At 40.5% G+C, this 72,089-nt stretch overlaps 2 protein-coding genes across 2 annotated transcripts in view; both read left to right on the top strand.

The window, feature by feature from the left end:
* LOC104271468 (regulator of G-protein signaling 12-like) overlaps nucleotides 1-9,470 on the top strand; it is a gene marked incomplete at its 5' end in the record, with an annotated part of 21,630 nt that extends 12,160 nt beyond the window's left edge. Inside the window, one exon of the mRNA XM_009866150.1 lies at nucleotides 8,961-9,470. Coding sequence (XP_009864452.1) covers nucleotides 8,961-9,325 — 365 coding nt within the window. The remainder of the gene's footprint in view (nucleotides 1-8,960) is intronic.
* An 18,912-nt stretch (nucleotides 9,471-28,382) lies between these two features.
* HGFAC (HGF activator) lies at nucleotides 28,383-69,710 on the top strand. The gene is made up of 14 exons (XM_009866149.1): nucleotides 28,383-28,529; nucleotides 30,028-30,082; nucleotides 31,922-32,018; nucleotides 37,062-37,135; nucleotides 41,555-41,668; nucleotides 42,802-42,933; nucleotides 44,316-44,426; nucleotides 56,678-56,852; nucleotides 59,094-59,179; nucleotides 60,132-60,372; nucleotides 63,326-63,465; nucleotides 65,407-65,547; nucleotides 66,605-66,753; nucleotides 69,540-69,710. The coding sequence occupies exons 1-14, from the start codon at nucleotides 28,464-28,466 to the stop codon at nucleotides 69,708-69,710; spliced, it is 1,752 nt and encodes a 583-aa protein (XP_009864451.1). The 5' UTR covers nucleotides 28,383-28,463.
* The last annotated feature ends 2,379 nt before the right edge of the window (nucleotides 69,711-72,089 follow it).

The raw sequence follows: 72,089 nt of genomic DNA, 5'->3' as shown, positions 1-72,089 counted from the left end.
TCTAAAGCGATTCTTCCCTGGTCTTTAAGAAGTGAGCTGGTGATCTCAGTTCATTTGATGTGGAGTAGCCAATATAACAACCTCTTAATCTGGTGGTCTTGGGTAAGAAATGAAGGGTTGGATGGGTGCTGGAGACAACACTACCCTTTCCATTCTTAGAGATGGCTCCTACATAACAGTAATGTGAAGCCTAATTAAGAAAAAAAATCATTACTGCAGAGGGGCTTGTCGTGCTGTTACTTAGGTCTCATTGTGTTCTGTGGGCTGAAAATGTAGTTTTTCCAAAAGTCACTGTATTCCCACATAGTCGTGGGCCTCCATGAAAGAAAATGAAGCAGTTGAAAGGCCTGTAGCTGTTCCCCTTTCAAAATTATCCACACTTTTCTGTAACTAATAACTAATACCCTACATATTGAGCACACTGAATTATTTAATTGATTTATTTATTTATGACATATTTTAATTTCCATGTGTTCCAACTAGTCTACTCTACTTTCACTGGCGATTGTGCTTTATTTTTCAGTTATAGTCACCTATGAGAGACCTTTAAGTAACTAAACAAAATAATTTTGCAAAGCTAAAATCTTTGTTTCTCTTAGCTTTGTGACAAACCAGATTCTATCTTTTTGTTTGGAGGAATAACAGAAATCTAAAAGAAAGATGTAAAAAAATTTTATTTTTCCTACAACCAGATTGCATACACTAGCTCTATTCAACACTCCTCTCACAGTAAACTACTGTTTTATGGGAACTGGATTCTACAAAAGAGCAGTGATTTTATGGAAAAAGTGTGAGCTGAAACAAAACTTTTCTATTTTCATGATTTCCTGGAGTTTGCATGGAAAGACTATTTGGTGATGTACAGTAATTATATAATAAACTATCTCCAGTCACAAATCAGTATTTCAAAGGACTAAATAATTAATTATGGTTGCTTTTTTAAGTGCTTTAATGGTTCTTCATTCATAATCTCCTGTTAATGGAAAACACATTCCTAATTTGTTTATTGAACTCAAATATTGAGCTAAAAAGAAAAATAATGACTACATAATTTAATGTGGTCTGTAATTTTTGTTCAGATTGGTATAAAGGCAAATGACATGTTTGCTTACACTATGTGTTGGGCTTTTATACACTGGATTTATATACGCTGGGAGAAAGGCTGAGGGGCGTGAAGTTGTCCCTTATATTCTGCAGTGGGCAGTTCACTAACCGCAGACGGATGTAGCAAAGCCAGGCCAATATCCATCCCTGTCCTGGGTAACTCGGGAGGTTTTTTCATCCGAAGATCTAGAAAGCAAAACATGAAGAAAGGAAAAGAGCAAAATGAGGTTTGCAACACTCGGAGCTTTTCAGAACAATTTTTCAAACACAGATCTTTAAGTGAAATGTGTTTGTGCTGTAGTAATATTTAGCTATGAAGTAAATACCAGTTTACAACACAAGAATCATTGCTGATTCTTGTTATGTTATTCATCAAGAGAAAATGTCTTTATTTTTGAATAAGGCTGCTAGTTCTGGCAAATTTCCCACTTTAAAAAATCAGGGTTTTCTGGAATCTGAAGACAATTCTGAAATGTGTTAACTGCGTATCTTCATAGTAGCGATATCCATCTGTGGAAAAAATAATTAGTGTGTGGTGTAATTGGCTTGAAGAGATGCATTTATTTTTAAAAGTGTTTAAATTCCAGTTTGATCTCTTTGGGGTTTGTTTTCCTGTGGGTTTGTTTTGTTTTGTTTTTTAATTGCATGATATAGTCTAGGTACTTTGAATGTTAGTGAGTTTTTCCCAGGGAGTTAGGTACATTCATTACTCAAGTGAAAAATAGCCGTTGAGGGGAGAGGCAGTCTTTCAAACTTTTAGTCCTCTCAAGAGCTGTGAATACCAAGCTAGAGGCCTTGCGCTAGATTATTTATTCAGCGATGTCCCAGTGGGGTCTGCGAGTTGTTCAGTATGCTTGTTGTCTCCAGTACAACGTAGGTGGGCATTTAGTCTTAGTAGCCTTTGGGGCTTTTTTCAGGGAGTGCCATTTCAGCCCTAGACAGAACAATTTGCAGCAATCCAGACTGAAGGTGCACAGACTGTAGATTTGATTCCATCAAATTGTTCTTCCTTCTGCTATTAAAAGAAGTCACTTTTCTCTTTTTTTTTTTGGCATTTAGGATGAGAAGTGTTCCTGAAGTGCAGTAGCAGTTAAAGTCAATGGAATTATTGTCTACCAAGTAAGAAGGTTCTTTTTCTGAGTAGATATATGGACTGGATCCAGCAATTCAGACAAATAAGAGAGTTCATTCAAAACTCCCTTTTAATAGGTATATAGTCATCGGTTAAGATAGAGGGCCAGCCAGAGAAAATAAAAGCCTGGTGAATTCTCTGGCATTATACTTTAATAATATGTCTCTGAAAGATAAAGGGTGAATTTAGACTATATAAACACTTCCTTAACTTTTTCTGAGCATAGATGAGCAATTGTATCCTCAGAATAAACTCATTTCCTGTCATATTGGAAAGAATTCTTTCAAAAATGGGATAGTTAGTACCAGCGCTAGGATGTTTTTGCTGTGAAAGATAAATTTTGCAGAAATAAAATGTAGGGTGGATTCTCAGTGCCTGAGGCTGTTTATTGTTCCCAAAGACAAAAATTCCCAACTGCTCTCTCTTATTATTCACAGAGAGGACACAGTACACTACTGCCGAGGAATAGAGATCAGATAATATCAGCCGTATTTCTATCACTCACTTTTTTGGCTGCTAAATTTTTCAGTTGTAAGGGTGATGAATTCCAGGTGCAGTAAGTATTGAGATAGTTAAGGTATTAAAAGTGGTATATCTTAAAAAATTCAAAACCCACTTTATTTTTGTAATAAATTCTGTAATATTTTAAATAATACTTTATGCAATTACGTGGCATATTTTAAAGACGATCCAGCAAGGTTTCCCAGGTAAACCAAGATAACAACATAAATGAAAATATAAATAAGAAAATGAAGGGATTATGTCTTAAAAGATGTAAAAATAATTAAGATAATTACTTTTGTCAAAGGCTGTTGTCCTGCAGTTAATTACATCCTTACTGGTTCTCTGTAATTTTGTGGAAGATAATTGAATTCTGGATCAATATAAGTAACCATGAAGTACTTGTGGGGATCTAGTAATACTAAGGCCAGAATCTGTTAATCCTGTTTTAATCAGAGCGTGATTAAATGGGAGAATTACATGTAGCACATGACTGAGATCAATAATAAACAAAGGAGAAGGAGCGTTATGTTAAGAGTAGACAGCCGGGAGGCAAGGAACACCTTGAGGGATGGTATATGAAATGTAAGTTTATTTCAATCAAACAGCGAGATACCCATTTTAGAATTACAGATTTTATCACTGACTAGATGAAATGTTAGAAAAATTGCACGTGCTCTTCGAGCTAAATGCACCTGGGCTAAAACTGGAACTATGCAAATATATGAATGAACATAGTTGAAACAAATGAACTTAGTTGAAATGTAACTGGTAGATCTGCTAAACTGCATTTTAGCATTTCTTAATTAAAAAATAATGAATGGCAGATTAAATTAAAATTAGTTCAAGCATTCAATCCAATATTTCCAAATCTATTACTCTCCATGATAATTAAATTTGCTGTTACCAAATACTGATGGAAAAGCAAAATACAATAAATGCTGGGAGATCAGACTGAGGGCTGGATAGTTGCAGGCTGTTGCGGAGATGTTTTGTCATGTCTATGGCTTGGGAAGTATTCAAAAATTATTTCAGTTTTATCAGTGGAGAAACAAAGTTTAAGCAGATTGGCTATTGTTATTGAGGGCGTGCATGTCAGTCTGGATCAGAAATTTGAATTTTTCATTTTCTTTATTTTCTGACCATTCCTGGCTTTTAAATGGCATTATATACAGATCCCTTCAGCAGCTGCTGTAGCCATGTATATAAAACGACTGCCCTCAGCAAACAGTTTGCAATATTTCCTTTTGATTTTGCCACTGGTGAGCAGTAGTAGTCATACCAGCTCCCTCTTCTATGTAATATTCAGAATTTGTCTTTCTGAGTAATGTTTGTTCTTTGTTTTTCTCGCAAGTGCTTTTGAGATGAGTGCAATGCAAGAATTTCTACCTGCCCCGTCTTTCTAAACTTAATGCTGCAAATGTATTCCAGAAATTCCCAGAACATAAGTAAATAGACTGGTAATGCAGAATATTGCTGCTTTGTGAAATGATCCATTTCCTAACTTGATGCCTTCATTGTTACTGAGTCAGATTTCAAGGCACCAAGCATATGATGCAGTTGGTGTTTCATCATGCAAGTGAAATTCAGCATATAAAGTCAAATTTTGTTTGAAACGATACAGCATAAACCGTAGGTAGGAATCTTTTATTTAATCCTTTTTCTTGGTGCTGTATTAGTTAAGAGATAAAAGGAAGGAAACTACTAAGGGAAATTTAACCGGCAGAATTCTAAATCTTAGATGTAAGGTATCCTTTTCTTTCTACTAACAGTACATCAGCCAGTGTGGAAGTCATTTATTTGCCACTTAAAAGGATCCACATGTGGGAAGGCTAAAATTTTGAAGTTCCATTTTCCAACGGTTTAGGACAGGAAGGGACAAGTGTCTTTCTCGGAGTGAAACTGCCAGATTACATGCATCTTAAGGCAGGGAGTTCCTCGTACTGAAATATTCCCAGGGCATTGAAGTGAACAGCCACTGCAGAAGTGGCCATCACAAAGTTCCTTTTTGAAGTCTCGTGTTAAAAATGCTCCCTCAGGCAGCGCGTTATCACCTTAGGACAGGTGGTTGTGTGGATTCCGAGGTGAGAAGAGTAGCTGCCCAATCTCCCACGCTACAGAACACGCCTGAGTCTTCTTAATTTGGAGACTGAAAATGGTTGATTATATTTGGGGATGGTACATGCCAGTAAATAACCAATTCCTATGATTGCTCCTGAAAACTTTGTGGGTTGTGCGGGTTTTTTTTCTTTGGTTTGGTTTGTGTTTTTTTCCACAAGGGATATATTGTAAGCACTATGGAATACTTAAAAAAGATTCTTGTCTGCTGTAAATCAGCACAAAATCATTAAACTGGAGCTCATTCTTTTTAGCTGAATATCCGATCTACACTTGAGAGTTAATGCTGTTACTGAAATTTCCAGGGTTTTTTGTGATCTCATCTTTGCCTGGAATTTGGCCAAATGCTCCCTTGGCTCTAAAATACTTGGAAGACGACATCTTCTAATATCTTGCTTAGATTTTACTTAGAGCTTGAGGAATATTTTATACAGAAGAAGAAATTTTCTATTTGTCTTCTTCTGTGAAGATACTTTTTCCATAATCATAATGTTCAATTCAAGGAGCTTGAGAATAATAGACAAAATCAAAATATCAGAAAAATTGGTACAGGAAGTCTGGAAATCAGGCAAAATCAGCTCCTGATTGTTTACATTTTGAAAAAGGCAGACGGGTGCACTTATCCTTCTAAGCACTCATTTAACTGTGCGTCTGTAAAACAGCAGATCTCCATGCATCCCTATCTTTAACCCAGCTGGACTATGTTAACGGGCTCAGATGCCCAAGAGAATTCCCTTAGAGCTGCGTGGAAGGCTTTGCAGGGGAGGTGAAGATTACCGATAGGCATGATTATGCTCTTCCAGCCTGTTTGGAAATTAATCTGTGCAACTACTCCTCTGAGTGCTGGCTTCCTTTCCCTTCTGAAATAGGTAGGACGTTTGACAGATTAGTTTCGGGAAAATGGAATATCATTGCTGACATACTTTGTGCAAGCCAGAGTGATCCACAGAGATAGCCATGGAGGTTTTCATCACCACTGCAAGAACAGATGAAGACAGATTTTATCTATGAAAGCTCCCTGCACCTTAGATGCAGCCCTGCTTAGCCAAGTATTTGTTACTCAGAAAGAGGGTATGAGGGGACCAGTGCAGAAGTGTTGCAGGCATCATTTAAGCCTCATTATAAAGCTCCACTGAGTACATGCATATCTTGAGTCTGTTTTAAAACTTGTGGGATACATTTATACACAAGCTCTTTTTGGGACTCCCTCCTATTATTTGTGTTGCATAATCTTGCTTCACAAATGTTTTGTTTTTAAAAATGAGGGGAGAAAAAGGGCACATGAAAATATTTTTTCAGTGCAGTGCTGCTGCTCCTGAAATCATCCTTCTGTTTGGTGTGGATGAGCCAAGATCTCTTCTACCCTGCCACAAGAAGAGAAATCATCTTCACAGTATCATCATGTAGTAATTCCATATTCTTTTGAACCATTATTTTAGATAAGACCTTCTCTGTTACTGTCCTGCCTCTAGTAGTAGTTTATTACGTGCTTCAGAGGGATTGCTCCTGAAAAGGGCATTATTAGAAAAAAACTGTTCATAACAGAGTTTTATTCATCTTCAGATGGACTTGTGTCTTGTGAAGCCCGAGAGCCAACACTGACCTTATTTTTGCTTTGTTCCTGTGAGACAACTTGTGAGCCAAGTTGCTTTGTGTGGTGACTGAGTGACACCATAATTCCAAGACTTAATGGCATTTCTTATATTTAGCTGTAGAAGGACTTATCAACCAAATAAATACAGCAATACTTACACCTTCCATAGCATTCCTCAGTAGGAGTTTCCAGTTCTTTCATCTCTAGTACCCTGTTAATGCAGACTCTCTTGGTTGTGGAAAGTGTTTCAGCTTCGTTCAAGGCAACAGAGCTATGAGACCTTACGCCACCATCAAAGTCGTTTCTTTGCATTACATTTAGTGGAAAGAGGTGTTCTTAACACTGGAACAACTGGGTGACTCATGCTCTGTCAGTGCAAACTGTTTGGTGTAATCTGTCATTAGTATGAATTTTAAGAATTAGTTTCTCTTTAAAACCAACTTGAAAGGAGAATCAGGGATCTTCCTCAAAGGGCATAGAGTAGAAGACTAAAAACATCAAGAGTAGAATTCAGTACAGTCATGCTAAGATAAACATTTTAGAATAGAAGAATAGCATTTTACACCACAGCCATACAAACAGCAGGTAAAATTAAGCCAACGTTCAGCTGCAATAGGAAAATGTAAGCATGTAGTGTAATGTAGTCCCATTAAATGGTAGCTGTAATTTAGCTGGAGTTGTGCTGGGCTAGCAGGGCTGAGAAAGCTTTCTGCCTTCTCTCTGCTATGGTTCAGCTCACTTGTTTGGAGTTTGATCTAATTCCTCTGCATGTAAAAAAATGCAAGCATTACTGATATGCTGCATTATTCGTGTGGGGCTGCACTATAGCTAAAGCACTAAAATATTGCACTGCTTAGAATTTTAACTTATTTCTATTAAATAGAAAGCCATAACCCTCAAGAAGACCTTGAAATGATTTGATTGAAATAGTATGAATTTGCATTTTTTTTCCTTTTCATTTGCATTTCTCCATTTCTCTGTATAAAAAAGTTCTTGATTATGATGATTATCATAGAATCATAGAATGGCCTGGGCTGGAAGGGACCTTAGAGATCATTTAATCCAACCTCCCTGTCATGGGCAGGGGTGTCACCTCTTGACTAGATCAGGCGACACATGGGGACTGAATGGGAATTGAACCCACGACCTTGGTGTTGTCAGCACCACACTCAACCAACTGAGCTAATACATGGAAATTTATTTTTTTTACAAAAAGCTATAAAAACCACTTTGTAGAACAAATGCAAATAAAAGATATCAGAACCAGTTATGGATTTAACCACACAAGTCTTTTGGGATTTAACCACACAAGTCTTATGGGATTCATGTGGCTAAATGTGTTCTTCAGGCACTTGTGTGTACTGTGGCAAAAAGTTTAAAAATGTTTTAGGTAAGGTATGTTGGATAAGACAGTATCTTTTAAAAGACCAGCTGGTGTACGTGGAAAAAATAAATTAAATATGAAATGGAAGTCCTTACTCAGGTATGCTTTTGTGACTTAAAAGTTTCACTTACTTTTTTCAGTTGGTCTAATAAAAGCAGTTCTCTTTCCCTGCAAATGTTGCCCCTTTTTATATCGTTAAGGTGAGGGCATCTCAACTACAGAAATCATGTTGATAACCATGATGCCAACTGTGAAATCAACTCATTCTTCATCTCTCCCTTCTTGTTGCCTGTTGAAACAGGGAAACGAGCTTCATCTGTATGTGCTGCAACAAGGACTTAGCAGTTTGCAGTCTCAAACCTAACGCAAATCTACGTTTGAGGAGCTCGAGGTTTTAATCTAGGGTTAACCTGGGATAGTAATGACTTTGTATGAGTAGTTCTAGAGAACAGGCCCGAATCTGAACAATCGTGATTTGCAAAGTGTTCTTACTAAAAAGAAACATCAAGATTAAAAGATCACACATAGTTCAGGTGTTTCTTGAATGGTTAAAGCCCCTCAGGTGACTAAGTTGTTTCTTTTCTTCTTGTCCTGTAAACTGACCCATAACTGCTCAGTTGCAGTTCAGGACAGCAAACTAAAACTTCAGATCATCCTTTCTTTGCTAGAGGATTAATCTCTAGCCAAGTAAAAATAATATCTCAGCGGGGTTCTGGTACTGGAGGCCAGTTCAAGTCAAGGAACCTGTCCTGTTCTGCCCCACTGGAAGATCTATATTCTCCTCCTTCACCTTCGGGTTTGCTGATGTGAATGGTGTTTTGTTGGTTTTTTTCCTAGAGGTGTACAAATTTATACTAAGCAGATATTTTAATGGAGTCTTCTTTAAAACTCTGAAAAATGCTAAAAGACAGATACATACTAACATTTTACATTTATCTTTGACATGTACTGTTTAGATAACCTACTTTGTACATCAGTAAGTCTCCTTGATGGAGCAGAGGAATATCCCAGCTGACTATCTACCACTGGGACCTCAGAGGAGGCTGCAATATTGAAAAATGCTAAAACCAGAAGATACATAACTCTCCTGTTTTGTGTTTTTTTTTTTTTTTTAATTCTCCTGCTAGATGCAAACCACAGGAAGAAAAAAAATTCACAAGGGACTTCAGGAACCTCTTGTGAGCCAACCTCTCACAAAGCGAAGACCAACAGAAGCTTTAATCCTCCTGGTGCAAGAGAGAACCCTGGAGCGGAGCTCCCTGTGAACAGGATAATCGATGTGGACGGAGTCAAACTGGAAGACACTGGCACACGCTCCTGTGATGATTCTGAAGGGAACCTCAGCTTTGAAGGTTACATCTCTGAACTGAGATCTTGCCAAGGGAGGATGAGGACTGGAGTTTATAGGACATCAGACCTTCCGTCTCTGATTAATGTAAAGAGTGAGAAGAATAAGGGCACTGAGAATCAGTATAAAGCTACTTTTGTTTAAATCTCTGTTTTTAATTAAGGGTTCTGGTATTTTTGCTTGGCATCAGCAGCAATGGAGATTATGCCTTAGAGACATCTTTCTGCAAGTCAGAAGTTGCTTTCAGTACCCGGTTGCCTTCAATGAGCCTGCCAGGCCATCTCTTCTGATACGAGTTAGAACCTGCAGAATGAAAGAATAGTATTTCAACAAAAGTATTGAAGTTTTTGATTTTGTTCTCTTACTGTTACTATATCATTGTCCCTGGAACGATTCCACTGCACAGTGCAATTAAAATTATGATTTCCACCCCTTCCCTTCTTGTCTTTGATAAAGACAAACTTACTTCAAATTTCTCTATCCAAACTTTTATTTAAGGTAATTTCACTGTAATCTTCTAATATTTTTTTCGTAGTCTGCAGGATTTCCTGTGTGTCGGTATACTTCTGAAGTGCAAGTAAAATCTGGTGTAAAAATATCAGGATTATTTTCTTAACATGCTCCTAAGTGTCTCATATTCTTTGGGAAGAGGTCCAGGTAGAATTCTTGTCTAATGCATTGCCTGGATGGATATCCTGGATATGCAATAAGACCATTGTTATACAAGCAGTAAGAAGTAAAAAAAAAAAAAAAAAAAGCTGTGAATTTCCCGTGCTGGGAATAATAGCTACTCTTGTAGCCATCACTGGTGATGTTTCCATACCAGAAATGTATATACTAATTATATAGTGTTGGGAGGGTCATCCAGGTCCCTCCTCATCATTGCCTTTGGTGTCTTTTAGGTTTTGAGGAAGGCAGATTTTGTTACTGCAGTTAAGTGCCCCTCATTCTACTTGTCATTAATTCTATTTTCAGTTAATCTTCTAGCCTTGAGTGGAATTTTGCGAGAGAAAAGATACTTAAGACTACTGAATGTGTTGCTCTTGCCGCCCGCTCCTTTTTACTTATTTTCCATTCCTTCAGAAGAGGTTGTGAGTGTGGACATGCAAAAGGGTACCTGAAGAAGTAAGAGCATTGGACCTCTGCTCATCAATGTGAAAGAATACCGAGTGTGTATATTGAGACCTTCTGGTGGTTCACTGCTTTAAAATTACTGCAAGACTTAAGAAGTCATGTTGCGTAGCTCCTAGACTGCAATTCCACAGAGGCATAAGTCTAAAGCATCAGAGTAATTATTAATTAACTTCTCTTTCTTTGCTTCTAAAGCATACCAAAAATTGTGAATTTTCTAAATACCTGAGAATGCTGGAGGCAGTCAGTTTCTTAAATTCAAATCTGTAAGATGAGAAAGAGCTATGTATGATTTTGTAAGTAAAATAAGATTCCTAAAGTTTAAGTGTTATACATCAGATACTCCAGTGATATAAACAGAAACAACACCCATTAGCTTTATCTTTTCTACTGTTAAGTGATTTTACTCTTGATATTGAGGAAGACCCTGGTTAATGTTAGGCTCAACTCAGTGTGTGACTGAATGGGTATATATGCTATGAAATTAGCTGTTCTTTTAAAAACTTCCAAGACAAAAGCTAATTTGAGAATCATGCTAAAATCACAGTGGTGTAACAAGAACTGGGAGCATAAAGGGTGAGTGTCAGAATGATGGAGCCAGGCTCTTCTCAGTGATGTCCAGGGCAAGGGGCAGTGGATACAAGCTGGAGTATAAGAGGTTTCACAAAAACATCAGGAAAAACTTTTTCACTGTGAGAGTAATGGAGCACTAGCACAGGCTGCCCAGGGACGTCATGGAGTCTCTTTCTCTGGAGACCTTCAACACCTCCCTGGGCGTGTTCCTGTGTGACCTACTCTAAGTGATCCTGCTCTGGCAAGAAAATTGGACTAGATGATCTTTCAAGGTCCTTTGCAACCACTACTGTTGTGTGATTCTGTGATTCTTTGTGAAGAGGCTTGGAGGTTGATGTAACTGGTACCACTCTGTAATGTCCTGGGCTGTTAAAACACAGCCACAGCCCCGAAGGAGGGAGGGGCCCAGGAAAGCTGGTCCATATTCAAGGACCACCTCCTCTGTGCCCAGGAGTAATGCACTGCAAAAAAGAGGAACGCAGGGAAGTATATCAGGAGGCCTGCGTGGATGAACAAGAAGATCCTGGACAAACTTAAAGATCAAAAGAGAATTTACTGAAAGTAGAAGAAAAGACAGGGAGACTGGCAAGAATACAAGGAAGCGATCTGAGCAGCCAGGGATCAGGTTAGGAAAGCTAAAGCTCAGATAGAATTAAAACTAGCCAGGGACATCAAGGGTAGCAAGAAAAACATTTATAGGCATGTCAGTGCTAAAAGGAAGGCTAGGGAAGATGTGGGCCCTCTCCGGAAGGGAACAGGAGAGCCAGTCATGAAGGGTATGGATAAGGCAAAGGTCCTCAATGACTTCTCTGCCTCAGTCTTCACCAGCAAAGGCTCTGGCTGCACTGTCCAAGTTGTAGAAGCCGATGGTGGGGACTGGGAGAAGGAAAATCTACCCACTATAAGGGAAGATGAGGTCTGAGACCATTTAAAGAACCTGAAGGTATACAAATCCATGGAACCTGATGAGATCCATCCATGGATCCTGAGGGAACTGGCAGATGAAGTTGCTAGGCCGCTTTCTGTCATATTAGAGAGGTCATGACTGGAAAAGGGGAAACATCACCCTCATTTTCAAAAAGGGAGAAAAGGAAGACCCAGGCAACTCAGTTTCATCTCTGTGCTTGGCAAGATCAAGGAGCAGATCCTTCTGAAGGCTCTGCTATGGCACATGGAAAATGTGGAGATGATTGGTGGCAACTAACAAGACTTCACCGAGGGAAAATCTGGTGGCCTTTTATGATGGAGTAACAGAATTAATGGACAAGGAAAGAGCAACTGATGTCATTTTCCTGGACTTGTGCAAGGCCTTCGACACTATCCCTCAGGACATCCTAGTCTCCAAGTTGGAAAGACATGGATTTGATAGATGGACCACTCAGTGGGTAAGGAACTGGCTGGGAAATCACACTTAAAGAGTTGCAGTCAATGGCTCAACATCCAAGTGGAGACCAGTGACAAGTGGGGATCAGTACTAGGACTGGTATTTTTCCTGGACTTGTGCAAGGCCTTCGACACTATCCCTCAGGACATCCTAGTCTCCAAGTTGGAAAGACATGGATTTGATAGATGGACCACTCAGTGGGTAAGGAACTGGCTGGGAAATCACACTTAAAGAGTTGCAGTCAATGGCTCAACATCCAAGTGGAGACCAGTGACAAGTGGGGATCAGTACTAGGACTGGTATTATTTAACATCTTTGTTGGCGACGTGGACAGTGGCATCGAGTGCACCCTTAGCAAGTTTGCCGACGACACAAAGTTTTGTGGTGTGGTTGACACGCTGGAGGGAAGGGATGCCATCCAGAGGGACCTTGACAGGCTTGAGAGGTGGGCCCAAGCAAACCTCATGGAATTTAACAAGGCCAAGTGTAAGGTCCTCCATCTGGGTTGAGGCAATCCCAAGCACAGATACAGGCTGGGCAATGAGTGGCTTGAGACCAGTCCTGGGGAGAAGGATTTGGGCATGTTGGTGGATGATAAGATCAATATGAGCTGTCCAACCAGATCCTGGGAGGCATCAAGAGATGTGTGACCAGCAGATCAAAAGATGTGATTCTGTCCCTCTTCTCTGCCCTTGTGAGACTCCACCTGGAATACTGTGTCCAGCTCTGGAGCCAAGAAAGACACGGAGCAGTTGGAGCGAGTCCAGAAGAGGGCTACTGAGATGGTCAGCGGGCTGGAACACTTCTCCTATGAGGACAGGCTGAGAGAGTCAGGCTTGTTCAGCCTTGAAAAGAGAAAGCTCCAGAGAGACCTTATAGCAGCCTTCCAGTATCTGAAGGGGCCCTAAAAGAAAGCTGGAGAGGGACTTTTTACAAGGGCCTGTAGTGATAGGATGAGGAGTAATGGGTGGAAGCTGGAAGAGTGTAGGTTTAGACTAGGTGTAAGGAAGAAGTTCTTTACCCTGAGGGTGGTGAGGCCCTGGAACAGGTTGCCCAGGGAAGCTGTGGATGCTCCATCCCTGGAAGTGTTCAAAGCCAGGTTGGATGGAGCCTTGAGCAACCTGATCTAATGGGAGATGTCCCTGCCATGGCAGAGGGGTTGGAACTAGATGACCTTTAAAGGTCCCTTCCAACCCAAATCATTCTATGATTCTATGATTGCTTGCCATCTGACTTTACCTATGCTGATCCATAAGATAAGTTGTTTTGTGTTGTTCTAATGTCACCTGTGTGGGACAAAATGTAACAAAATAGTCAGGCCCAGTTACGTGAAAATATTTAGGTATCTATGAATGTATAGTGGTTTTCCCATCTTTATTTCTATTTTCTTTTTTCTCTTTTTTTTTCTGGTAGTATTTTACTAATAATTGCCCATGAGAAGATATTTCTTTGCACAGATAAAGAGAGGGGGTTTTGACCTGTGATATGCTCTGCGTTTTTTGTGTGTCTTGGAAAATAAAATACCAACATCATACAGGTAAAATCTTGAAAGTCCAATGCAATCATTACAGTATTTATTAATCTGTGATCAGTATTTCAGATGAAACAGGGTTGCTTGTCTTGCAAGGATGCTTAAGTGACTTTTAGCGAGCAATACGGAATTCTTTCCCTGGAAAAAAAGACAGCTGAGGGCAGATTATAATAAAGTCTGAAAAACCTTGAGTACTATGGAAAGGGTGGATAGGGACTGACTGTTACTCTCTTTTCTTATCCAAGAATTAGGGGGCATCAGATGAAGCAAGCAGAAGCTAGGTTCAAATGGAAGAGGTGTTTCTTCACCTTCTCCCATTTTCTTTCCACAAGCTGCTGTGCTCAGAAAAAAAAAGCAAACAAAGGCACTGCTTTTAAATTCTGAGTGCAGCAAACTGGATTTGACTGTGTCAGGGATTCAAAGGGAATTTGACAGCATGGGAGAGTCAAGCTGTGTGCAGGAAAATGAAGGACGTGAAAGAACAGAGTTTTCTTTAATATAGGGAAAAATCTTGGCACAATGCCTGAAAATCCTGTAAACAAAGGGACATGGGAAAAACTGTTCCTCCCCACGCTGTGCTGTTATGTCAGTTGCTGGCATATTGTTTGAAGGAGTGGCCTCTCAGCTAGGACTAATGGAAATTTATTCCTTAGACCTAGAAATAATTAATAATATTAGCTCTCCTATTCAATAACTGGCAGAATATAAAAGCTAAACCTGTTGGAATCGGTTGCCACAGATCATGGAGTTAATAAAAATGAATGTGGACAGCCTGTCTCTGGGTGATGTTTTCCAGGATTTAACTAAGGATGTTGTCCAGTTTTAATTACTGTGTGACTTCAACATTATAATATGATTTTAAGTTGCCTCATTATACTGTGATTTCCACTACTAATGAAATCTGCTTGCAATTAAAAGAGCAGCCCAATTGAAGCACTCCTTGATAACTTAATCCTTTATCTTGCCAGCTAGTTCTAAAGACAATCAGATTTTCTGTGGTTTTATTTCCTTTCTACTTTGCTCAGTTTTCCCCTGTTGAAACTCTGGTTGTATGGAGAGTTACTCTTATGTCTCTTTAATCCCCCAACGATATATAAAAGGGTAATTCGGTCTCCACATCCTCTTATGTGGAAGAGGGAGATCCTCTGACCTATATCAGTACTCAAACCTGAAACTGTAACAACCAGGGATATAAAAAAGACAACCCCAACATTTAAGAGAATCCTGCAGCATTCTAAATCTGATTTAGTAAACCAGTTGTCTATTTCGCTTGTTGTTGTGGTATCCAGTTTTCAAATGGAAGTGGTTTCAGCCTCATAGATTCCACAACAGTCACAATTTTGTTGGGCTTTTTTGTTTGTTTGTTTGTTTGTTTTAAAGGCTCTGTAAAGAATAGAAAATATATATACAGACAAACCTGCAAAGGGATTCCCCCTTTAGGATTAATACAGCAGTGTGCCTTGTCAAGAAATTTATTTTGCACACATGCAAAACAAGCTGCGATCTAGCTCTCAGGAGGCTGCATGACAAATTACCAATGATTTCTGAAGGCCCATAAACAAGCTTTGCAAAGAGATTTGCAAGAGATTTACTGCTCTGTGGGAAGGAGCCAATATCTGGCTGTACCACGTCCTTTCTCATATCCCCAAAAGTCATCTGGGGGCTATTCAATGTTTTTCAAGGATGCCGGGTCTGTTGTGCACTAATTCTCCACCAGAAAGTTTTGGCCTCTTTCCTCACCTTTGCTGCAGTGTTTATTGCTTTATTCCTCCTTATCTTCTGAGGCTCGAATTTACTGCTCTTAACAGAAAACAAAAGATGTGTCTCAGTCAGTAGCCTCCTTATCTCATTGTAGCAGCCATAAGCAGGACTTCAGCTGATTTTGATTTCTTGGAAGTAGCCTGATTTTCACCCCAAGACTGAAATCTTTGCCAGTAGTTGTTTCTCAGTAGTGATGATACTGCACATAGAATCACAGAATCACAGAATGTTAGGGGTTGGAAGGGACCTCTGAAGATCATCTAGTCCAACCTTCATCCCAGCATCCAGAGGTTGTGGAGTCTCCTTCTCTGGAGAAACTCAAAACTCACCTGGATGTGTTCCTGTGTGACCTACTCTGGCTGATCCTGCTTTGGAAGGGGGGTTGGACTAGATGATCTTTCGAGGTGCCTTCCAACCACTAACATTCCGTGATTCTGTGATTCTGTGACTGATTCTGTGATCCCAGACTTCTCCAACACAGCACCAATAGTAAATGTCATTTTGATGATCTCTCCTAAGGCACTCGGTAGCTGGGCGACAGGGCGACTGGGTGGTTGTGTGCCGTAGCCTCTGTGATGCAAACACCCAGAGGCATCTTCTTACAGTTTCTCAAAGATTGTGAGGCGTTTCCAAAGGCTGAGTTAGGCAGCGACCACAGCCCAAAGGCAGGTCCTTATCAAGAGGTATGAGAAGCCAAAACCATTGCAGGTCCAAGGCACTCCTAACTCTCAACCGCAGCTCATTGTATTGGGTTTAGAAATGGCTGTATTTTCTGCATCCAAAGGCAGATTTCCAAGCTTTGTGAGACTGTAGCAAACACGTGTGACAACAGTGTTGCTCTGTGGGTACTGTGTCTACCCTGCAGCAAAAACAAGTGGTGTGTCCACGTACTTCTGTCTGCCTGTGCTCTTGAAACAGCATCCCAAGTTGAGCATCACAGGGTACTGAACAACCAGGAGATTTGTGAACCCTAATCCCATGCCAATGAAAACAGAGGAAAAGCTTTCATTAATCTTGCTGAAATGCTTCCTTGCTGTAGAACAAATCACTTTTAGCTGGGTTACTCTTGATTTTTTTTTATATGACCTTTATGCCGATGATCATGTGTCTGCAAATCTTGCCTGCTTTACTCAAAATTTTAGCAAATCCAACATGTTACACATGAACCAACATGCTTTCTGACTTGTTTGTGTAGAAGATAAGGAAAGAAAATTGTTTATATTTCTTCATCCTGAGTGATCATTCTCTTGTACGGTAAAAATATGGTTGTACCAAATTTGATTTGTAGTCTTGTTTTATCTGTGGGTTTGTCTTTAAACATCTATATAATTACTTTCTAATATGAATATGCACATTGGATTTATTTCTCATGCCTTGTCTCCCCAAAGTATTGAGAAATCCTGTACTGCACAATAATGTTTATAGAATCTTAAGTGCATCAAACTCATTGAAAATGTTGTGTATGTAGTAAGTAAATAATTTATACCACTAGAACTCATAATGTTTCACTGATATCTATTTTTAGGGAAAGGTATGAAAAGGTTTTTTCACGTAGTCTGGGACCTGCTGCCATTTGGACGTCACAGTTTCAATGGAAGTATGAGACGATGTGAGCCTAGCCTGCACTTTATTAGATTTTGCAAAGATGTCTTCTTAAACCTAGCTTACATAAAGAAATTCCTTTAAAAGGGGATTTTTAAGAATTTCTGCCAAATATTTATATACCTTAAAAATAGCTCATCCTCTGGAATTTAATAATAGTGGGTTAGGGTTTTAGCCTTTATTTAATTCCTTCTCTATTCTACCTTTTGCTCTATTCTACCCAGAGAGGGGATGGAAGCCCCATCCCTGGAAGTTTTTAAGGCCAGGCTGGATGGGCTCTGAGCAGCCTGATCTAGTGGGGGATGTCCCTGCCCATGGCAGGGGGATTGGAACTAGATGATCTTTAAGGTCCCTTCCAACCCTGACAATTCTATGATTCTAGCAACACAAAGGGATTGCAAACCTGAGGTAAGGTAGCAGCCAAATGTTTTCCAGGTACAGTGTAATCTTCCCCTGGCTTCCCATCTGCATAATCTGGGTGGGTTGTCTAGCTTTGCAGTTTCTGAGTAGACAAATGCATCAGAACTGCTTTGCTCTTGCGGAGGTGCTGCTAAAATATATGAATGCTCTAGCTACCAGAGAGCAAGAATGGAAACACCTGGGGGCCCAGTAGTTTAGTGTCTGTGTGCACTGACCTGAATCGGTGACACAATTGTCCTTAGGTGGTTCTCTCTTGGAGACATGAAACCATGTGATGAGGGGAACCTACCCTTTAATTACTATTTTCCGCTATTTATAGACTTGCTCAAGCATCCTTTTCAGTACCTATTTGCCAGTATAGCAATAAAATTAACTCAAATACCAACAATATCTACATTACTTCAACCTTTTCCATGCTTTTAAAATTTCCAAAGTCAATACTCTGACTGGGATGAAGCAATCTCTGGCTAAGATCAGCTCTCTGTATGCAAAGCAGTTAGCTGCAGCTTGTTTGCAAACAGGAGATAATCGGTGATGGTGGGCACATATCTTTGATCTTGCCCTTGCTCATTTGAGCATTGAGTAAAACGTGTGTGTGCATCCAGAAAATCCAGAGCAACACATACTGCAACTTCTCTCCCTGGCAAGAGGGTGAAGGTACATGCAGGCAGATGTTCATCTTCCCGTTGGAAGGTGCTGGATAGATAACCACGTTCTGTCAGTTCTGCACTACCTCAAGTCTCCTGGAAAATGCTGGTTCTCCCATTGCATCTTGTCTGTTTGTTCTATGCTTTTGTGGGAAGAAGGTAATTGCAGAGGTATGAGATTCTGCTGCCATTCATTGCAACGACATCAGCTTATACCATGAAAGGACCCACTCTGTGGTTCCCTAAGATGTAATTTTCCTTACTCGACAATTTTGTCGTTAACAGAATCTGACCTTATGTGAGCAAAAGTCCAGTTTAATTCAAAATAGGCTTAACAGATTGGATCTGAAAATCATGATTTCTCTTTTAGAAGAACTCAGTTGGGATCCTCTTGCCTTACTTTAGGTGTCTACTCTAAGGCTGGCTTTTTATGCTAAACATGTCTGTGACTTTATATATTTGTTAGAGATGTAGCTAATGCTCCCTATGGATATAAAGCATAATTTGTTTAATACTGTCTGTGGATATTTGTTTATCCTTGAGTTGAAACATACTTTTGGACAGGTGACTTGTACCTTAAATTTCACTCATATATTTTCTATGTCTCCGTTGCTTGTAGTGGGAGCGTTGATCCCTACCTCAGATGTAAATCCATATGCAGGAGGTCCCTGAAGCTGGGTGGGGTGACTCTGATCTGCCAGTTTCTCTTGATATGTGAACAATGTAAGTCAATGACAGCTCAGATTGTTTCTACTGCAATTACACAGAGCAGCAATTACATTTCTGCAGCAATTACAAGGAGTGGCACTGGAGGTACAGAGAAATGAGGGGAAAACAAGAGAAAGAAGGAAATGCAGCCAGGATATTGACCATGCCGCAAAATCTTTAGCCTAAGCCTGTTCCTGAGGCCAGCAGTGAGGGAGTGAATGGAGCACAAACCACTTCTGGAGTCAGGATTTGTGCAGTGGGGAAAGAACTTCTCACTGGGAGGGACCCCAGGTTCTTCCTGGCAGATCTCTGCCTGTCTTACTTCTGTGAGTGCAGGAAAAAAGGGTCTTTAGGTTTTGTCAGGGGCAGAATCACTATTGATGTGGTTAAAAAACTGTGCAGCAGTCTCCAGCAGGGTGAGACCACAGCCAGGTGAGAGCAGTGGGAGGTAATAGAGAAGAGGAGGCCGTCAGTAGTGGGGCTTCTACATGCAATGAGAGGGGATGGTTAAGGACCATCCGTGTCCCTCCCTCCAGGAGGCAAGCTCATCTCTCTGCCTACCCATTACATTACCAGCTCTCCCAAACACACCCCAAGACATGGGCCTGGGGTCCAAGGGTCCTGCTGCTATGTAGGAACAAGAGCTTGGCAGCGGGGAGACCTGAGGAGTCTCTTAGGGCTTTGCCACTAGGTTTGTGATGTAAAAACCCAGGGGAAGCCTGAGCAAGCACTAGGCTGGATACCGATCAATAAATCTAAGGTGAGTATCCTTATGGAGATAGTGCGAAATCCAGCATCCAAGCAGCTCTGCTGGCCCTGGGCAGCCACTGCAGTGACAGGGAGTGACAGGAACGGTTCCTGTACAGGGTGTTGGTTTAGCAGAGGGCACCTCATCGTGCGGCTTTCCCTGGGCACCACAGCTGAAAGGCTGATCAGTGGGTGTCACCTGGCACTTCAGCTTGGTGTACGAGTTACCTGCAAAGCAGAATGTGGATGTTTCTTGAGACATCTGGTTTCCATACATATGTGTATATGAAAAAAGAAAATACAGAAAATGTATAGGTATTCATATAGATACAGGTTTCCATACACAGTATTATTAGGGCTGCACTCAGGATAATTAGACTGCTATTTGTGAACTCTGCTTTCCATCCTACTATAGGAAACAACTCTAAAGTCAAGGCAGGGTGTGGGGCTGGTGCCCTTCCCATGGGGCTGTTTCTTCCCCTTTAGTGCTCTTTCCCACTTTGGAAGGGAAGAGTTCAGGAGCCTTCAGCTGCAGAAGCAAAGCCACCTTCCCTCACACATGCCTGACTTACAGACCATTTTAAAGTATGCCATGGGGGCGTCTAATATGCTAATGAAGAAAGTGGGTGGAATAGCAGGAATTTGAGCACAGCTAAAAATGTACGTGCCTAACAATTGCAAATCAGCCTGTGCTGAAGTTACCTAAATGGGTTGGCATCGGTGGAAGGTGGGTGCCTCTACACCTCTTCTTGTCAGTTTTCAGTGAGTACACGGCTAAAAAAAAAATCCTACGCCTCTGTATATGGGCCTACTGTTACAGCCAGGGTTATCAGCGAAGGTTTATATCGAAGTCCCTGAAAAATACAGTTACCTGCTTTTCACTCCTATTCATACAGTAGGAGGAACAATCTCTTCACGCAAACACATCCTAGACTGGTTGCAGGTGTAGTATTTTAGATATGTCATGACATCTGGGTCTATGAACAGGACTAAGTAGTATCTTGAAATGGACTTCTAAAATTTTGGTTATTTTTTGCAACTAGATCCATGCCTGGGGTATATAAATGAAGGTTCTGCATATTGTGGCTTGTAGCAGAGCTTTAAATCACTTACAGATTCATGTGATTTGGGGATAAAATTACAGTCTGTTTTTGTTTCTGCAGCTCAACCCCAGATCTCCTATTGCTGCTTTTATACAACTTGATTTTTCATATCATAGCTAAAGTTTTCTGGATACACAAAAGAAACATTTGTAAGCACAGCTGCAGGTAAAGGCTTTTAATATTTATACCTGCAACTGTAGTGGCTGAATCTGGCTAAAAAAGTAATTTCACAGAGAAGAAAGCGTGAAGCCGTTACAAAACCAGTGCACAAAAAGGTGGTCAAGTGAAAAGAGAAAAATCACAGGCAAGGTGTTTTCTGATACTGCAGCCTGCTGAGGCAAAGCCAACCATGGCAATGGGAAAAAATATACTGGAGGTTATGCTCACAGAGTTGCAGCCTGGTCAGTATGTTATGTGTCTCTTTGGGAAAGGAAACATTAGCCGGAAAGACTGGTGTGGGAATGGATGAATTGGGGCTATTGCCACAGGAAACGTAAAAAACAATGTGGGCGGTTTCCCAGGAGTGCTGAAACCAGAGGAGGGGATGCTCCAGGTGTTTGCTGCTGGTCCAGAGCCTGTCTGAAAGGCTGTGACTCCTGGGTGCTGCGCTGTCGAGGGTCCTGTGCCTGTAGGTGATGGGGACAGGCTGTGGAGCACTGGGCTGGGGCAGGGAGATGGATACAACAACCTCTGACCAGGGAGGGACTCACGAGGTGTGACTTTAGGCTGAAGGTAGGTATAGCTCTGAGTGCAGAGCCAGTGTGGGAAGAGAAGATGCTAGTGGAAAGCAAGACCAAAGAAGCCATGTCTGAGGGGCAGCAGTGAGATAAGAGCAGCAGGTAGGCACCAGAATTTGGGGTGTAGTGAAGAGTGATGTTTAATGGAAACACACTGAGGCCAACTGGAGGAACCATGGGGAGAAAATGCAGGAGTCCAGGGGAATGTCGATTTCCAAGGGGAGCTGTGAGGTTATTGTGAAGGTCTGCAGAGCTGCAGAAAGCAGAGGTGAGAGGAAGACCTGATAACTCAGTGAGACCATCTTGTTCATGGAAGGAAGACGTTCACTCTGCTGCTGTGCGCTGGGGAGGCAATGGAGGCTGCTGGCAAGATCCTGGGCTGGCATGGGACATCTGCAGCCAATGTGTTGGGGGGGGGATGAGGATGATGAGGGAATGAGATGAAAAAAAAAATAACATGATGAATCTGAGAACAGTTTCAGTCCCTGGAGAGAAGAGAAAGGAAATTGGTGCAGAAAACCCCAGAGCTGTGAGCTCATGGGTGAGGGAAGCCAGGCGAGCTGCTGGAGGTGCTGGAGAAGTGTGGGAGGTGAGAGGAGTGAGGAGGAGTAAACATTTGGGTGAAGGCGTCTCTTTCTGCTAAGTGCAGCAGAGCCAAAATTCTTGTTTGCTGGATCCCAGCAAAATGCCTTTTGCAGCTGCGCTTTTACCAGCCCCACTGCCTCCAGGAGAGGGGAGGATGGTTTCTCGAAGTATTTATTTGCCCTGTGGCAGGGGTTCTGCACAGCTTGGGGATTGCAAATGTTAACAGCAAAGCCTGGTGCAGGAAAAGATGGACCAGGTCTCCAATCCTCTCTGAAAGCCAGAAGCACATCGATTTTTTTCCCTGAGGTTTTCTCAGGCTCCGAGGGAGAGGGGGCAGGTGACACCCAGAGGCGTTCATGGCTGCAGCACCGCTATGTGGAAAGCTGGGTGCTACAATGTTTAAGGCCTGTATGAATAACTCAACTTTTTTCGATTTGAGCCAAAGGTTTTGTTTTTTCTTTCTCAAACAAACAAACAAGTGAAACGATTTCAGCTTTCTTCCTTTGCATGTGGCTTTAGCAAGAGGAATGCAATGACTTTTCTCTAGGCACCAGCCCAGAACAAAGAGGAGGCGGAGGCTTACTTCTTGCCCAGTGCTGAAGGTGTTGGTTTTGGACGTGAGTGTTGACTGAGGTTGCACCATCTCCCAAGACAGGTCTGACACATGACCTCCTGTGTCAGGGCAGCCCTGAGCAGTAGGTGTTAGAAGGAAAGGCAAGGGTTCCTCACATTCTCCCAGTGTTGCTGCATTATCTTATTTTAAAATCATTGAAAAGACACCACACTTGGAGCCCTTGAGTATTAGTCTCAGTTCCGGTGATAAGGACATTCACTAAGTAATGGGGACAGATGAGTTTTGGTAAAAGCTCCCAGAACCAGATGGTGAGGTTGATCTCAAGCAACAGAGATGAAGAAAATCCCATCTGACAGTGACAAGAAGGTCTACAGCATGGTTTGCAGGGTCCCCAGACAAAAAAAGAGGGTCAGGGTGGTTTGTATGTTGGTCTCATGTCGGCACAGAGTTCCTTGCTAGTACAGCAGGAGCAGAATTGACACCCATGTTCACTTGCATCTTTCCCCTTCCTGAAAGATAAATCAGAAGTTATATATTTCATGCCGGAAATACTTCTAATTCACATGCACACATCAGACTGTCTAAGTGCCTCAGACATAGTACACTTGCAGGGACTTTAGATCTAGCACTAGGTCCTTGTGCCAACGATGCTGGAGCCTGCAACTCTGTCCTCATTCCAGGATGCTGGGTTTGGGCTTCGTAACAATCATGTCAACTGAAGCCTGGGAATCAGCTCGTCTCAGGAGGCGACACTGCCCCGTTAGTTGACTGCTGTATGTTACCTTCTTCGAAAGAAGAAAAATTTATCGCCTCATTACTGTGAAAAAGCATAGAAGTTGGCAAAAATATATAGGGAAATCAGTTACGCATTAGAAAAGGTTATAGTTTTTCTTCAGTTTTGCACTAGCTGAGTCTTAGATTTCTCAGAAATACTTACAACCAGCAGTTAATAATGTAAAAATAGAGAATACATAAACTTGCAGTCATGGGACAACCCTAACCCAGTCTGCTTGGTAGCTGGTACATGGGAATGAATTCAAACAGATGTGTGTGTTTAAACTTATCTTTTCCACTTATGTATAGTGAACTAACTAAAAAACCCTCAACAACCAATGTTATTATTTCATATCAGTGACTGACTCAATTTATTTTCATTAGTTTTTAATGATTTGGGATGGTTGTTTATATTGCTTCATTATTACTAAGTACTTCAGAGTCTGGGCTCAGGCTGGGCTTTTATTAATTATTGTTAAATTTAAAGAAATAAAAAACATGGCAATGTGAGAAGTGAGAAAAAGGTGGACGTACGAGGCAGCCCCTGCAGCAAAGATTTTTCTCTCTTTCTGCTCATTTATTGTGTGTTTATTTGCCTTTTCATTTTCCCATGATGATGTCAATATTACAAGAAAAACGCTGAAAATTAGGGATTTTGGTAGAAAAGGTTTACAGCCTGCAAACACAATGAAGAGTTCCTAGTCTTATTTTGAAACTTTTCACTCACTTCAGCAGTTGCAGAATCTGGCTCTAAATGCACTTGGATTATACGAGCTCCACGGGAAATGTTCAGTATTATGTATAGCAAAATTAAGAACTACAATGTGTCTTTCTTTAAAAGGAAAATGGAATTTGCTTGGGAAACAAGGACCAGACCCTAGCTGCAGTTTCACTGGTGGGATGAGCTGCAATACAGACTCCAAGCCATACAGCTGCCAAATATTCTGCCACCCCAAAGCCAGGTCTTTCCTTTAGCTCTCATTTCCATATTTCCTCTTGTTTATATATACACATTCACACAGAGACATATTTATTTATTATACTTTTAATATTAATAATAACAAATTTTAATATATTGACATTTATTTAGTGTTTTACAGACCCTCATTTAAAAATTGGATCTAAATGGAGTTTAAAATCTAATGCTGGGGACTTTATATTGAATGTCATATGGATTGTTTCCGTATCTACATTGCTTTTCTCATTGTCGTTATGGTTTTCGCTCCAAAACATCTGACTGTTTTCTCACAGGCAGAAGACTGCTGGGGGCATGGACCATTTGATGCTCTTTGTGCTGAGGAGAGCACTGGCTGCATGTGCTGGCTCTGCCTTTGGCTCTGGCTAGTCCATTCCCGAGGTGAGGGGCAGTTCCCACAAACTATCCAAGCACCAGCGATTGCAGCACAGGTGTATGTGAGTAAACAAAAAAGGCTATGCTTCCTAAAACTCCCTAAGATATCTGCTACTTGTTTTTTACTCATTTGTATTATCTTCACATTCGAAGTGCTGTGCATCTGGATTCTCAGTGGAGAGGCTGTGGAGTCATCCTTTACCATGGTAGGGTAAGGGATGGCATCCCTGCTTGGCACCTCTCTGACTTTAGGGTCATCTTCGGCTCATCCAGGACCACGATGCTGGATGGCTCTATAGAATCACAGAATCCTAGAACAGATTTGGCTGGAAGAGACCTTCAAGATCATCAAGTCCAACCTTTTCCTGGCCCTATCAACACCACTAAACCATGTCCTTCAAGGCAACATCCACCCTTCTCTTAAACACCTCCAGGGATGGCAACTCAACTGCCTTCCTGGGCAGGCTGTTCCAATGCATGATAACCCTCTCAGTAAAGAAATTCTTCTTAATATCCAACCTGAACCTCCCCTGGTGCAACTTAAGGCCATTTCCCCTCATCCTATCTGCAACGGCATAGAACCAGACCAGTGTAGGGTGTTCTAGTACCTAAAGGGGGCCTACAAGAAAGCTGAAAAGGTACTTTTTAGAAGGACATGTACTGACAGTACTATTTGCTTTAAACTGAAAGAGGGTAGATTTAGATTAGATGTCAGGAATAGGTTCTTCACTATAAAGGTGGTGAGGCATTGGAACAAGCTGACCAGAGAAATTGCGACTGCACCCTCCGTGGAAGTGTTCAAGACCAGGTTGGGCGGGGCTTTGAGCAATCTGGTCTAGCAGAAGGTGTCCCTGCCCATGACAGAGGGCTTGGAACTAGATGATTTTGAAGGTCCTTTCCAACTCAAACCATTCTATGAGTCACACATCTCAGCTCTCTTTCCCCAGGTTTGTTCCCTGACTGTCCTTTCACGCACAGTTTTTGTGCCACTCCTGGCCAAAAGCTTCACATGATGTAACACAGATATCTGCATCCAAGACCTTATTCTTCATCCTTATGAAATTCCAAGTGCCCAAAGCCCTGTGAAATTTGTAAGAATTCAATATCAAAACTAGCTCTTCAGTCTTCTGAGCAGTTTCTTGCTAATGAGATACCAAGTTTCTCAGAAAAATATGGCATACTTAGTTTTTATTGATTCTGTGAAAAGTCTGATGAAGTCAGGTTGACTTTCTTCTGGTTACAAATAGCTGAAAGAGTCACTGATTATTTAACATAATTTACCAAAAAGGCACCTCAAATTCTGCCTTTTCTCTATGCGCTTAAGACCTGTTCAGACACTTCTCTGCTGAACCAATGCAGGTAGTGTACTTGTAGTAGTTAGAGTTTTTCAATGACTCAGAGAATCACAGAATCACAGAATGTTAGAAGTTGGGAGGGACCTCTAGAGATCGTCTAGTCCAGGCCCCCTGGCAGAGCAGGATCCCCCAGGGCAGCCACACAGGAACGTGTCCAGGCAGGTTTTGAAAATCTCCAGAGAAGGAGACTCCACAACGTTTCTGGGCAGCCTCTGCCAGTCTCAACCCTGAAAGCACTGTTCGGTCATTATTCAGACCTTACTCAGAGGTAATTCCCATTATATGATGGTGCTTCTCTGGCAGCTGTTGTAATTTCTGGCTTTGATGTCTTTTTCTTTTGCTTTGTGTGAGCACCATCCTATCAGCTGAAGAGGCTCCTGGTGACGGTGTTTCTTCCTTTTGTTTCATATGGAGGAATCAGATTGAGCTAAAAGCTTAGAGCTGTGTCTTCCCAGAAAGCCACTCTGCAACTCTTGCTTGTAGTTCAATGCCTACAAACTACAGCAGACACATGGACACAGACTGCATTCTTGCCTTTCTTCTTTCTTACTTCTACATAAGGGAAAATGATTTCCTACAGTCTGCCTTGGTGACCACAGAAACACAACGTTTCTGGTCCTGGAAGCAGATGATTTTCATTCTGGAAACGGGTAGAAGATGTTATTTCTGTGGCTTTAAAGAAGCATCTTCCTTCCCCACACTGTTCTGTCCTCTGCTCCTCTCTTTCTGCAGTTTTTGTGAATTCTGAATAGAATAACGGCTAATGGGTTTTTAGGGTTTTTTGCTTCCTTTGCACAATTTCAGTAGCCTGAATGGTAAGCAGATATCTACAAGGCATTGTATTGGCATTCCTAGTTTGAAGCCTCATGGCCAAAGTCAAGAATGAGGGTAGGAAGTGGAAATCTCTGTTCTAGTTTTGCCAGGTGTCCCCAGGCAGATCAGACTGTCTGTACATCCTGTTCCTGTCTTTGAAATGAAGTAAGACAGATCTATTCCACAAGTTCCAAGCCTTGCTGACAGTAGGAAAGTTTTGTCCATAAATCTATATATGCATAAGTGTACCAACAAGAGTTATTACCGTGGTGATGGATGTACAGTGTGATAGCACAGCCAGTAGAAATGCCCTCCAACATTATAAACCATTGCCCTCATTTGAACTAAACAGAACCAATTCTGTTCAGTAGCTTTTACTTCTCAGCGCAGTCTCTTCTTAGAGGCTGCACTTTCTGAAGTTAGCATCAAAAAATTGCACCGCGGGGCCCTACTGCCATCATCTTGCAGTGTTAGGAAAAAAAACCCAACAACACAAAAAACCCAACACAAAAAACAACACATCCCTTCCACAGCTGTGCTGGTGAAACTTCAAAGGGCAGAGCACAACTTAAGCAAGGGCAAGGGCTACAGTATTCTTTTTGTTGTTGTGGCTCTGGGGATTTTGGGTGTGAAGAGGTGTGGTCCCTGATTGACAGGACATGGCTGGTAAAAGCCTCAAGCAGAGACACAGTTGTACCAGCCAAACCTGTGGATTTTGGTTGTAGGGCAAGGTGGGGCTGAAACAGACACCACTGGTGAAATCTCAGTTTTAGCAATACCCTCTGCATCCCCATTAGAAATTTTTCTGCAGAGCAGCTTTCTCAGCCAAGCACCTACACAACAGAAATGGCTTTGCTCGAGGCAGCTGCAGAATGAATTTTTCTGGTACACAAAATATTTTGTCAGAATAATGGCTATTTTTTTTCCTCTTTAATTTTCCCAGTCTGCTGCTGAAAGGCTGCTGTTATAAGTCACAGCTAAGCAGGTAACCATCTGTTAATGAGTAATTTTTCTGTCTGATATCAGCATTGATCTGTTCCATATTTTGCAATGTAGTGTTATCTCCTGAGTGGGCTTGCTTGGAACTACTTGTTATTGCTATACCATGCTTTTAATTAGCTCCTGATGGGAAAGAGATGGGAAATGTCTGGATGGTAAATCCTCTCTGATCACAAGCAACATTGAATTGGCTCCTCTGGAAGTACTAAGTACACCAAGGATCACCTCTAAGGGTAATACACTTTGTAAACTCTTCACTCCCTGTCGTTTAGGAAGAGTATCTCACTCCATGGCATTCCCATCTACCCGCAAAGACATTAATGATTAACAACGATAACCGCTCTGCTTACTTAGAAGACTAAAACACCCTAAAGTCAAGTAAATCACAGTCCCTTGCAAAAGCTTGTTGCTGATTCACTCTCCCGCTTCAGCCCAGCCCTGGAAGTTTCCCTCTGCCAGACAAAATCTTCGTGAGAGGAGAGCAAAGATGAAAGTCTGTGCTCCTTTCACTGTTGTCTTGGCTCTGGCTCTGAGCAGTGACTGTGCAAGGATGGTAAGTCTGATTCTTCTGTTTTGGAGTGGTGGATCACCTACATGCTGCTGGCAGGACAATGCTGCCTTGGGATTGGATGAGTTGAACAGACTGAAAGGAAGAGCACTTCAAATGAAAAACAGAAGGGATTTGCTAGATGAAGGCTCACAGCAGTGCTGACTAAGCAGTGGGCCTGTGGGATAGCTGTTCCCATGCATATCTGCATTTAAAGAAATTGCTTATATCCATGCCCTGCTAGGGAGGAAGAATGAGAGGGGAGGAAGGATGACAGAAATTGAAATACTTTGAAAATGCATCTCAGAAAAGTGTTGACAAAAGCAGGTACCTGCAGTAGTGTGGAGGGAGAGTGCTGCCCCGCCAGGCTTTACTGCTAACTGGTAACTGAACATGCCAGCCTAGGTAACCATTTCCTTCTTTTCACACAACTCCTGGTTTTCATGCCATGCCCTTCAGTGTTTCTGTCATGTGCTATGTGTCTTTTTCTGGGCACGTCTGCAAGGCACCTGCAGCACTGCTGAGCACGGCCCTGATGGTTTGGCTTTGCTAGTTCAATTAAACCTGATAGCCTGGACCCTCAATTGCACGGCTTTACAATTAGCTTTTCACTAGCTAGGTTAAAATTACCTCAGATGTGCTTAAATGATACTATAATCCTAACTCTTCCAATTAAGTACCGAAGTACCTCCTTAGACATTGCAGGTGGGAGCAGAGTGGAACATTCACAGTGCTCAGGAAAAGATCAGCCCTGGCTGAAGCTGTTGGCAGAGCCAGCAAAGAGTGTAAAAACTGTGTTTTCCTCGGAACAGCTCAAGCTCTCCCTACACACCTTAGCAACAGCTTTGTCTTATCCTTTACCTGTTATGTCCCCTCTCCAGTTCTACATTCATGATGTGCTACTCCTCTTACTGCTTGGTGATACTTTTATTTTGCTACACTTCAGCTGTCAGCACTTTCGGTGGCAGCTGTACTTTCTGTGTATTTCCACTGCTTATTATTTCCCCTGACATAAAATCAGCTCAGCCTAGCACTCTTTGCCTGCTGATGGGCGAACCCAACCAAAGTAGCTGTTGCTGTTTTAACTAACGCCCTGGGGGGATACAGCTAAATGGCAGGAAAAGTCAAATGCTGGGATATAATTTGTAACTGTGAACTGGCCCCAGAATGCATACATGCTTCCTGCCCACAGAAACAGGAGATGTGTCCCTTGCCAATAGAAAGATATAATTGAGCAGAGCTTTGGCCTTTCTTTGTGCTTTGCTGGGCTTTTCTGCTTTAACAGAGACGTTTCACAAGTCACTGTTTATCTACCCTGTTTCACCAGACTGTGCCCCAGCAAAAATCACACTCAAATAATGAGGTCTTTGCAGAAGCACTGGGAGAATCACAATTTCAGGGCACCCTGGAAAGCACATGTGACTCTATAGGATGGTTTTTCCAGAGTTCCCAGATAATTTGTGTCTGCAATCCACATTCATTTTTTTTCTTTTTCTCTTTGTAGCACTACAAATCTGAGTCAGGAAGAGGCTCAAAACATGAGTTCACTCGCCCACAAGGTACAAAGTCAAATTCAACAGGTTTCGTGACAGTAAGAGTGATCTGCCTGTCTGTGTCCATGCTGTGCAAGTCAGTAGTAAGCTTGTCTTTGTTTCAACATGAATAAGGATTATGGAATGGTTATGGAAATATTAGTTTCTATGCAGAGGGGAATTTGGGATTAGCTCAGGAATCTCAGGTAATTTTCCTTCAGGTGTGGATTAATGGGAAGGTGCTGATGGGATTTTAGTTTGCCTCAGCTAGTGTGGCTTATATTCACTCATAAAGTGATGTGGCTGTAGATGTGCAACTCCTTTTATTTTAATGAGAGCTGTGTCTGCCCTGCAACTTTAAAGTACATAAGCTCTTTGTATGTATAGGTTCTATTTCTGCCACAGCCCTTGATCTCTCTGTGGGTGAAGGGTTTCAGTCCTGTGCAATTTATTGCGTTGCATTTATTTGAATGGCACCTAAACAGACATCCTGCCTTTTTGCAGGCATTGCAAACCTTCATTTTGAAAGCCTGTATTGTCCTGTGCTTTTGCTGATCAGGATTGCGTGAATCAGGCCACTAGTGGTGCCTATTATAGCTTAGAACAGTCTTTAATGGGCTTTGGGATGCAATATGTCTTCTGAATGGGTGTATTTTCACAACTCCCTTAACTGCTTATACCAGGAGCTATCAGACAGAGAAGGTAAATATCTGAACATTGGCTTAATTAGTTCCTGCAATGAAAACCAAGCTTGAAACAGGGATAGCAGATGGGCTTGCAGTGCCTATTTTGTATTAACAGATAAGGGGACAGTTAGGCCAGACAGAGTGACTGTAATTCCAACCAGTTAGGAAGGGTTTGGACCACAGGAACGGGTTATTTTTTTCTTAATGCTAATAACGAGCCTCGTCAGCTCTTTGAGATGATGAGTCTGGACTTAACAGATATCAGGGCTAAGAGATATTGCAAAGGCATGCAGGAGCCCCAGACATGATGGAAGGGGTAAGCTCAGGACACGGAGCAGTTGTACATCCTCACCGAGGAGTGGAAATGCACTGTGCTGCCAGCTCGGTTGTACACCCCATTTCCCTCTTAGGGCAGTGGCTGGCTTCCCATTCACGCTCCTGGCTCTCAGAAGTGATTGCTTTTATTTTAATGGTTAAATAAGCTCTGACAGTTTTTCATTGTCTGTTTAATCTTCAGTCTCCTTCATTCTCAAGACTCATCTTGAAGGATTTTTTTCTATTAGACTCCCACCATCCTTCCTTAGACTCCCACCACTGAGGTGGTAAACATAAAACTTGCCCTTTTCAGACACCAGTCCCATCGATTTCTCCCTGCTTGTAAGGAATCTTCTTATCCCAAAGGGAAGGTGGTATGATCAAAATTACATGTCATCTCCCCAAATCTTTAAAACCTTTTTCTCCTGACTGTTTCTATTTCAGTTTGTATTGTCTGGTGCCTTAATTGTTTTAAGCAGATGCTACAATGTGATATGGAGCCTGAAAGGATGCTACTTCAGAAATCAATTTAATATGCTATTACAATCCTACATAATTAGAAACGATAATTGCAATTAATGAATATAATTGGCATTTGCTGTACCAGAAATTGCAATACATTTTGAGCTGAAATGATCTGAGATTTTTACTCTATCTCAGGACCCATTAATCTTTGTTGATTCAGTCATTATGTAGGATTTTAAACCTCTTCTTACGCACTAGAAGTTGCAGAAACACAGAGTCCAAAGTACAGCTGAAAAACTTAGATATCTATCTTCCCAACTTCATATAATAGCATATAATATATATACCTGTGCGTTGGTGTTCAGCTGCATGATGAGATTTTTTTATGTTTGTATTTCAGTGTTTACAGAGGATGGAAATTTATGCAAATTTCCTTTCCGGTACGGTGGAAGGTTTTATCACTCGTGTTTATCAAATCTATTTTCCCAAAAGAAATGGTAAGTTAACATTAATCATAAATGAAGAAAGCATTCAAATGAAAATGTCATCCTTTTAGTGCATTAATCTTGTTTATAGCATAATTGACTTGGGCTTGCTCTGGTGCCCAGGGACAGCCATGTAGTTTTTGTGCTGATAGTCATGGCTCTGGGTCAACTCATGCTCAGAGGGGAAGGAGCTCATGTGCAGGGTCTCCAGGGCCACAGAAAGCTCAAGAACTGCAGAAATCTTTCCTCCTCAGCCTCTGTGGTGGCAGTGCAACTTATATGAGTGCAAGAGCTTGAACAGAAAGGGCAGGACCAATAGAGTGACCTGATAGAAACCCTCTGCTGAGGGAGAAAGGAGAGGTCAGGTCACCTGAAAGACACCTCTCGGTTGAGGAATTGTTTGATTTGTGTGGACCATACTTGTACTGCAGCAGAGACTATCTGAAATTTGTTTTTTTCCTCCCATATCTATAATTTCTATTCAGATTGGCACCAGGCCTCCTTTGGGCAGCTCAGTAGTGAGAGGTGAGGTATTGGGTGATGATTGAGTCTGCTAGTTTTTTTAAGGCCAAGGTTATTTTACATATGCAGAAAATGTTTAAAGTATTCATCCTTCAGTTTTGGGGTAGGGGCAGTCAGGTGGGAAACTTGCTAAAACAAGCACTGAATAAACAAGACTAACTTTGCAGACAATCCTATCTAAGATCTCTAAAGTCCATTCCAGCCTAGGCCATTCTATGATATATCAAGGGGCATATATTAACAGAAATCAAAGGCAACACAGCAGGGAATGTACAGGTACCAGTAATGTGAAAATTCATGCACAGATGAGCTATGTGAAAGGCACATACTTGCATGTTTCCTGAATGGAGATAATATTTTATAAAGTTTATTTTACTTGCCCATGCATGGCAGAACTCTCATTTTTTATACCGACCTGTCTAATTTTTTCATGATCTGTATCATCTTTCTGATGGCACATCTGTTTTAAGTGCAAGTGCTGGTGTAAATGTAAACAACGCCACATATACCTCCTTACACAAACAGACAAAGAGCTTCAGCACAGGAGACCTCTTCTGAATTTCCCTATCATCCATAAATACAATCCAGATAAGAAAAGCCTCCAGGAAACAAGAATTCAAGAATATCTTAACTAAAGTAAGGGAACTGGAATAATTTTCCATTTTGAATCCTGTCTTTGATGAATTGTAGCCATGAAGAGTTTGACCTTTGGACTCACTTAATTTCATGCAATGCTTAAGAAGGATCTTGTTAATACATGACACTTTGTGTATTTGTTTTTAGCCAGTTAGGCCACAGAAATGGAAAAAAAAAAAAGGAAAACCACATGAATGGATGGGATCCAAGGCAAAAGCACACTTTAGACCTGACCTTGGACAACTTGCTCTCATGCTTCCAATTTTTAAAAGCAATTTAGAAGCAGGGAGATGAGGAGGAGGACAGCTGGAGCTGTTTGGTTTTGACAGGCCATTTCACCTCATGGCTGACCTTCTGGCCAGTGTTTACTCTTCCTTCATAAGATAAAAACAACCCAACATGTGACCTCAGGCAAAGAGATGGCAGGAAAAGAGCCCTGAGCAGCAGTTGGGAAGCCTGTTCTGTGCGTTTTTGTGTGACTTGGCACTAGCCCATGGTGGGCTGATGCTGAGTAACTGATCCCAGGGGACCCAGTGGGCAGCAGCCGAGGGCAAGTCTTGTGCCCCTCCTGCTCCTGCCTGCCTGCAAGCGGCTGGTAAGGATGGAGGTGATGGGAGAGTGGAGGCAACCTGTCTCTTTGGGGCCAAATGCAAGGAGACCAGACCAAGAGAGTGCTGGGTTGTGCACTTAAATAGTCCATGTCTTTAGTTCTCCAGTCATACTTTAAGGAAGGACCACAGGCAGGACTTTCTAGTGCAATCCGAAGCCTGCTCCAAGTGGCTTTAATTTTATTATATACATTCTCATGCTACATATCACACAGATATTGTGTGCAAGCCTATCATATTAAGTTCAATAAAAAGACAGTCCTCCTGCAGTAAGCACTTAACAGCAGTGTCTCTCTGGATATTTCATTTACGAAAGCTGCTGTGTTGATTCAAAGGGCTAAATGTGGAAGGCAATCAGACACGATCTTGTTCATTTGTAACAAACGTTTCAACATAAATCAGAGTCCTCACTGCAGAAACCTCTCCCTATTTTCTCTGAGAGCAACTAACAAGTTCTATCTTTATAAATCTTTATCAAAAATACAGGAAAGAAGACAAAGTAATTGCAGCATTGCAATAACAAATTTCCTCTTACAGCATCCTATACTGCATTTCCCTTTAACTATAACCTGTTTCCATAGATAGATTTCTATTTAGTGGCCTCTTAGCAGGTACTAAAAATTTGATGTAGATTTGCCTTTTTTGTTGAAGAGAAAAAATTAGTTGAAAATCATTGGTATCCCCAGAAAAACAAATCAGCGTAGGGACAGACAAAACGGGGGTGCACTGAACACCCATGAGAGCAAATGGGGAGGGTGGTCTGAATTGCAGTGAAGCTGTGGCTGCAGAGATGGTGCCAGTGTCCTGCCCCTGTGCACCATGGTGGGATGAGTTCCCCCAAGATCCCACTCAGGAGTAACAGCAGGGGCAGATTTTGCCTGTGATTTGGAAGGTGTTATCTCACACCCTGGAGAAGCCTTATCCTAGCTTGAGCCTTGGATGTGTGGGTCCCTGTTGTGCCAAGTTGCAAGGGTCTTTATAGGAAGGGTGTGATCTTACCATCTTCTCTAGAAACAGAAAGATTTGGTACTTTGGCCACAGATTGAAAGCAGTGTGAAGGAGGGCTTTTTGGCCAACTGGGTTACAAGCCAGTCCTGGAAAGGAGAAGGATATGTGATCTGAGCAAGGAGATACAAAACATTAGGCTCTGGCTTTTTCTGGTGCTGTTGGTGGTTGCTCTGGTGTTGTTGTGTGAAGTTTGGCCATCTATCATGATCAAGACAAGACCTAAAAAGGTCTGAGGGTCTCCTGTAAGACCAAAATGAAATCACATTTTTGATAAGCCTCCCAGCAAAGAAGAGATTTTAAAAAGACAGGGATGTAACAAGTGGAGTATCTCTGAGGATGTGCTGATCTTCTCCCAGACATTGAGAGATGTATGGTGAAAAAATATGTAAGGATTATGTGAATGTGCAAGAAGCCTGGCAGTGAGGAGGCAGCCTGGCATCACAGGAAAGGACCAACCTCTTCATGGTCACTGCAAGGCAATAAGGAAGGAGGGAACTGGTTGTGAAGAGCTTTGGATGGGAAGACCAGTGGGTTGTGGAAAGCTGGTGGAAGAAGCCTCTGTCAGGGTCTCTGATAAGAAAGAAAAAAACATTTCAGAAGGAAAAATATGAGCTCCCTATTGACTTAGAACTTGGCTGCTGCTGGGCAGAATTCAGAGAGTATTAATTAGCACATAAATTGTTTTTTTCCCCCTAATGATCAGTTTGATTGTGTTCTTTAGGTGTACACAGGGCATTTTCCTTTTGACCCTTCCATGCTGTCCAGTTGCTCTGCTAAATCAATAATTACATCAGAAAAGTTCGGATTCTCCTTCCCTGTCTCGCCTGGCATGGATGAAGTGTTCAGTCACAGGTGATTTTGCCAACAATGACACAAGCAGCACCAAGAACCACTTCTAATTTGCTCCTCGCCTTAATCCTTCTGCGTAATAGACCATCCTTTGAAAGAGCACAAACCAGTTCCCACCAAAGGAGCACAGAAAAACTTCCATCTCCCAGCAGAGTCACACAGGCCTCAATGCCTGTGAGAAAAGTCTCTTTTAAGTAGGTGTCAAGTTAATCTGCGCTACCCAGCATCTTTCCTTTTGTGCACCTTATATAATTGAGGTCACCAAACTTAATATACGTGGCTTATTCAGATGATCCACAGGAATTAAAGCATTTTAAATACCACGTAGCATCTAATTAAGAAGCAAAGTAGGGCAGTAAAAATGATAGGCGTTTTCTACGATAGAATTTCAGTCTAGCTTGTGACGTCCTATGGGGTAAAAATACTTGATAACACAACTGTTCAAGGTACGATAAAAACAAAACTTAATTATTAGGCACGTTAAATAAAGCAAACTCCTAAACTCCCATTTCTTCCAATGTCGTGTAGCCGTGTTTTCCTGTGTAGTGGCAGCTGATATTTATTATGCTGCTTTAGAACTAGTTAGGGAGGATTTTGTTGGATGACGCATTGGGATAAGACGTGGACCTCTGAGATTCAGCCTTGGTTCAGTCCCACACTCCCTGGGTGCCAGTAAGTCTGTTTCTGCCAATGGAGAGTAGCAGCTTGATGCTCCTTGGAGTGCTAGGAGTCTTGGAGATACTGGACTTGAGGGGGCAAGGAAAGTGTGTGGACACAAAGAGCTGTCAAATTTTGTCCTGGTAGGATTCCCATGGGCAGCGCGGTGTGCAGGATTCAGCCCGCTGCTCAGCAGAAAGGAGAGGTTTCATCTGAGCATTTGGAAATCACCCCCACGTCAGTTATTTCCTCATTTCATCTGGAAAGTTGTAAATAGAAATAATTTAAAGGAACTGAGTACAAAATAGGTTTGCCACTGAAAGCAAGGTTAAAGTCCCTCTGTGGACAGTCTCCTGTCTCCAGAGATTACTGAAATAACTGACAGGGTTGGGTCCTATTCTGCTTGTTTTGCGATGAATAAAGGAGACATAATTTACTTGCTTTGGTTTTGGTTTTTATTTCTGTCTTTCATTTTCTAATCTTAGAAATAGAAAGAAAGTTGGGTTTTCTGGAGGATTCCTTGGAAATTTCAGGTCCTGCTTCCACATCTCATTCTTAATCTTTTTTTTTTTATTCTGTTTGAGAGAAACGAGACAAAGCATCCTTAATAAAATAAACTGCATTTTTCCTCTGATGTTAAGAGAGTTTGAATGAAATAGAAGATAATTAAAAAACCTAAATTTCTAGGTTGCCAAAGTGAGAAGGCTGTATAGTTTCAGTGCAGACATCTAAGTTGTTTAAAGCTGCACTAAACTACATCTTTAATTCTTTTTAGGTGTTCAATAACACATAATCATGACCGGGACAGGAGATGGGGACACTGTGCTTCACTGGCCAAAGACCACTCAGGTAAGGCAAGCCTTTGCTGAGTTGCTCCAGATATCTGGCTCCCGTTTTGACACTTGCAGTAAGGAGGGACGACTCGTTCAGTGCTGCTTTTATTTGGTGTACACAGAGCAAGTCTTCACATTAACTGTCTGTGAATATCATACAGTCTTTAATTCACTCTGTTGAGTGAAGTCATGGACAGAAGTTATGGTAATGCCAACACAGAAATCTGAGCACAGAGGCGTTTGTCTTCTCTAGGCTTGGATGTGCCTTTTAGGTTTTCCTTAATTTAATCAGCTTTTTTTAGAAGGTGCAGAAGCATTTCACACCCTGTACAACACACAGCCATCACTTAGAGCCGTCCTTCCTCGAGCTCTCAGGGTAAAGAGCAGACCTTCAAAACCAGACTTCCTCGGGCTTTGGGCTGCACCAGAGAAGACAGGAGGACAGACGCACTCATTGCGGGAGCACTGGGGAACAACGGAAGTGTTACTTAGCTTAGCAGTGCTACAGCCCCATGTGGTCACCACTCTAGTGCCACAATTACCTCATTGCAAAAGTCTGTCTAGAAGAGGAAGTCAAGGTCTGTGGCAAATTCTTCTTTCTATATATAAGTCATTTGAATCTACTCACTGGGTGAAAGCACCACATACCAAGCAGTTTGGAACATGCATCCCTGTTCGGAGCAGAACCTCGATGGCTGGACCTTGATTGTCTCTGTCTTCCCAACTCCTTGTTTCATCATCTAGATCCTGGGGAATCTCATTTTATAAGGATCACATATATCTAATTCTCAATTTATACACTGACAGCCCAGCATGGTGTTACACTGATCAGACTTGATGCCTCTGAGATGTTTTTGGATCTGTCTAAATGCTGATCATATTCCTCTTTTCTCTATCTCACTGCTTTCAATATCACTTGTCTTGCTTAGTCTGCGGGATCCAACCAGATACCCTGAGATGTTCACTTACCTCTTTCAAACGAAGGGCACTTTCCACGATATTGCAGGGAGTTCTCTACTGTGTCAGGAGTCTCATCAGCAAGCTGATTGCAGTTTACCAGAGCCAATGTTAGCTGAATCATGCCGACAGTCTAAAATTAAGCAGTGCACAGCATCATCATTTTAAACTTGACAACTCTAAATTATTTTCCAGCTTGGCTTTAAAGCAGATTTACAGTAGATCAGAGACAAGTGACCTAACCCCCAAATAAGCAGCAACGTATATGCCTTTTTAATGCAAGTATGTCAGACACAAACATAGACTTTATAGACAGTTCATGCTTACAAGAGTCAGGTTACGAAGGCTGCACTTACTTATTCATGAGTGCCCTCCCAGACATTAAAATGTTGGAAGCTGTAACTCATGACTGCTCTAATCCTCCAGTGAAGCACGGTCGTGGTGGTGGCTGGCAGACCCAAGCAGGCTTTTCCAGTAGCTGAAGAAGGAGCTCTCCAAACCTGGTATTGCATTTCTGGGGTTGTCTTATGCCACCTCTGTCCCTCAGTCTGCCCACTGCCGCTGCCCCTCCAGCCCCACATGCAGTCACCTTGGCAGCGAGCTGCCTGCAAGCCTTTTTGAGCTGGCTGGCTCCTTTTTGCCTGTTACCCACCACATCATTGAGAAGGGTGGTTTGCAACAAGAAAGCCACCCTGCCTGCCTGCCCCTTGCTGAAGAATATCTCTGTCAATATACCTTAACACTAGTGTGGGCTTGCCCTGGCTACTGTTTTCTCTCCAGGAAAGAAAAAAGAGTTATATGTGTGAGAGAGGAAAGGAAAGAAAAAGAAGGATGGAGTAGCTAGAAGAGATCACTGCTGGCTGGTGCAAAGAAAATGACTTTATTAAGTCGTTACATTGGCAACATTAAGAATTTTGTATAAATGAATAAAAGTTCACTAGTTCTTAATCTATTTTAGAAACATTAAATCTACCTGTTTTTTTAAAAAGCAGCAAACACTGGATTTGGACTTGCAAAGTGTTTAGCAGGTCACCAGCCATAGCTTAAAGAGAAAAGTTTTGTGGTGAGGTTGAAAGGAAGGAGCAGCAAAACAGCTGAAGGGAATTTTAAGCAAACAGGAGGGAAATTCACTTGCTGGGGAAGATAGCTGGGAAAAAAAGAAGCAGTCAAATGAAATTATCTTTATTATTCAACTGAATGGTCTTTAAAATATGAAAAACATATCATTTTGTTGTGAAAAAACCCATTAAAATATTAAATCTTCGGGAGAATCTCAACCACTTTATAGATACTTGAAAAATAAAAATAAATGAATTTTTTGGGGGAGGGAGTATACTTTGTCCATAAGAGATTGGTGAGGGATGTGTGAACTGGCATGGGGAAGGAGCTGCTTGAAAGCAAAGGCTGAAGGATGAACTCTCTCCAGGCCAAGAATACCATGTGTACATGGGGAGTTGATTTAAAACCATAGGAGCTGCTTACAAATTAGTGTTCAGCAAGTGAAAAATACATCTGCCAACTGCAAGATTACAGATTTTGGCAAGTCTGTTAGGACTACTGCTCTGAATGTCTGGACATCTTGGATAAATAGCCAAAACCCCAGGGAGGACCAGACCTGTGAGAAAAATGCCAGACAGACTTTTTTTAAGAGACTTTTGGTCTAATACGGAAAGAAGAAGTGGAGCAACGTGGGCTGTGCTGGGAGGAGGAAGAAGCATCATCTGGGGAAGGGCTCTGGGGCAGAGCAGTCCTAGTTCTGGGAAAGGTGGGTGGCAGAAACAGAGAGGTTTTGTGGGAAGATATGGTTGGAAAGGCGCAACAAGGCTCCTGCTTCTTCAGCAGAGCCTCAGAGAGGTGAAGCTGAATTTAAGGTGATCGCTAACAAGCATAGAGTGTTTTTCCCATGAGGGTGGGGAGATGCTGCTGGGTGGCTTTAGACAAAGGCTGAGTTTGCAGGGCCTTGGCACTCCCTAGCTAATGGCTAGTTAACGGTGGGCAGGATTCCCTGAAGGGAACTGTGATGTGTCCATGTGCCAGGAAAGGTGAGGAGGGATGTAGAACACCCCAGAGAGTGCTGGATGGGATGCAGTGAGGAACTCTGACTGGGAAAGAAATGGAAGATTGGAAGATTTTTTTGCAGATTTAATGAGGGTGCAAAAAATGACTTGAGCACCACTGTCTTAGAAGATGGCTTGGAGATCAAGTCATGGTTTGAATGTGATGGAAATAGGAAATACAGGATTTTCCTTTGAGGAAACATTACACCACTGGAAGTTTCACAACTATTAAACAGCTGGAAGGGTAGGAACATGACTGCCTTTACTTGCTTTCCTTTGATGTTATCCTGGAGTGAAACTACAGTGAATACACCCAGGCTTCCTATCTGGTATCAATTACACCACTCTATTCTGAAGTAAATATTTTGATCCATGCAGGGGAACCTCTATTTACACCTCTGCAGCAAACTTCAGGATGTACCTTTTGTGCTCCTCTTCAGCCCTGTATGTTACCTGTGTTTCCATATGTTCCATCCTGGGCTTAGGACCACTCCCTCTAGCTGAAAGAGCACCTGGATCGAGAGGACTACAGTTGTCCTTGCAAAGTTTGACTAGCATTGAAAAAGGAGATTTGAATGCAGCCAAGCCGTTGGGCCAGCTCAGCAGCAAGTGTAAAAACATGGTGTCGGTTAACTTCAAGGGAGATATATCCCTTATCACTGCCTGAAATCAGAAACGTTACCTGGTCAGCAAGAGTCTTACAACTTTGGCATTGGGCATTGCCAAGTAAAGCTTCTGTTGCAGGAATTAGAGGGTTGTCCTGGCACACTCCCTCCTCTCTCACCACACTTTCCCATGATTTAGACAATTGCTTAGAAACAGAGATGTAGTAGACTGGTCCATTTTAATCTTGCTCAGCCTGATTTACTTGGATGTGCCATTGTTTTGCTTTACATTTTCATTTCCATTGTTCCAGCTGTCCATTAGCTCTAGAAATAATCCAAAAATCCGTAGCAGATTTTTCTGTCGATGGTTGTCCCTTTGTGTAATTTGAAATATGCATATTCCCGGTCCACGGATGGTGAAAGGCGAAGCTTGCAGGGCAGCAGCCTTCCTCCCCAGTGTAAAGGCACAGCTCCATCTTGTGGGCATTTATCCCATCTTCTTCCTCACCACGATGACACCTCTGGAAACTTCATGCCTGGACTTAACGACCATCGGACAAGTTACTCTGGGGGCGAAGGCTCATCTCAATGATTTACTATAGGTTTTTTTAAAAGCTGGATAAATATAACTGCTATATAGTTGGAAACAAAGCCAATGTAAATTGACTGGATAAACTTTGTTTGAGGTTGACAAATGGTGTTCAAAGCACTGTGCATTGAACCAAAAGGGTTCATATAATCAAATCAATGCCTACCACAACAAAGCCTGGCTTATCTGGCACCTATTAACAACAATTTCTTATCTGGCCTGTCTAGATGACTGTGCAAACAACCCCTGCCAAAATGGAGGGACATGTTCTCTCATTCATGGCCATAGGATGTACCACTGTACCTGTCCTGAGGAATTCACAGGCGAGCACTGTCAGATGAGTAAGTATCTTCTTCCACGAATGTTACAACATGAAATAAGGGCAATAAGTAGAGTTCATTAATGTTTGCTTAATGAAAAGGTAGTTCTGTTGTCATGGGAGAGACCACTGCTGCATGAATGTTTGTGTAGGCAGATTTCCAAATGGTTATGACAGACAATCCACTACTGACAGCTGAAAATAGCTTGATTATAACATTATGAATCAAAACATGTTCTGAGCCAGTGAGGGATTGAGCTACAGGAAACACAAAGAGCCTCTTCCCCTCCCTTTGCTGTTTTTTAAGATTTAAATACCCTTTAAATGTTTGGAAATTACTAATAATATCTTTTATAACATAAGGCAGAGAGACATGAAAGAGCAACAAAATTTCAGGTGACGCCTTGTCCCTTATGTATATGCATGCATGGGGCTATTAAGACTTTTCCTGTGATGTCAGCTTTGCACCTGGGCAGCTACTCCACCTTCAGGGTAGTCATTTTCAACGGAGAAGAGTCAGACCAAAAAGGCTTTGCTTGGGTTATTTTTTCAGTTTTATGGTGCCGTCACTCTCAATGTACTGCATGTCAAGCAAAGAATTAGGCTTTTACACTGAAGGTTTTCAATTTCTGTTTTTTAATGAAGGTTTTTCATAGAATTATAGAATTATTTAGTCTGGAAAAGGCCCTTAAATTTATTGAGTCCAACTGTTAAGCTAAGACTATCAAGTCCACCACTGTGTTCCCTGCAGCTCTAGACTTCTCTTCCAACAACAAGCGAAGAAGTCTTTTTGAGTTCTGGTGCTTCCCTGTCTCTGTGGCTGATGCAGTAAAATGGGACAGATACAAATATATACCACTGATTTGGTTTTTTTGTGCTTGCTGAATGAACTTCTGGAAAGGCTTGAATAGTGGTGATGCTGTCATGCTCACAAGGCTTTAAGAGAAAGCCACCTCCGCCTTGATGTCCTTGGAGCTGCCGCCATGGCGGCTCAGTGCCCCCGCACTATGGAGGCTGGCTTGCTGGAGAAGCACTACCAACAAACCTGTATCTACTCAACAGAAGAAAGGGGATGATCAGGAATGATGGGGATTGTGGTACCATTCCTCACAGGAAATACCCTCAGAAAGCCTGAGTTTTAAAACTGTGTTTCAGAGAAATGTTTTGACGACAGTCTTTATGAGTTCTTCGATGTGGACATGAGCTGGTCAAGAGTCCAACAAGGAGTTGTGGAACAGTGTGTGTGTGTGAACGGCCAAATCGAGTGCAGGAGAGTCGAACACACAAGTAAGGCATTATTTTCTATTACAGCTGCTGGCCTGTACGGACTGGGGATAAAGGACAGTAAGGATATCAAACCCTGGGCAGTGTTACACGCAGCAAAGGTCGTGTACCGCCCCTCAAAATAGAACATTTTAACTTTCCTTTCCATGTGTGAGCAGTAATGCTGACACAGGAAATCACTTTGAAGTGTCCATCCTTATCTGAGGAAGCAATTATATGCATTAAGCTGAATTTTAGGGACACACCTTTGTGTATTTTCTTTGAGAGGGATGTGATCCTGAACAGCAGCGTGTAACAATATGCAACAGATTATGAAGCAGAAGTGGTAAAATTTCTCCTCTAAAAACTGTAGCACGCCTGAGAGGCACACCCTCCTCTACTCTTACCCTGCACACCTACAAAATCATATTGGTGTTCACCTCTGTGATTTCTTCCCAAGCCTATCCCACTCTCGAGTTGGCAGTGTGCAAACTCTACCCACCTCCAGGATCCCATATGTCCTGCATCGATCCCATGGTTTTGACCTGACATACCCATTCCTGACCGGAGTGATGCTTATGTTATGAACTGTCCTCCTTGTTTTGGGGCTCCCAGGTGCTGGACACAGCTGACCAGCTGGCTGTAGGGCATGGGCTTTGGGTTGTTATTTATCTGATGAAGCCAGCACAGCACCTCACTTTTGGAAGGAGAGATGGTGGGAAGAAAACCATATGCCTCACCTATGTATGTGCTCTGGTATGGATGTTCTGTTATTCAGTCCGGCTGCCTTTTACCCTCCCCAGACTCCCAAATAACTTACAGTACTGAGTAAGCTTCATAAAAGTCCTTTGAAATAGGTAGATGCTTTTATTCTCCACCTCACACAACCAGAAATTGAACACGAAGAATCAGTGGCTTTCTAGGACATTGGGAGTCCATGGGAGAGCTGGAAAATTTGATAGAACTTAACACTTCTCAGTCACAGATCCTAAATACTTAACTGAGCTCCCTAAGAGACACATTATTATAGATTTTTAATGCGGTTCAGTGGAAAACTTGGAATTGGCAGAAACCTCTGTATAGAAAGAAGTGCTAATTCCATCACCATCATCATTAGTAATAATAATCACCACCCCCATTTTACCCATTGTTCATTGATAATATTTTTCAATAGCTAGGCTGACATTATCCACTAAAAGTGAAAACAATGAGACAGACCTCAGGGGGCAGAAATCAGCAGAGTTTCCTTTAATTTATATCAAATGTAGATCCAAGATGAGTAACAAAAGGAAAAAATCTTCTCCGAAATACACAGGCATGGAGAAAGTGTACTAAAATAAGTTTAAATGAACCAGTCCTCCCGAATAGTTTGTACCTTTGGTTTGACCTTTGATTTCTGCTTGCAGGTTGTGTTCATGATCCCTGCATGAATGGTGGAGAATGTAAAATGGTTACCTTCAGTGGGAAAATAGTATGTGATTGCAAAAGAAATTTTGCAGGGAAGTATTGCAATATTGGTAAGTATAACAACCTACTGGCAGGCAGGAAATTCAGAGTTTTCATCCAGTGTTTTTTGCCTCTGAGTTGTATTTTGCCTTTGCAGACATTTCTTGTAATAACTGAAGAGTCGCCCTGAACAAGTGTTTAATATATTCCTCCAGTGTAAAACATAACACACTCTTCACCACTGAGACCCTGGTTCTAAAAATATTTGTTCTTGTCCTTAACTCTATGGAAAATTAAGCACAGAAATCTAAATCTAATTATGCATGCCCATAAAAAGAGTGCATGCTACCATTTCGCAGGATTACTCACCGGGTTGTCCTCTAGTGCAAATGCTTCCCCACAGATCCATGCAACCCCTCAAAAATCAAGAATTTATGCTCTAACAAAATCTAGCAGCTGACTGCATTTTGTAGCACTTGATTATTGGGGGAAGTAGACAAAAACAAAATGCACTCGCTCTGGGTTACCTTGCACTTTAAGTTAATAGCACATCTAGTACAACTTACTAAAAAAACTGACTTGCATCGGTGGGTCAGGGCAGAAAAATCCGCTTTTTGGTGCCGATGTATTTGTTCTGCGTTGCTTCTTATTAGATGCTACATAGTTTTTGATATAATTTTCCTCCAGGAGACTTAACATTTCACACTACAGGTGTTAAATCTGCTTGTAAAACTTAACCTGCATGCTGAATCCTCCAGTTACACCAGTGGCTACTTTTCAAATACAGCAGATTTTAGGCATAAATTATTAAAGACCTTCAAGCATACCAGCTTGTGATCCCATCAGTTCACCGACTTGAGTCTTCCTGAGTATATAAATCCCAGAGCTCATCAGAATTGAAGACAAGATTCCCTATAGCTGTGGTGGGCACCTAGTTGGTCCGAATGGGTGGTGGGCTAGAAAACCATGGTAGTGAACACTGGAACTGGTACCTGGAATTATTTTTTTGTTATTCTGATGGTTAACAAATGGCATAGTCATCTATTCAAGTGGATAAAAAAAATTCATTTGGGAGACCAGCAGTACAGCTGGAATAACAAATAGCAGGAGTGATCTGGGAAACTGGTGACTGGCGAGTCTTTTAAGTCCTCCATCAGGAGTGACATTGTAGCTCTGGGGTTTTTTTGTCCTTTATTTGTCCTAGGGAGATTTATCCTGGGCTTTGTGAATGTTGCTGCACGGATCTGGCTGAGGGGTCATGTGTGCACGGTGCCGGTGTCACCCTGCATCCTGTGGAGGGCTGCATGCTGCTCAAATTCACGTCATGAAGCTTTTCGAATTCCCATTTCGTTACCCACTTCCCCTGCACAGAGCGGCAATGCTGTGCATAAACATCCACAATCCAGCATGGCCTGGATTATAAATACCAGGATGACAGTGTTATAGCTGTGATACTGGTTTCTGTCTGACTAGCTTAGAAGAAGAAATAAGCAGGTGTTCTTTGATTACTTGAAAATAATGAAGCAAACATTCGGTTTGCTAAACAAATGGCTTTAGATGCTTAAAACCCATCTGCGTTCAGCTGCCTAACGCCCACACACAAAACAGGAGCTGTGTTTATGTGTCAGGGCCTTGCAAACAAGTTAAAAAACAACAAAAAAGTCGTTCTAAATTAATGCAAATTAATTAGTGCTGAGGTCTATAGACCTGGTAGTACCACCACACGAGGGTAATGGCACGCCGGTGCGAGCACTTGCAGCTTGTGCCCTCAGATAATGTAGAACTGATTTTTAAATATATGTTGGATTAACTTTTTGTTCAACCCTTCAGTTTGATGCTGTGAGCACAGCTGGCATTTTTTCTTCGTTTTCCTTTTTTCTCGCTTTTACAGTTTCACTTGTATAACAGGACTGAATTTTGAGACTAACCTTTAGCCTGAATAGTTATGTTTAGAATGCTTGATCCAGAGAAAGTTACAGTGTCTCCAAAATGTACTTTATTCTAATTTATGTATTTGTAGAGGGAACATTAAACCCAAGGTATGATGCAAAAATGTTTGTTTTCTTAAAAAAAAAATTAGAAAAAGAAAACAATCAATTTAATAAACAGTAAACACCCCAAAATGTTACTGGGCAGTGATGTGTTTGAAGTCTCTCTGATGTCCTCTGCCCTTGACTTCTACAAAGAATAACCAGTCTGTGTATGTTTCTAGTGGAAAACCAGCTACTTTATCTTGATGTCACACTTACAAATATTAGTAAACAAAAAGTGCTCTCCTGGGTCAGATCACAAGTTTAAGTGCTACCATGACTCAAGCACTGGCAAAGTAGAGGATGACTGAGGAGTAATATAAGTAGCAGGAAATTACTGAGAAATACTTCTCCTGGTGGAGGATTTTCTTCGTAGATGGCTGGACCATTGTATTTGATAGACCTTTACCTCTTTGTCTAAACTTTTTAGAACTCCTTTATGCTTCTCCTTTTCCCAGCACTCCATGTCAAGAAGTTCCAGAATTTAAATAGATGAGATGAGAAACAGTATTTTCTATTGTTAGCTTAAAACCTTCTGCCTGGTAATTTCATTTCCCCCTTTGAACAGTGAGTAACAGAGAATAATCATAACTTTTCTGATTTTACAGATACCTATTTATCTGTCTGTTAGTTCTTTTTTTGGATTATGAGGCCCCTGTCAGGACTCAGAAATCATCATTTCACTGTTCTTGAAATTCTCTTGCAAACAGTCATTATATATATGTATATATATTGCCAAGCCATTATCATAATGACCATACAGTTACTGGCAAATGATGAGCTGACTTTAAAAAAAAGAAAAAAGGAGGTAAGAAATGTAACATAGGAGGTATCTATAACAAAGGAGATCAATATACAAAAGACAGTTTCTAATATAGATTTCTATTCTTTCTGGTAATACATTATTTCCTGGCCCTTGAAGAAAAAAATTTCAGTACTAAAGAAAGAACTGCCATTTAAAAAAAATGTTCTACCACAGTTTATGTGTAAGTTTTTCGTGAACTTTAATTCCAAAGGAAACTAGTTATATCACCAACAAATCCATTCCAAAACAGATGTTGTTTAGAAATACTCAAGGATGAATTTTTAATTAAGTTTAATTAATAATAATTGCACTTAAATATGCACTTATTTTTAGAAATAAGCATTTTGTATTAAGAGACTGACTGCATTCACAGAGATTTTTGCTAAGACAGCTCTGAACCCAGATTTTGGTGAAAATTCAGAACTAATTATGCAACTATAAATAGCAATAGTTGTCTTTTTGTACAGAGAAAGCTACAAAAAATGCTCAGACACAGCAACTTTGGCAGCAATAAATGTTAGGAAGAAGTTGTACCTAAGAAGGATGTGAATGAGATATTTTATCTCTGGCCTCAATTGGTACAGAGAGTGGAGAGGGAGTTGTAAAGATTTTTTGAGAAATGTTTAACTTTAGAGATGTTTAACTTCATTGGAGGTAATGATGTGAAAAATTATTATGAACAAATAATTGTAAAATTACTTTGGCATTTTATGTTTCTTTGAGGAGGTAGGAGCCATGGTAGAGGTGTTAACTGAACAGAGGGACACACAGCTAAATATAGAGGAGGAGCTAAAAGGCCAGAGGATAGATAATTCATTATAATTAGCATTTATGCAGATGTTAAAGGAAGTTGGAGGGTGGAGGAAGGAAATGTAGTTACATTTTTTTAAGGGATTGGTGCCTATAGGTTTCTGTGGTTGAAAATTCACCATAGCAATCACCTTGTAGTCCTTAGTTGAAATGAAAGTGGAAACGGTAACAAATATTTTGCCCCATTTCCTGGGTAAAACACTTCTTCCTCCTTATCACATAGCTCTTGCACACTCTTTTGGAGTGTGAGTTGTTAGTTACTTTGGGGGTCTCATTTCTGTATTTAGGTTTATTCTTTATTTATTGGAGGGTATGTTAGTTAGTGGAGTAACTTTATTCTGTTTAACTAGCTGCCAAACCTTTTCCTGAAACATTTAGTCGATGTAGGTGGCTTTCTTGTGTTACTGTTACTCAGATGAATAGCTGGTAGTTCTATGTGGATAACTAAGTGAGGCTTAGTACTAAGTATTTCAATGGTTTGTCAGCTTTCAACTGGATTTTTAGGGTCTAGAACTACCTTAATCATTGAGTAGTACATTGTTCTAGACGGCTTGCTGGGGTTTATTTCTGGATGACTTGTTGTGTAAGGACTCAGCAACAGCTCAGGGTTAATTCTTGTGGAACTATTTGTGAAAATAGTGTAATAAATCAGGGGGGTGGGTGTGTAGTGGCAGATTTTGGTGGTTGTCATGATTAAACTAATGAAGAGGCAAGAAGCAGCCCTTGGAAAGCCTGCTGGGATTTGTGTCACCATGGCTGTGGGTTACAGTAGATGGTAGGTTTGAGAGTACTGGGAGGACTGCACAGAGTCTTTTGAGTTTTCTTTGGATTGAGATTTAGGTAGTAATAATGTTTTTGCTAGTGTTTTGGTCATGATGAAGTATGAAGTTGCAGTTATTTTGAAAATCCTTTATGTTTTTTTTAATTATATTTTTAATCTAGTTAGGCTATGGATAACAGAATTAGAGGGGTACCATAGCTTTAAAGCTATGGAATGCTAATTTGGAATGCTAATTGTGTAAGTTTTATGGTTATATAAGGAGATGTGTTGTTGTATGTCAGAAGTAGGCTGAAGATTTTTTAGAAAAGGAAGATGACAGAAGAGCTGAATATATAATTACATACAAGGAAAAAACCTCTTGGCCACACTTTTGGGGGTTAAACCGTGGGAGTTAAAGGTAATAAAAGATATAAAAAAAGAGAGAAACCCCATCTTTTTAGTGGTTGTTTTACTGAAATAGGGTGTTTTCACTTTTCTAGTGAAAAGGTACTTTTGTAAAGGAAATTCAGCTCTGGAGGCTGGAGGGAAAGTTTTCAATCTTTTTCTTCTGAATAAGACAGTGAGAAGAAGATAATGAGTCTTAACTTGGTTTATGTTTGCCAATGTTATTCTATAATCTACTAGAATGTGTTTGTATTACTCTGTAATTACTTATTTTCTAGGACCCCAGTGGGAGAAGAAATAGGGTAAAGTATAACAACAAGATCAGCTGGCTGACAATAATGAGTGTTCAACCAGTCAATCCCCCACTGAGCTTGGATAAGTAGTTCTGCTACTAAGATCTGAAGAGGATTTGTAAGCAGGGCTGGGATGCTGCTTGTTATTTGTATGCATGGAGTGTTGGAATTAGTAATAAAACTAGGATGGAAAAGAGCAAGATTAGTATTCCTCCATGGGTGTGTAAGAATGGATGGAATAGTAGATAAAAAACCCCATAATTATGGTTTGGTATAGCTTGGAGGGCTGACTACATGGTTTGCAAGGGGCAAAGTTTTATGGCTGTCTTGGAAGGCTGCATAAGGGCAGGGCAAGTGTTAACAAGGCAAGGTTAATGAAGAGGAAGCCTAGGCCACTGTTGCAGAAACAGTAAGGGTAGGTTGGATTTTTATCAGGTTTTGAATTATTTCAGGATAATTCAAATAATGCCGGAGTTACATGGAGAAAAACTAGGTCTAGTAGACTTGCACGCAACAATAAATGGTAGGAGGAACTGGAAGATGAAGAGTATGAGCATAGTTTTATGAACTAAGACCCCACTTCTGATTCATTGCATTAAGACAGTACCAATATAAGGGATGATGAACAGGACACTAGCAATAACTGTGATTTTGCAAAATAATTTATAAGGTATTATTTATGGAGGTGATACATGTGAACGATAATAGAGAGGCTACTGTCACTTCCCAGTTCTTTTATAGTTAGGAATCATAATAGCTGACACAGAAAAACACAAATGAAGAAGGGAGCACTCTTTGCATGGAGGTTATGGATTACTCATTTACACTTGACATTTTGGTAGATGTGGGCTACAGAGGAGAAAGATAATGAGCTATACTGTCAGCAGCATTGTGTATAGCAAGGAGTAACTTTGTAAGAGTTGAATGATAAGACAAATACCAAGGAATAGGCAAAAATTTCTCAAGTTAGAGATAGGAGTAGGTTGAAGATCGACAGAGGGCTTCTTTTCACAAAAAAAATTGCTTTTTCCAGATGTTGATGGACACTAAGGTACCTGTAGTGTCTTCATTGTTCCTACAGTGGTGCCTTTTTAGATGACAGATCTTTGTTGTAATCCTAGTATAAACTAATACAAAAAATATGAAGTAGCTGCTTAGTCCTTACTCTTATGACAGGGTGCCTGACTTGACAGCAGTGTTAGTTAGTGGGTGCTGGTTAATTCAAGGCCATAAAGGTGATTTTAATCCTATTTTTGATTTGACACATGACAGTAATATCAGTTAGTTACGTTTTATAGAGGGCACATATTCTCTTGAAATGTGAAGGGACTGGCCTCTCTTAATCCATGCAATCTGTTTTGCTTTATAATTGTCATTTAGGGAGGTAGCTGAACGGAAGATGTGGTAGATTTTTCGTACAGCACCTCATAGGTTTTCAGCTCATCCCCTGGATTACTGCATAAATCTTTTCTAGTTTGTCTCTTCCACCAGCCCACTCAGGGTGCTTCAGGGTCTCCAGAGACCTCCCTCTCCCTGCTGGCTCACCCACTGACCGTCATTAGTTCCTAGCCAGTTCAGAGACTTATCTTGGGTCATATTCCCAACATATAAGAACCTACAGGGATATTAAAAAAAATACTTAAAGCTTTGACTATGAATTAGCACACTACCCATAAAGTAGTTTCCCTGTCAAAATAAAACAGCATTGAGATTTACTTGCTGCTGGAGTGTCTTTCCTGGATCTATTGGCAGTTTGTTTCCTAAATATGTTGCTCCTTTTAACTCTAAATACCTACCTATTTGACTGCATTTAGGACTCTGCAAATCAACTGTCATACTAGAAGTTAAGATTATCACTAGATAAATGAAATGTACAAAGGTGCAAATATGCTTGGAAAAGGTAACATAAAACATATAAATAAGTCTAGCTTCAGTGAATAGATGGTGCCATCATTATGTTTAGATGCTATATAAATCACTTTGTATTCCCAGTCCTAAATCCATCCTTGTTTAACATAGTAACATTCTATTAGATTAAATTAATCACATAAAGATAACAATTATTCCACATTTCTGCCTCGTTTTTGGTTCAGACAAACTCTGTGTTTCATAATCAGACTATGTTTTCACTAGGGATTTATTACAGTGTTAGGTGCTGTCAGTCCAGAAGTTTTAGTTACTATTCAACAAACCAAAAAGCAGCACAACTATTTGAATCAATTACTTGTTATAAATTAGTGATATGCATTATCTGCTGTTGTACTGAGTCATAAGCTCAAATAGAAATTTTGAAGTAACCTCAAGTTACACCAGAAGAGGTTTAGGTTAGACATTAGGAGAAACTTCTACACTGACAGGGTTATCAAAGACTGGAACAGGCTGCCCAGGGAAGTGGTTGAATCTCTGTCGTTGGGTGTGTTTAAAAGCCATATAGATATGGTGCTCAGGGACATGGTTTAGAAGTGGGCCTGGTAGAGTTAGGTAACGGTCGTACTTGATGGTCTTAAAGTTCTTTTCCAACCAAAACAATCCTATGATTCTATGAAACATATAATTGAATTACACTGAAATATGGACCTATAGGTATATAGTTTCCTTTATACTTCAGTTGTGGTTTATGTTCATTAATCTGCAAATTCTGAAAGCTGCAGTGGGTGCTGTTATTCTCACTTTCACAGACAAGTATCAGTGCATAAAAATGTGAAGCAATTTGCTTCATGCCAGAAACCCCAATCCTGGGGTTGCTGTCATGCAACCCCCTGAATTGTTTAGGCTGGAAAAAATCCTTAAGATCATCAAGTCCAACCATCAGCCTAACACTACCCAGTCTACAAATAAACCAGGTCCGTAAGTGCCACTTCTACACAGATTTTAAATACCTCCAGGGATGCTGACTCAACCACTTTCCTGGGCAGCCTGTTCCAGTGCTTGACAACCCTTTTGGTGAGGAAATTTAACATTATATTGAATATAAGCATTACAGGCTGGTCAGGGATACACCTGAATGAAAGGGTTACTTAAAACTATCCTGTCTCAGGACTAGAACCATCAGGGGGAAAATGTATTTTTATTAGCAGAATGAAAGAGCTTAAGCATATTGAGTCAAAACTCAAAGACATCAGGAAAATTGCTGATGAGATGTTTTGGGGAAAGGAAACTCTGAAAGATACATTGTTTTCTAAAGAAAGACTTCCAGAAGGGACTCATAAAAGTGTACAAGTATGTAACCAGAGAACCTGAAAAAAAGTTTGTTGACAAAAAGTCTTGTGAAATGTTTTAGGAACGTTAGCAATTAGAAATGGTTGGAAAACAGCTATTTTAGGTTGCTATTGATTTTAAGATCTGAAATTGCTTTTTACCAACAAATTAAAAGGCAAAGAATTGGTGTGTCATGGTAATAAAATATGTCATCCTAACAACTAGAATGTTTTACGTGAACTATTTAAACCTCTTGGATTTTAAAAACAAAAGACAACAGGATATTATTTCTAGTTTTAAGTTTTAATTCTTTTTTTCTGAAAAGAAACAAACAGTGGTGATTGTGACATAGGTCTGCAGAGTAGTTTGAATCTTCATTTGCATCAAAACTTTCATCATCCAAAAGTTTAGGCCATTTCTGCTCTTAACATGATTGGTAGTACTACAGGGAAGTGAATGAATGAGAAAAATACGTATATTACTCCTTCCATTACTTTCTTCCATATAAGAAAATAAATATGTTTCAGAGTTATGAGAAGTTGCAGAAGCTCTAAAGAATTGAGAGCAAACAATTCCCAGTTAGAGCAATCCATTAAGAACTGTTGAAAGCAGACCACCTACACACCGTTTCTGACAAAGAGGGAAAAAGATATTTTTTCAGTGCTGTAACAATTCAAGAAAAAGTATTAGAAGCAAAAGATCTATATGACTGCAATAGTTACAGATTTTTTTTTAAATAGTTTATCCTGAATTATTGGTGATAAAATGTATTAAGCTTTGAATGTATTTGTTAATGGCCTTAGATAGATAATGAAGTGCCCTTTAATGAGTGGTGATGCAGGTACTGCAGTGCTACTGCAAGTTAGGCAAGTAAATCTTGATGGAGTGGAGAACAAACCAATGGAAAGCTACTAATGAAATGACTATATTAACCTAGATGCTCTTCCACAAACCACAAGATTAAGTTACTTTACTACTGTGCCCAAAATACTCGTTATAGAACCAAAAAGAAACAAAAAATTGAGAGATATTGCTGTTTCTTTCAACAAGTGCAATACAATATCTAAACTTCTTAGTTACAGGAGAAGAACATGAGGGATGATTTAGAGAGGGGCTAAATTCTTCCAGTTGTAATCTGGCAGCTTTAGCAATGACTGGCAGATCCAACCAGAGATGCATTGGATTTTAAACCTGACAAGAGTGAATGCAACTCATAAACACGGTCTGCAAGATGTCCACACCATTTGTATCACAGAATATGGCCCTGGTTCTGCACTGAAACAGAATCTCTTGTTTTGTCCTCAAAAAGGTAGTCAACTCTAAAACCATTTCTGAATGTGATAACCACAGTACAAATAAAAAGGGCACCACCTGGCACTTCCCTGGATAAATGAAAGATTTAGCATACAACATGGTGGTGGTATTTTCATGGCAGTGTTTCAGGCAAACAAAGCAGCCTAACTTGCAACTTGCCCAGAAAATAAACAGCAAGGTTGCCAAGAAATGGTTACTATTGCTAACGATACAAATTATAGACAAATCATTTTCTGTGAGCTCCTAGATTATGGTCATTCAAATATGAGTTTGATTTACTGTTGTATTCATAGTTAGTGAAATAAAAGGAATTTGATTCACGGTGCAGATGGGAGAAATATCTCATAATCACACAGGTGTCTGCCAGGACAAACTAGAAAGCAAATTTTGTGAAGTACTTGTATGCTAACTCAGACTGACGTTCTTGCACCAAAATTCTTGACCTCCAGCTCCAAAATTTATGCCATATGCTTGCTGGTGGTTTTGAGGTCTCATGAGTTGGAGGGATAATTGACAACAGCAGTTCGGTGCTGTGATTCACTCTTTCAGTGCAGGATATATGCCCTGGTTCATGTGTCACCTCATTCTGTCAAAATAAACAGATCTTTGGCAATAGCTGTCCTCACTGTGTGGTGTGAGAGATCATCCCCACGGTGTGGTTTTTCAACAGTCAGGCAATATCACGATGCTGTCTGTTGAAGCATGTTTATAGGATTCCACCAGTCTTTCACATGTCAGGGATAAGGCACACTGACATAGCTGAGATAGGAAACCCTCTTAGGTTTGGTCACAATTAATCCTCTTTGTACATTAGACGGTTTTCTGTTTCCTTTGGGATACTCTGATCTGTGTTTTGAGGTGTAGACTTTCTCCTCAGTATAGCTATTTGTACATAAGTGCATCCCCATATGTTTTTCAGCCATAATCCTGGTATGTGCTGTTGATAGATCTTGGCAGCTGAGTATACAAGTCATAGAATATGTATGTGTCAGACCTATCTGAAGAAATAACCCATGTGCAGGTGACAAAGAAATGAGTTCTGAATAAGAAAATTCAACACCCTAGTCAGATTTTTGCAAAATTGATATATTTGCATTATATAGCTACATATATCCTCATTACCAATACAGGCTGGGGGATGATGTGATAGAGAGCAGCCCTGAGAAAAAAGGGCTTGGGGTTACTGGTGGACAAAAAGCTGGACATGAGCCCACAATGCACGCTCACAGCCCAGAAGGCCAATTGCATCCTGGGCTACATCAAAAGCAGTGTGGCCAGGAGATCAGGAGGGGTGATCCTGCCCCTCTGCTCTGGTGAGACCTCACCTGCAGTGCTGCATCCAGCTGCGGAGCCATCAGCACAACAAGGATGTGAACTTGTTGGAGCAGTCCAGAGAAGGCCACAAAAATGACTGGAACACCTCTCCAGGCTGAGAGAGTTGGGGTTGTTCAGCCTGGATAAGAGAAGGCTCTGGGGGGACCTTATAGCAGCCTCCCAGTTCCTGAAGGGGGCCTGCAGGAAAGCTGGGGAGGGACTGCTTACAAGGGCATGTGGGGATAGGACAAGGGGCAATGGTTTTAAACTAGAGTAGAGTAGATTTAGATTAAATGTTAGGAAGATGTTCTCCACTATGAGGGCGGTGAAACACTGGAACAGGTTGCCCGAAGGGGTGGTGGAAGTTCTATCCCTGGAGACATGTAAGATCAGGCTTGATGGGACTCTGAGCAACCTGATTGAGTTAAAGATGTCCCTGCTCACTGCAGGAGGATTGGACTAGATGACCTTTAAAAGTCACTTCCAACCTGATGCATTCTATGATTCTGTGATATCATAGAATCACAGAATGGCCTAGGTTGGAAGAGACCTTAGAGATCATTTAATCCAACCTCCCTGTCATGGGCAGGGACGCCACCTCTCGACTAGACAAGGCAACACATGGGGACCGAGCAGGAATCAAACCCGTGACCTCCGTGTTGTCATTGTTATCAGCACCACACTAAACCCACTGAGCTAACCGGCCCCCTTATATGTAATATACATGTATGTATGAGGCCATAAAAAGAATTTTTTTCCAAAATCAGACTTTTTAAGCATTTGCTGGCTGGGCAGGATTGTTTTCAGTACTTTCAACACAGATATCTTTATCAGACCTGGTTGACTTAAGGACCCTTTGTTGTCAAAGCAGATTCAGCCAACGTAGGTAACATAAGGTAAGATTTATTTCATCTTAAAAAAGTCACTTGAAATAGGCTGGATCAGTCTAGCGCTAGAAATGCCTGTTTCTCTTAATTTACTAAAGAGGGACTCTCCATTGATGAGCTCAGTTATGTCTAAAATTAGGCAGGAGGAATTCCAGCCATACTGCTGACTTTGCTGCAGATTGCTGGCTAAGATCTTCCATACGCAGAACAAATTTTGGGTCTAATTTTCTGCCGTACTGCTGTAGAACTGTTATCTGTGCATGTGTAAACCAGGGTAACTCACTCCTAATTTTAAACAGAAGTTAAAACATGTTGGTGTTTTGTTTTTGTTTTTGTTTTTGTTTGTTTGTTCTTTTTCTTTTTAAAAAAAATTTCAATTCCTGTGAAAGGTGAAAGGTTCTATATACAATTGGGCCCACTGGCTCTCATTTGGGACCTCAGCTCTGCAGTAAGTATTTAACGTGTAATTAGCATCGATTCCTGACCAGTGTTTTCTGCTTTGCCAGTTCCTAGCCATCAGTGCTATGTTGGCAATGGCACAGAATATAGAGGTACGGCAAAGACGACTATTGCGGGGCACAGCTGTCTGCCTTGGAACTCAGACTTGCTTTATGAAGAACTTCACGTTGACACCGTTGAGAAAGCAGTACAGCTTGGCTTGGGGCCATTCTCTTACTGCAGGTGAGGAAAGTTCTTGTTTGTCCTGTAGTTGTAAATGAAGAGATGGATGTACTGAGGAAAGGAGAAGTGCCAGGACTCTCAAGGCAGGTCTTATCCTTGTCTTGGAAATGCCTGACACAAGGGATACAAGTGTACAGAAGACAAGATCTGATAGATAGGCTAAATCAATAGCGGGGCCTGCCAAGAGAAACTCAGACAAAATTAATGTTGAAAATTCCAGATCCTTTTTTCTTGCACCATAGTGCAAAACTTCTCTCATAAATAACTATCCCAAAGGAGGAAGAAATGCAGTAGCCAAACTGAAATGGTAAACTTTTTATTCCTAATTCTTAATTTGTGAAATACGTAACATAAAGGAAAATATTTTCAAAAGTGAAAAGTTATTTGAAAATGAAATATCAAAGCACCATATTTCAATTATGTTGAAATGGGATGTCAAAGTTCTTTCCTGGATTTCTTCCAAAGCAAAGTTATTGCCAAATAAGATTTCACAGTATTTCAATTTTGATTGAACCACATATTGATAAACTACATTTCTGCTGAAGTTTTCTGTTCAGCTATAACAAAAATAACTTGTGGTATATGGGTTTGTGCTTTTGTCTTCATCACTTTATATTCCCCCTATCTCTGAGATCAATGGATATCAACAAATAAAGGAAATGTTTCTATTTAGAGAGAATATTAGAGATGAGCAAATGCAAGAAATGACAATCTTTGGATGATTCTCCATAAACTACTGGCTGATGTCAAGGTTTTGGGGATATTTTAAGGGGTTTTTTTGGTTTTTTTTGTTTGTTTTTTTTTTCCATTGAAGTTAGACTAGTATTTCAGGAAAATCAGAATGTACCGTTCTTCCTAATTTGTTTGATGATAAAGAGCATGCATGCATGGTGAAAGTATCTCTTCTTCTCTGTCTAACATGAACTAATAATAAGCAGTTCCTACACCCTCCCTTAAGCCAGATCAACTTGCTTTCAAAGGCTTGGTCCTGATTCAAGCACTTGAGTATGAGATTTATGGTGTCGCTGCGCAGTATGGCAATTTATCGGTCACATATTTTATGCTTTGATAAAACTCGATGCCTTCAATTTGCATCATTTAAGCACAATATTCACTTGCGGATTTGAAATGCAAAGAACAAAATGGTGTAGGAGCTGATGTGTTCATGTTCTGCAGAGCTGAGAAAAAAAGCTTTTCACTTTTTTTGTCAGCTTGTACCAATTTCTGGGATATCTCTGCTACACTATATAATCCTGCAGATATTTTCTTCTTCAAATAGTCTAATTTAGAAACATTGTTGGCGGAAGATGACTCAACCCATGTTGCTTCTTCAGTTCTGAGAATTTGAAAGTGCTTTAATCTTTTTTCTGAAGAGCAGTCAGATTAAAAAGAAAACAATATTGAACCTTAAAACAATACTGTTTCTGATAAATCCAACTGAAATTAGAGTTACTGTTTATCTGGTGCCTTTTCTATTTTTCTTGGTCTACTGAAGATCTTTCTGGGTCTTCAAAGTTTCTCTATATTCTTGGAGGAGTAAGATGGGCAAATTTCTGGTTATTTATAAGACATGGATAAAGACAATTAGGCTGTACCATGAAGAAATCCTAATGGAATCAAACCAAAACGTGTTTAACAGCAAGAAAAGGCTAAATCGTTTCTGATATTCCTTCCCTGCCCCGCCCCACCGCCCTGTTTGAGGAATAAAATGTTTTCTTGAGGTAATCTTTCACTTCCTCAGACTCTCCTGGGATTGTCAGCCTGAGCTTCTCAAATTAATTTTTGCTAGCTATTTTTGTTATAGATTTTCTATGAATCTACCTGAGTTGGAAGTTCCTTGCTTAAAAAAATCATCTAAAAAAGGAATCTCTCCCATGGGATTTAGTCCTGAAGATAGCTGAGCTGATACCTGTTAAAGCACTTTACTGTGGGCTGTATTTAAACCATTTGAACATGCTCATGTATCCAAATACTTCTAGGCAAATTTTACAGGTGTTTAGTCATGTGTCTGTATTTCAGGTCCTAGAGAACTTTAGACTTGTTTAGCTTCAAGCATGATGAATCCTACTGGAAGGCTGCTCAGCCATTCAGGGGTTAACGGGTGCTTCAGCGCTTGGTCAGATGGCTCAAATGTTGAGAGTCCTCTGCACGGTGCAAGAGGAAAAAGCAGAAAACCTCTGGGAAGCTTGGAACAACACTGTGTTTAATGTTTGTAATTCACTCTCCTCCTGAATTAATTAGAAATCCAGATGATGACGAGAAGCCATGGTGTTACATCATGAAGGACAACAATTTGTCTTGGGAGTATTGTGATATTCCATCTTGTGGTATGTATGGGCTCCCTTAAAATCCACGTTATGAATGAATGAAGAAAGATTTATTGATACTAGAACAAGTTTTCGCTGTGTAATTTTAAATGTTCCCAGGAGTGTTGAATATTTTACTGTTTGCAGTAAATCAAATGACAGCAACAGGCTTATTTTGCATTTTTTTGAGTTGTGATACAATCTGTGATTTTTGTCCTGAAATAGCAGCAGTGTCACACTACTGCTTTCAGTCACAATCATCCCAACATCACCAAATTTTCTGCTAGAGCATGCAAGATGTCAGAAATGATTGATGCTTTGGTACAAATTGTCATCACTCAGGGAGTTACAGGCTCAGAGAAGTGAATGGGCCTCTGTGAACAAATAGAGGACTGGACCATGAAGATCACATATGAGACCTAATAATGAATTTCAAAACCCAAAGGTCCTGCTCTTCCCTTAAATTAATGTTTATCTGTTGTTAATATTGAAGCTGACCTTTAGAACATAATCTGAAAAGTCAGTTTATAAAGCAGCCCTTTTATTTCCCTTTTATGGTTCTAGTGTATTTGAGAGATGATACTAACACAAGTGTCCTAGTCCTTGCTATTGCAATGGGAATTAGATATGAATATGAAATGAGTCTGGAATCCAAAAATGAAGATGTGATGTATGATGCATTCTCTTGTGCCTTCTTCTTTAGTGAAGGTTATATTTGTACTGTCTTGGAATGATCACAGGTACATTTAATTTATACTATAGCTTACACCTATAGCCAGTGTTGGGAACAGTCTATTCCAAGCTCACAAGCTTTCAGTCTTGCAAGTATCCTGAGGAACTGAAGGAGATTCTGTTGTATGAAAATGTTTCATGGTTATTTAATGAACCTTTCTTTTAAAGATTCCTGTAAAAGTTCCAGTCCTTAGAAATCACGAGGATTTACAATCTGATGCCATATCTCCTTATATCTCAGCAAGCAGGGAAAGGAGGCCACCAGTTCCAGACAGCATAGATACTTTTGCAGTTAACAGAAGACCATGTGGGAGAAGACACAAAAAAAGGAGTTTTGTGAGACCTAGGATTGTTGGGGGATCTTCATCTCTGCCTGGATCTCACCCATGGACAGCAGCTATATATATTGGAGAGAGTTTCTGCGGTGGAAGCCTTGTTCAGACTTGCTGGGTTGTATCGGCAGCACACTGCTTTGCTAACAGGTAAACTCGCCTGTGAAAATGACAGTAGGTCCTGTCCTCCTCACAGACAGTGTCTGCTCACGACTTACAACAAAACTGAATGGAAACAAGTAAGAAAGAAGATGGGATTACAAAAGTGTTTCAAAAAGGAGTTTCTGGTAAACTGAATGCAGTTCAGGAGCTTGGAGTTCTATTACATCATAAGCCCTTATCTCATTCCTTAAAGAGTCTCAAAGAAGCTAAATAACATGACTGAAGGAATAACATAGGGTGGAGCAGGAGATAGAAAGGGAACTTGCATGTACAGGCATCTGCAGGTGGATAGAAGTATTTCTCAGTTATGTTTTTGAACTTTTATGCCTGCTTTGAGATATAACAGAGATGACTATGCTCAGTGCTGTGTTCTGCTCAAAAAGGCTCAAAAAGAGAGAGCCCAGCAATGATTTATTAGAGATAATAAATTACAGAGTGGGCTGAGCTTTACAAAAAGCCAGAGAGAAGAGCTGAACTGTTAATTTTTTTGAGGCTGACTTCCCTGGGAGGTGTTTTGAGGCTTTTTAGAGTTTTTTATCCCCCAGCTGTGTGTTACTGGAGAAGATATTGACTACAGGATGCCCTTACTTTATTCTAAGTATTTAATTTTCTACAAATACTGAACACTTTCCCTGATTTCAGTTTCATCACATTGATGGGAAAATATTACATCATTTCATAACCCATTATTCCTTTGCATAGTAAAGAAGCCAAGAGAAACAGAAAACCTCATGCCAGAATACATACACTGATAGCTCACAGAGCTAATAACACCATTCTGAATGCTGTACTGAAGCATTTGGAGCTCGAGCCACAACGCGTTTGTTTTTTAAATGTTGTGAAATAGCTACTAACTTTGGCAGCTATTCAGGACATTTCCACCCACTTCCAGCTGGTGGTTTGGTACATACATATTCTCCGTAATCGCTGCATTGTAATTTGCACTCTTCCGTTTGTTTAGTACCTCTGTTAGCCACAATTTCAACTGTTTTCCACTAGGAGACAATAGATACCTGTGCAGCTAACTTGACTTTTTTTCTAATTTCCTTTTCCAATACCCTTTGTGTTTTACTTCATTTCCTGAATGAAACACCTGGAAGTCATAGAAGGACTACTAAGTGCCTTTAAAATCTATTCTAAATACTAGTTTGGGAAGTGAACTTCCACCCCGTTTTACAGGTTCAAGATCTGATTTTCAAGGGAGTTGGTTTACCACTACCAGAATACTGAGAAAATCATAGAATCACAGAATGGTTTGAGTTGGAAGGTGCCTTCAAGATCATTTAGTTTCAACCTCCCCTGCCAAGGACAGGGACACCTTCCACTGGACCAGGTTGCTCAAAGCTCCATGTAGCCTGGCCTTGAACACTTCCAGGGAGAGGGCATCCACAACTTTTCTGGGCAACTTGTTCCAGTATTTCACCACCCTCATAGTGAACTTCTTCTATACATCTAATTTAAATCTACCTTCTTTCAGTTTAAAGCCATTACTCTTTATCCTATCACTATATGCCCTTGTAAAAAGTCCCTCTCCAGCTTTCCTGTAGGCCCATTTTAAGTACTGGAAGGCAGCTATAAGGTCTCCCTTCTCTTCTCCAGGCTGAGCAGCTCTCTCAGCCTGTCCTTATAGGAGAGGTGCTCCAGCCCCTTGATCATCTTGACTGAAGAACATTTTATTGTCCTCTTGTTTTTCAGCCACAAAAGTTTAAAATTTGCCCTTTGCTTTGATAATTATAAGCATAGTTGTTGCAGGGTAGCTGCCAGCTGTCTGAACTGCAACTAGTTAGAATCTCTTTCCTTTAAGTACCTTTCTCTTGATCATTGCTTTGTGCTTGATACTGGAGGAGATTGCACGGTGCTTTAGTATCTGATGGGCACTGGCGATGCACAGAAGCAGAAGCAGGAAAACTGCAATGATGTTGACCGCTCTCCATCTGTTCATGATACATGACTGCAGATATTTTCTATTTCAAACAAATCATATGAGTACTCTGACGTTAAAGACACTTGCTAACCATACTCATTGTAGACTTACACATGTACAGTTCAAATTGTTTTTAAAGCAAGAGTGAAATTTGAATTCTGTTGTTTTCAAAGCTAGAGATTTTACTGTCTTTCCAAACACTTCCTGATTACTCGCAGATGTCTTCTTCTTCCCAACTGTTATGCTGGTTCTTAGCTATCTGTCCTAAAACACTGAATATGAGAGGACTGCGGTCTTTTTAAAGTAAACATACAATGGCTAGAAAAGATGGTGTGGATTACAAAGCCTGTATTCTTCTCTGAGTGTGGTTTTTCCCATTAGATCAGTGTGCTGTTGGAAACTTCCTCCACCAAGCTGGTTTTGATTTTAGAGTTCAATTGATTTAACATAGATCAATCTAATCTCAGAGCAGAAATAGTGATAGCTCTTAGGTGGAAGCTGCCCAGATGCTCCCGTGTTGTCCTTTGTTTCAGCACCTTTAAAATCTTGACCCAATTTTAAGAGCCTGGTTTCCCAGAGAAACAAGATACCCACCGCTGACTTGTCTTTTGGTCACTCATTTTTCCCCTCAGTAATTTTTTACTCATGGATAAAGTCTGACTGAAGTTGATTCAGTTAAGTTTCCAGAGTAAAAAGCCCCTGAAGATGCTTGTTGGCCAGGCAGCATCTGGGCAGCAGTGCCTGTGCTTGCCTTTTCCTTCTTAAGGAAAGCAGCAGCCTTTAATTAGGCTAATCAGGACCTGTAGAGTCTGGGATTCACTGTAACATTAGTCAACCTTTCTCCTTGCTGCCAGTAGGTAGGAAGCCTGGAAAACAGGTCCAGGGCATTATGAGAGGGTAAATAATAGACATGACGGGGGGCCTGAGGTTGCAATAGTTTATGGGACAACCAGTCATTGGAAATTATGCTTCATTTGTCCTGCCAGAGAATTGCTTGTTGTCTCTTGTATATTACAGCCCACCAAAATCCACTATCACAGTAGTTCTGGGTCAGCATATATTTAATAAAACGACTGATGTGACACAGACATTTGAAATAGAGAAATACATCTTGTATCCTGAGTATTCTGTGTTCAACCCTACTGAACATGATATTGGTGAGTATTTTTGTCCTTACAGTTTTATTTTCTATTTATTCAACTTAGTTTCAAGTTTAGTTACTCTGTCAAAAACTGCCTTCATAGTGGAAAAATGTAGATATTAGGAGAGGCTTTTGAGCATGGAGGCTTCTTAGTTCTATGAGAGTTATAACAGCATCTGGAAGCTAGACAAATTCAGATGAGAAATAAATTGCAGATTTAAAATAATTACGATAATTAGCCTTTGGAGCAATTTACCTAGAAGTATGGCAGATTTATCATCACTTCAAGTCTTTGTGGAATTAGGCATTTTTTCAACTGAACCAGAAATTGTGGGCTTGATGCAGGAGTTACTTGGTAAAATTCTATTGTCTGTGTTGTATAGACGATCTGACTAGATGAATATAACAGCTCTATCTGCTCCAAAAAATCCATGTTGCTAAGAATCATTTTTTACACTGAGATAGATCTAAAAGTCAGCTGTCTTATCAGTCAAAAGTTAAATGCCCTCCTGATTGACCTTATAATAGTAGTCAGAATGACAATGGAGCAGCTTCTTATTTTCTGATTTGCTCTTGTGGAAGGTGGCACGTCAACCCAGGGTACCAAACAGTGTGAGCACTTTGAGACTATTTAATAGGCTGGCATCAGGGATATTTTAGGTCAGGCATTTTTGCTCTCAAGTGGTGAATATGTTCCACGTTGCAGCAAAAAACATTCAGATTCAGTGTTGGTGGCAGCTCTGTCACAGTGTACCAGGAGATGAACTGGATTTGGGGTATTACTCTGCTCTGAAATATCCTGCTGTAAACCACTGCTGGGAGTAATGTCCCAACCAAGGGTCAGCTGAACATGGAGCACTTAAGGTGAGCTCAAGCGCAAAAAAACCCCAAGCAGGCAGAAACTGGGTGGGGGGAGATGTGGGGGCACGTTCTGCGGGGAAGTGTGGGGGATTCAGAAACAGGCAGAGTTGGTGGGAAAGAGGAGGAAGGCAAAGAAGAGCGAGCAGCTAAGTGTTGGAGCGCTGTTTGTGTGGGCTTCTCAGCCTGAGATACTCTTTATGTGTTCCACAAAGGCCAAAAAATGTAGCCAATAAAGAAGTAAGACTACAGCTGTGCTCAGAAAACCTGGAGCTTCCAAAAGGTGTGATGTGAAGCTTAAATAGGTGTGTCCACATTACCTCAGCTCTGTCCTCTTTGAGCAGCGTGCCCAACCCCAATCTGCTGCCCTTGTTACACCAAACACAAAGCCCCCTCTGTTGCTCTACAGCCAAATACAGTGAGTTTGCTACAGGGGAGCCAACATTACTGCTGGTTTTGACATCTCCTTTCAGTACCAAGCTCATGATGTGCACAGCTCTGTATTTACACTGTTTTCAGCCCCATGAGGGGACAGTAAAGGTTGTGTAATTCTTTGTAGCTTTCGGAAGCTCGGTTTTGAAATATCTTGATTTTTTCTTCCTTATTTTTCAAGGTCTTCAGGTTTTTGCTGAACTCAGTGATAGCAGAGCATGAAATACATCAGCTCTTGCAGTAATTAGGGTTTTTAATCAAATTGGAAACAGGCAAGTGGCCAGGCTTTCAGAAGCAGTGAGCACTTGCACATCCCACTTATTTCAGCTGAAAGTTGTGGATATGTCACTGTTATTTAACTTTAAGGTGGGAGGAGACATATGTATTTTCTATCTTCCCCCTTCTCTACAAAGGCAGTGAAGCAATAAAAAGGCAGTGAGCACAGCATAAAATAAATATACCCACAAGGGGCGTAGCTGAATGTTTCAGCCTTCAATTTGCGGTGAAATCAGGTGCTGTTGAGATGAGCCTGTCTGTCTTTGATTGAAATATCTTAATTAAGAGAGGCTTAGGGGATAATTAAAGTTGTATCTGAGACCTATTGCTGCCATTCCCATTAAAGAAAGAGAACAGTCACTTTATTCTTCCTATTTCTTCTGTTTTGCAGCTTTGATTAAGCTGAAGAAGAATGGCCAACGCTGTGCCGTCAAGTCCCAGTTTGTTCAGCCCATCTGCTTGCCAGAAAGTAACACTGTTTTCCCCGATCAGTTCAAATGTCAGATTTCTGGATGGGGACACAGGCATGAGAGTAAGTAAAATAAGAGTTGGTGTTTGCAGAAAAATACAGTGATGATTAAAACTCAGTGCTCAAGTATGTGTTATACAAATGTGTTATACAACTGATAGTTTGGTAAAATATTTTTCCAAGGGACTTCTGATGGCATTCTTTTTTACCCACCTTTAGATTTTTACAGAATTTACATATGAAATATTCATCCTGAACTTCCTTTATAGTCCTTGGAATTTGTAGTGTGGTTCCCTTGACCAAATGTTTGTGTCTGTTTTAGAATGAGACGAGCTATGACCTAGCCAGATTTCCATGGAGAGGAGCAAATAGCTTAGTTTTAGGTGCCAACAGCTTGACACCTTAGTCAAGTGAATCCTACCCCTGGTTTCTCAAGGTAGATATCAAAGACTGAAAACCAAACACAGTCAGCTTACTACTCTGATAGAGGAGATCTTTACCTTCACCAAGCAAGAAACTGGAAACATCTACAGAAGAGGGCCAGACAGACTTTGGGCTAAGAAGTGCTAACACCCAGCTTAAGAAAGGTGGAAAAATCCTCCCCATCCTTTCAGATGAAGTATTTCACGATTATGAGGCTTGGCCATGCTGCTTCAACATGGAGATAACAGAGACCCATGCACATAGATTAGAAAGTTGCCTCATTTTACTTAAGAGATTTAGAATAAGCAAATGTTTTTCTGGTCTAAATGTGTAACTAAAGGCAAAAAGAGGTAATGGTGTATTTGATAAGTTGATGATTTAATACCACATCTGTAAAGAGGAGAGGACAGGAGTGCTGGGGGACTGTTCCAGAGTCTTTAGGACATGAGAGAACTCAAAGTGGATTAGTGTCTGGACATGGCATGCTGTTGTTTTAAAGGGCATGGAGTCTGGCTGGAGGAGGAGAAAGTGATCTGATTCCTGGAAAAATTATTATTTTTTAAAGAGATCCACAAGATGAATATTAATTAGAAGTGTTAAATTTTGTTCATATGCCACATTGTGCATTGTGTTTCCATGTTACACTTTCACATTCTATAAAAATTATCTTCTTTTCCTCTCTGGGAATTTTTTAAAGATATAACTGGTTATTCGCATGTTCTGCAAGAAACATTGGTACCAATTGTTCCCGAGGAGAAGTGCAGAAGCCCTGAAATTTATGGAAGAGAAATCACTGAAAATATGTTCTGTGCTGGCTACTTCGATAGCAAATCTGATGCTTGTCAGGTAATGTTGTGAGTCATCTCTAGGCAGAGAATATAAAAGTATACTATTGCCAGAAATGTTGCAGTGTTACAGTGCTTTTGACATTACAGTGTTCCTAAAGAAAAGAAATGTTCCTAAAGAAAAAAAAATTATGTGACTGCAGTGTTTGCTTCCACCTTCTTTTTTTAACTTGTTGAACATCAATTAAGTTCTACAAAAGGGTATAAAACCCTCCAAGGTGTTATACTCTGGAGTTGTTTAGCCTGGAGAGAAGGAGGCTCAAGGGAGACCTTGTCAATTTCTAAAACTACCTGAAAGGAGGTTTTAACTAGATGGAGGTTGTTCTCTTCTTCCAAGTAACTAGAGATAAGATGAGTGGAGACGGCCTCAAGTTGTGGCAGGGGAGGTTTAGATTGGATATTAGGAAAAAACTTCTTCACTGAAAGAGTTGTTAAGCATTGGAACAGGCTGCCCAGGAAGATGGTTGAGTTACAATCCCTGGATGGACCTGGCATTGCTTGGTCAAACTTGATTTTACAGGTCTTTTCCAAGATAAATAATTCTATATTTCTATGATTCCTCCTACCTTCACAAAAGGCAGTGACTATGTGCTGGAGGGTGAGTTGCCTTAGCTCCTGGTTGAGCCTGCAGTGTGATGGCAATGGTTTGCTGGCCAGCTGGTGGGGATGCCCTGGCAGGCCAACCAGCATGTGCCTGTGTGGAGCCAAATCCCTAAGCTCCTGCCTTTTGCCTGAATGGAAATAATTATATCTGGGTAGGAGGGTGGAGAGCAGTGGTGAGATTTGGAGGAGGAAGAATGTGAGTTTACTATACTATGGGATTTAATGGTGTAGAATATTAGTCAGTTGGAAAAGGTGTTTCATGACTTTAGTTCTTCATGGAAAGACCTCATGCTCTTACTACTTTGCATCTCTTTTTGAATTATGTCACACCTTGCCTCTGAATAAGGAGGCAGAATTGTTGTGGTGATAGATGAGACTATTTTTTCAAATGAAGGATCAGATTATTCCTTATATAAACCTTCAGATTTTATCTTCAGTTCATTTTGAAGGAAGAGGGTTATACTCTACTAGCATAAATTTGGGAACAGGCAGCACTTAACTAATAGTTGGCAGTGAGATTAAGTAAAGCAAAGAATATCATGTATAGTGTATGCTGGAACCCCTATAGAGATCATAAAAGTGTTCAAAGAAAGGTGTCAAGAGTGAAATGGAAGCAGCCAGCAGTGGCTCAGGGTTTCTGGGCCAGGGCTGAGAAACGATTGTAGCTATTGGCTGCAAGGGTTCATACTAGCCAGAGCACTAGAAACTACCTCACTTGCTCAATTTTTCTTACCTTACTCAGGATATACAAATTTAAGACACAGCATTATAACCAGTTCTTGCTCCCTGCCCTGGAAAGACAGAGTTGATCAGGAATAAAGGAGAAAGAAGAAAGGGGAAGAGACAAGCATAAAGACATGTGATCTGGAGAGAGTTGCAAAGTCTGAGAAACAGTGATTTAGAATCACAGATGTTGCTTAAGAATCATGCTCATGAGATGAAATAATTTTTAGTGAATCAATAATATTTTATCCTGTTGTCAGACTTCTAGTATGGTCTGAGAAGACATAGTGTAGATCTCTTAATGTCACAACAAATGTAGCTGACTTCTGAGTTTTCTTACTGTATGCTTAGAAAATCAAACTGTAAACCATCTGTTTCTATAAAAATATTTAAAGACCAAGAAATGCCAAGCAGATAATGTGTTCTGCTTGATTATTTTTAAAGATTTTCTTGGAAACATTTTAAAAAAAAAAATAAATTAGTGCACTTGATACCAAAATTGCAATCAATGAGAAGTTGTGGAGAAATAAGGAAGGTTCTGATCTTAAATGCAAGATTTCAGTTGATGTCCTTCATTGATCACAGAAATCTCCTAGTATAAAGGCAACACAGTTTTCCTTCCTACTTTGATCTTGAAATATTTTCTTTCTAAATAGAAAAAAAAGATTTCTGCCTAGTCTCAAATAACTGGAGTGGTGGCTCCTTTCACCAGCATTGTTTACGAAGCTGCATTTTTCTTTTCATTTCTGTAGAAAGACAATCTAAGAGTAACAATAATAAAGCCCCATTTCACGAATGTTTGCAAGCTTTTAAGTAAGTAGAAGTGTTCTAAATTCATCATTGCCGTAGTGTGTCATCAGACATTAGTTTGGTCCTATTTTTGGTTTATGGTTTTAATGACAAAGTAAATGCTCAGTAGCATCCAATTCAACAGATGCAAAAACCCCAAATGCCACATAAAATTATACCATCCCACAGAGACATGGAAAAGTGTGTATGTACGCAACACCTTTCTCTGAAAACTTTCATGATCTGACAGTTGCAATAAACCGCATTAAGAAGCTCTCCAAATATCCTCTGCCTTACGTAATCCATCCATGCAGTGTCCATATCACCATGTAGCATAAGGCTCAAAGGCTTGCTTACTCCCATTGAAGGTGACTCACATCAACCCTGCTCTTCAGTAGGTGTCTGAATCTGAAAGAATTTCAGATTTTTAAACAAAATCTGGTCTTTTGATACTTCTACTCAATGTGGAATTACAAAACCCCAATGCTATTAGATCTGAGTATGACTAAAAAACCTTTATATAATGCAACTTCAATAGATGACTGTTTGCATATTTATTTTTTTATGTGTAAATCTCACATGCAAACATTCTTAATTTAGGACTTTCCCAAACTGATAATTTTCTGACAGGCTTCTATCACATTAGATAATCTTTGTTTAATTTTAACACAGGGAGATTCTGGTGGACCTCTGGCCTGTGACAAAAATGAAATCTCTTACCTCTACGGAGTTATCAGCTGGGGAGATGGCTGTGGCAGAGTCAACAGACCTGGAGTATACACACGAGTGACAAACTATGTAAACTGGATTAATGAGAAAATAAGCCCCCGAAAAACTAGTTGAACAGTTGAATATGTTAACATTTGAAGCAGGGTTCAGTAGTCTTTTGGTTTCATTAATGTGGCATAAATATTTTATTACAGGCTAGTATGAAAACTGTTGTGGTAATTCTTAGCAATTCCAAACCAGACCACCTGAAATAGGCCTACTCCACCTGATGTCAGCATCCTCGATCTAGAATTTTAGGGCTGTGGATTGCTCAGTATACGAGACTATGTTTACTTGGCTTAATAAAAAAACGTCAAAACATGCTGAGACAGTGCACCAAAATCTACAACTGTTTTTCAGCTTGGTGGATTACATAAAAAGTTATCTGAATGTGTTTGTGCAGTTTCTGATGGAGCTATCATCCCCTAAACCAACCTGTAACAACATTGGCCTTGTATTTTCAGATGAGATAAAAAATAAACAGGAGGAGAACCAAAAATGAAATCTCCTCCCCCTCACAAGCGATGTCGTGAAGTTCAGATCGAGAGACACCAACAGGGCAATGTGGGTGAAGCTGCTCCTCAGCTAACTGCAACAAACCAGGTGTTGATTCAAGCAGACATGGAAGCACATTTTTATGTTCCACTGACGTAAAATCAGGAACACGCTTCAGAGCTCTGCTGAATCTGGTGTGCAATTTTCCAGAAAGGTTAAAGCAACATCTCCTTAGAGCACAAAAATGTTGGAAATCAGAGTACCTGATTTCAGGCTGATGCAGTTAGGACCTTTTGCAGAGTGACCTGCTCCTCACCCTGAGCAGAGCAGTGGCAATACTTCACCTTGATGATAAATGCCTAAACATTTCTTGAATCTGTCAGTGTTATGGAGATGTCTTAGATTTTGTACTAACAAGTTGTTCAACTGTTTAGATAACTCAGAAAGGAGGTTTCTCCTAACATATTTTTAAACTGGGTAGCTAGGGGAACAGCTTGACATTTTCATTGGGGATGTGGCAATATCATAAACCACAGGCTTTACTGTCATTGTCAATGGAATTGTTATGGGAACAATCAAATAAATTATTACAATATATAGCTGTTTAGAGGCTGTGGACTCAGCTATGTTAGCAAAAAAGGCAGAAAATGATTCCACAAAATAATAAATCTAGTCTGATAAATAAAAGTGGAAAATTACAACTTTTTTTTTTTTTTAAATACAGGAACCTTTAGCCAGGTCAGATGTGAACATTTGAAAGTGTTGATGTGAAATGTATTTCTTCTCTGATAGAGAACCTTTCTGAGTTCTTTTACATATTTCAAGCAAAGCCATGCTTTAAGACACAGTTTTAAAGGGGTACCTAGATACTCAGGTGTGTGTTTTGTTTTATAATACTGGTACTGCCTTCATGGTTTCTTAGTTGTGGTGAGTGGTTTCCACAGTTAAAAGAAACTTCGTAAGGAAAACCAGCCAAAACCTGAATGTGTGTAAGTACAAATATACAACAATGCTAATCTAGAAAAATTATGTTAACTGTTTAATAAAAACGTTTACCCTCTGTTTCTTGGACTTAGTCTGTTATGTATACAGATACAATTAAACCTGTGAATCCCTCTGTAGGTCGTTTAGCAGGTTGAGAATTGGTGAAAAAATGAAATAACGCTTCTCTGTGCTGGAAGGCATCTGAAAAGCTCTGCATAAGCATCAGTTTCAGCTGGTAGTGCTCTCAGTTTTATGGAAGTGTCACACAAATTTCCAGTAGACAGACGTAAGAGCTTAGACATGAATTTCAGCTATGAATACTGTGAATACTAAGATCAAAGTCTTTAGTTTGTTTTTCTGAAGCACTAAACACTAGCTTGAAAAATTGAGAACCACCTCTGGAGTCTTGATTCCAATCCAAGCTGAAAACTCTTCTTGCCTAGCTTTGCCTTCCTGGACATTTGGAGTACGAGTCTGGCTTGCGTAACTCCATGAAATGAATGTGACTGTGTGACAAGACTGACTGTACCTGCTGCTGAAAGACAAGTCCTAAATCTGCCTAAAGGAACTGTTTACCCTTCTTTGGAAGGGATTCATTTGGAACAGTTTTCCACACAAAGCTTAGGCCATTCCGAACATCCATATCTATTCTGCAACTTCAGCTTCACTTTGAAATTTATATCCGTCCATACTGTGCATTATTCTAATCGGATAGTTTTGTCTCATATATATTGTCTCAGTCTTGTGTTGCTATAAAGGTGTCTGTTTGATAGGAAAGGTGTTAGACTTGTTTCTGACAATTTGTGTAGAGCTTTTTAGCTGCCCTGTTTTCAAAATCTATGCTGCTTACATCAGTGTACAGCAACACCAACAAAATCACTAAAATGTTTTTAAAAAATATATTGAAAGTTCACATGAAACAGTCTGTTTTCTGCCCTCAAAGGTCTAAAAGACAAATCTGCAGTCGACGCTGTC

Source organism: Apaloderma vittatum, unplaced genomic scaffold, assembly GCF_000703405.1.
Source record: "Apaloderma vittatum isolate BGI_N311 unplaced genomic scaffold, ASM70340v1 scaffold2363, whole genome shotgun sequence".
NCBI classification, from domain to species: Eukaryota; Metazoa; Chordata; class Aves; order Trogoniformes; family Trogonidae; genus Apaloderma; species Apaloderma vittatum.
The sequence above is the reverse complement of the archived record's forward strand: the minus strand, read 5'-3'. Positions and strand labels throughout refer to the sequence as shown.

Coding starts and splice junctions, on each gene's coding strand:
- HGFAC (XM_009866149.1), top strand. CDS start 28,464: ATGAAAGTCTGTGCTCCTTTCACTGTTGTCTTGGCTCTGGCTCTGAGC. Junction 30,083..31,921: donor TGAGTTCACTCGCCCACAAG/GTACAAAGTCAA, acceptor TTTGTATTTCAG/TGTTTACAGAGGATGGAAAT. Junction 37,136..41,554: donor ACTGGCCAAAGACCACTCAG/GTAAGGCAAGCC, acceptor TGGCCTGTCTAG/ATGACTGTGCAAACAACCCC.